Source organism: Hakea prostrata, chromosome 10, assembly GCF_041222555.1.
Source record: "Hakea prostrata isolate BN-2017 chromosome 10, UWA_Hpros_2, whole genome shotgun sequence".
Lineage (NCBI taxonomy): Eukaryota > Viridiplantae > Streptophyta > Magnoliopsida > Proteales > Proteaceae > Hakea > Hakea prostrata.
In genome coordinates, this window is record NC_142609.1 from 16,587,627 (window position 1) to 16,659,715 (window position 72,089).

General features: G+C 40.4%; 1 protein-coding gene across 3 annotated transcripts; it reads right to left on the bottom strand.

Moving 5' to 3' along the window:
* Window positions 1-33,471: 33,471 nt before the first annotated feature.
* LOC149002179 (plant-specific TFIIB-related protein PTF2-like) lies at window positions 33,472-50,700 on the bottom strand. Of its 3 annotated transcripts, XR_016170363.1 has the most exons (5): window positions 50,414-50,700; window positions 50,196-50,257; window positions 40,555-42,276; window positions 39,892-40,048; window positions 33,472-33,840 (listed from the first exon to the last, which is right to left on the bottom strand). XR_016170363.1 is itself a non-coding variant. In XM_089138231.1 (4 exons), exon 3 carries the CDS (start codon window positions 42,207-42,209, stop codon window positions 40,602-40,604), a length of 1,608 nt encoding a protein of 535 aa, XP_088994357.1. In that variant the 5' UTR covers window positions 42,210-42,276; window positions 50,196-50,257; window positions 50,414-50,700; the 3' UTR covers window positions 39,683-40,048; window positions 40,555-40,601. The 3 variants fall into 3 exon arrangements, 2 of the variants coding, with proteins under 2 accessions (XP_088994357.1, XP_088994356.1); XM_089138231.1 differs by lacking the exon at window positions 33,472-33,840 and having other exon boundaries at window positions 39,683-40,048; XM_089138230.1 differs by lacking the exons at window positions 33,472-33,840; window positions 39,892-40,048 and having other exon boundaries at window positions 40,058-42,276.
* Between the last annotated feature and the right edge of the window lie 21,389 nt (window positions 50,701-72,089).

Sequence of the window (72,089 nt, forward strand, 5' to 3'; positions counted from 1 at the left end):
AATTTCAAGCGGTTTGAGAGAAAACGAAATTTTTCTAAAGATATCGATTTCGATATAAAACTTTGCGAGATGAGCACCAAATGTGTTAAAACTTGTTGTCTATGCATGTCATTGTGTTTAAAACCTAGGGAATATGTTTCTAAGCATTCCTAAGCATGATTTCTAGCATTGGATACAAGTAAAGCATGGTTTTATTGAAATGCAAGCATGAGAAGATGAAAATGGAAGAAAGAATGAGAGATTTACCTTGTTTGTGAAGATGGTGTGTTGTGTTGTTGTTGTTGAAGCACTAAATCACCTCAAGAACACTTGTGGGAACTCTTGGATATTTTCCCTAGAGCTCTCTCACCTTTGGAAGAAGTTAGAATGAGGTTGGAATGTGGAAATGAGGCTTATAATGCGAATTTTCGATTCTGTTCTTCATTGGTCGACCGATTGGTCGACCGGGTCACTCGACCAACCACTCGACCAATGGTCACGTTGGACCTCATTTGCTGTTGAATTTTTGGAAAATGTGATTTTTGCCTTATGGAATATTGTTTGATGACTATATGGATATATTTGAGCATGATTTAAGTTTTCAAATCATTTGGACTTGTGGTTTATGTTGAATCTTCGAAATTCGGTATTTTGATGTTCTTGGATATCTTGCTTCTGATTTGGAAACCAAGGTGACACACTAGGTGGGAAAAGTTAAGGAAGAGAAGGGAGTTTCACCTTGGGGAGCTCCGGTCTTGTTCGTCAAGAAGAAAGACGGTAGTATGCGCTTGTGCATCGACTACCGTGAGTTGAATAAGTTGACTATCAAGAATAGATATCCACCGCCCGTAATCGATGATCTCTTCGATCGCTTGAAGGGTGCAGTTGTGTTCTCGAAGATTGACTTAAGGTCCGGATATCACCAATTGAAAGTGAAGTCTAGTGATATCTTCAAGACAGCTTTCCGAACGCGGTATGGTCACTACGAGTTTAGAGTCATGCCTTTCGGATTGACCAATGCTCCTGCGGTGTTCATGGACCTCATGAACCGAGTATTTCATGATGTGCTTGATAAGTTTGTGATTGTTTTCATTGATGACATCTTGATCTATTCGAAGAGCGAAGAAGAGCATGCGAGTCATCTAAGTTTCACTTTGCAAAGGTTGCGGGAAAAGAAGTTGTTTGCTAAGTTTAGCAAGTGTGATTTCTCGGCTTAAGAGAGTGGTTTTCCTTGGTCATGTAGTTTCAGCCGAAGGTATTCGTGTCGATCCCGAAAAGGTCCAAGCTGTGGCTGATTGGGAGAGACCGAAGTCAAGCAACGGAAATAAGAAGTTTTCTTGGATTGGCGGGTTACTACCGAAGGTTTATTGAGAACTTTTCTCGGTTGGCTGCTCCTATGACTAAGTTGACCAGGAAAGAAGAGAAGTTTGTTTGGTCCGACGCCCGTGAGAAGAATTTCCAAGAGTTGAAGGATAGATTGACAAGTGCCCCGGTTTTGACTATACCCGATAGTTCCGGTGGTATGACAGTTTATACCGATGCGCCAAAGATTGGTTTGGGTTGTGTACTGATGCAACATGGCAAGGTCGTAGCCTATGCTTCTCGGCAATTGAAGGATTATGAGCGGAATTACCCCACTCACGATCTAGAACTTGCCGCCGTTGTCTTTGCTTTGAAGATTTGGAGACATTATCTTTACGGTGAGAAGATTGCCATTTTCACGGATCATAAGAGTTTGAAATACTTCTTTACCCAAAAGGAGTTGAACATGAGACAAAGGAGATGGTTGGAACTCGTCTCCGATTATGATTGTGATATTCAAGATCATCCTGGGAAAGCAAATGTTGTTGCCGATGCTCTTAGTAGGAAGAACCGAAGAAGACTTTGGATTTAAATGCTTTGAGTTTACCATTGTGGTCTTCTATTGAGAGTTTTGGTTTGGAAATCGTCCCCGAGAATTCTGATTTTATTCTTTTCGCCATGACGGCAAGATCCCGGTCTTAGAGATAAGATTGTTGCTCACAGAGTTCTCGATCAAGAGTTTTTGACCAAAGTTGAGAAGATTTCTTCGAATCCCGAGTCGGACCCCGACTTTGGTATATCCATGGATGGTGCTTTGTTGTTTAGAGGAAGACCGTGTGTGCCTCGCAAACGATGAAGTTAAGAATGAAATATTGAAGGAAGCACACCAGTCGGTCTTATCAGACACCCGGGAAGCACCAAGATGTACAAGGACTTGAAGGAACATTTTTGGTGGATTGGTCTAAAGGCGGATGTTGACGATTTTGTTGCCAAGTGTGAGACTTGCCAACGTGTGAAAGCCGTCCGACAACCTCCATCTGGATTACTTCAACCCCTTCCTATTCCTAGTTGGAAGTGGGAAGATATCTCCATGGACTTTGTGACTAGCTTGCCTCGGACAAGTAAAGGCAATGACACCGTGTGGGTGATTGTTGATAGGTTGACCAAATCAGCCCATTTCATTCCTATGAAGATCACTCATACTCTGGATAAGCTAGCCAGGCTTTATGTGGATAATGTGGTTCGTCCGCATGGTGTGCCTTTGAGTATTGTTTCGGATCGTGATCCTAGGTTCACCTCAAGGTTTTGGAACAGTTTGCGTAAGGCCTTGGGAACCCAATTGAACTTGAGTACAGCTCATCATCCACAAGCCCGATGGACAATCCGAGCGGACAATTCAGACATTGGAAGACATGCTCAGATCTTGTGTGGTGGATATGGGTGGAAATTGGGATGAACACCTAGCTTTGGTTGAGTTTGCCTATAACAACAGCTTATCAAGCAACAATAGGCATGGCTCCATTCAAGGTTTTGTATGGTAGTACTTGTAGGACACCTTTGTACCGGATCGAGACAGGTGAAAGAAAAGTCTTAGGTCCCGAGATGATTGAAGCTACAAGTGCTATGGTAGATATGATAAGAGAAAGGATTAAGTCCGCCCAGCCGAGACAGTAAATCTTATGCCGATAAGAGAAGGACCGATTTGGAATTTCAAGTTGGAGAGAAAGTCTTTCTCAAGGTCTCACCAATGAAGGGTGTGATGAGATTCAATGTTAAGGGAAAGCTTAGCCCTCGTTACATTGGACCTTTCGAGATTTTGGAAAAGGTTGGACCTGTTGCGTATCGATTAGCATTACCTCCGTCTCTTGCTGGTGTGCACAATGTGTTCCATATTTCGATGCTCCGAAAATACATAGAGAATCCGGAACACATTTTGCAGCAAGCACCCGAAGGACTTAGTGCTGATTTGACCTATGATGAAGAACCGGCCGAAATCCCGGATAGGAAGGACAAGCAGCTGCGGAATCGCGCCATTCCTTTGGTGAAGATTCGGTGGAAGAACCATACCCCGAAGAAGCTTCTTGGGAGAAGGAAGAAGACATGAAGGAGAAGTTTCCTTACCTCTTTGGAAGCACAGTACGCTTTCAATTTCGGGGACGAAATTTCTTTAAGGGGGGGAGAATGTGAAACCCAGCCCTAACCTTGACCCGGAAACCTTGTTATTTGTAGGTCCGATGACCCGAAGTAAAGTAAGAAGTCAGCTTTGGGCCATCCCAAGAGAGGACTTGGTGTCCGGCTTTGAATCCATGAAGGTTGATGATGAGGTTCTATTTATGGAAACAGAATCCCGATGAAGATCTAATTAGTTGATGGACTTGGAGTGATCTCTATCTTGGTTTGAAGGCATTTCTACCTACTAGGTAAGTCACTTGACTTGTGTGCAAAACCCCTTTAGGATTGGATTTGATCCGGGACCTTCAATTCCCTCGTTTTGGCCTTGTTGTTCGCATTGGTCGACCGATTGGTCGACCGGGCCGACGACCAATCCACTCGACCAATGGGTGCTCGTCTTTGGCAATTAGGTTGATTCTTGCTCTATTTAAGTCTAACCTCGAGTCCACTTCGTATTTGCTGCCTCCAAACCCTCCGGAACGAACCAAAGACCTCTCGCAAGTCATCTCTCTTGCATCCTTGGAGTTTTCTTGGCGGATCTTCGTCGGAACTCTTCTTTTTGCATCAAAAGGTATGTCTACTCTCTCTTCTTCTCCTACATCTTTGTTTTTCTTTCCTTTTTGAGTTGAGACAGAGAAGAGATGCTGCATCCTCTGTTGCAAACATCTCTCGAACATGTTCTCATGATCATCCTAAGGATTTAAGGCTAGAACAATGATCTTAACCATGATCATTGCAAGCTTTTGAAGGATTCATGATCAAACCATGATTTAATCTCTCGTTAATTTCCTAATCTGAATTCTCGATCTCTTTGGATCTTCTTTCATTGATCATGTTAGTGGTTAATGGTTGTGTTTTCTTTCTATGATCCATAATCTATACAATTCTAGTTGTTCTCTTCTACCTTACTATGTGTTCTTCATGATGCATGATAGTACATATATGGTAGGTTTTATTTCCTTATTTAGATTTATGCTTCTAAGCCTTATTCTATGAAGACTTATGCATGTTTTCATGTTTTCATTACCAAAAGCAATGATCCATCCTCCTATTGTTCTTGTCCTTGTTTTCTATTTCAAAATTCATCAAGATCCATGTTTGATTTATTTATGGTAACTTTTTGTTTCCTAATTTGGATCTTGATACCTTGATTTGATTAGTGTTTTGAGGTCCCCTATATGCTAGAATACTACCGATGTAGTCTACCCCTTGATTAGTACCCTTTTGAACCACCAAATTCGGATTTCATATCTCAAAACTCTGATTTTCTAAGTTATCGTCTCGCATTGGTCGACCGATTGGTCGATCGGACCACTCGACCAATCCACTCGACCAATGAGTACAAAGCAACTCTGAATTGGTCTGTTTCGGATGCTTTGCTATATTTTCTGTTAGGGATCTTTCCTAATATGTTGTATATACTTGTTTAGGACCTTCTTCTCAAGTTTGCCAAGATCTTACTTGATTTCTTAGGATTCTTTGCGAGTTATAAAAGGTAAGGATGGTTATTTCCTTAATTACATAGATAGCATGAATCTAGTTTCTATATTTGAATATCATTAATATGTTTCCTAAATTAGATTCTTACAATGATATTCTACTGTTGCATAACTTTGATTACAGTAGCATTACTTATTCATATTGAATTGATTCATGTATGATTTACTTACCAATGTTATACAAATGATTGTAAATATTGATTTCTTTCCATATATGGAGTTACCATATATGTGATGATATGAATTGATGCATGTGTATGCTTACGTATGGTTTGGAAAGGAGAGGTGTCCTTTTGACATTTCTGTCCTTGGACTACTACGGGAATATTATGGGATGTTTCCGGAGATGCCCTCTGGACACCTTCCTAAACTGTTGGATGACATATATAGGATTGTCTAGTAGTGTTTGGCTAGGATGTCCCTGTTATGTCGACCCTAATCGGAGGGGTATTGAGACCGAACGACCCGTGGTAGCAATGGGGATTCATGGGCGCTCAAGACCGGTAACCAACCCGTGAGAGGACAGGAATCACATTGTGGGGGCCATTTATTGGTAGGGTTGCATATGGTTAGACTTGGGCTCACGGGCGCTTAAGACCGGTAATCAACCCGTGAGAGGACGTGAGAGCTTCCCGTTTACCATATGTGGATGATCAATAGGGTTGGTGAGTCCGTAGTCGAGTGGACTATGAGGACTCTAGTGTGAAGGATACGGAAAGGATCGTCGGGGACGAGGAATGGAAGTATCTGGATCTCGACTTGATGTAACCAAGTAGAAGACTTGCATTTGGCTAGGTATTACCCCCGACATGCGCCAAGACTTATACCAAATGGTTGTGAGAGAGTGTGTTGACTTAACCCCCGCCATGGTTTGTCCCGAGGGATGAAGGACCCATTACCAAACGGCTGCTCAAGACCGGTGAAATGATCCGTGAGAGAATCCAAGATATCTTAAATGGTTGAGGATGTGAGTGGACTTTCCTAAAGAAGTACGGTGCTATGACTTAAAGCATGTCTCGCCAATAGAGACCAAAGCATACATAGAGTTAGAATCATTCATTCATTGTTTGTCTCATATCATATTGCATTTATGTTTGTTCCGGAATTCTCGCCATTTATGTGATTATGGATTTTAATCGCTTTACCGAGTTTCTTTGAAACTCATTCCTTTATTGTACAATGTTGTTAGACTATCCCTGCAGTACGGAATACTATGACGGTCCCTATGAGGAAGCGCAAGGCGAAGAGACATATCTCCAGGAAGGTGATTGCGGTTACCACAATTACTCTGAAGATTCCACGAGTGGTTATGCTCCGTACGATGCTTAGTCCGACCATTGAGTGGAAGCGTCCTTGTGCTATTTATGAGATCTACACCTACAAGGATGTCGTCTACAAAGTGGAGAATAATTTAGTTACCCAATGTACTTGCTACTGGGATTAGCTTTTATCTAGTTTATTCTTTCGAGCTACTTTTCCGCTGGATGTAAAGTGGGATTTTTGCTTCACTTTACTTATCTGTTTGACACTCTGATTATATCTATTATTCCGTTTCGTTTATGATTCATTCTTTCATTATTGGATCTATGATTTATCTTCCGCACTCTTGTTATGGTTGTTCATGATTATGTTATTGTTTATGTGGGAGGTTGATCACTCGATACCTGATCTTCGGGCTGTGGATCACACTCTCGGGTATGCCAGATAGGGTACCGGCTGGGAGGGCGTGACAGTGTGTGCAAAAGCCCTTGAGGTTTAGTGTCCATTTGATCCTTTAATTCCCTATTTGAACCTTGCTGACCTGATTGGTTGACTGGTTGGTCGACTGGGTCAGTAGACCAATCAATCGACCAATGGTGTGTTAAATCTGAGAAACTCCACTTTTAGGGTTTTTCACTCTCTATTTAAACCTACTTTGTGTTTCTTAGTGTCCTCTGCTTCCTAAACACTTTGAGAACGTGGGAAGACTCATTTGAAACTCTTTTCGGTGATTTTGAAGATTCCTCTGCAGATCTCAAGTCTCTCATCTCTGATTTGTTAGTCTAAGGTTAGTATCTTTTCTGAATTGTAAAGTTTTCTTTCTTCGGTCTTATTCTTAATCAAGATTGGGAAGAAGATGCTACATTTTTGCAACCATCTCTTTCATAATCTTATTCTTTTCTTTAGGGTTTTGTGATCAGCATAGAGATCTCAACCCTAATTCTTGTTAGATCCGTTTGAAACCCTAGTTCTTCTTATGGATTTGATTTAGTAACCATTTAGATCTAATTTTCATGACATACTTGTGATTAATTCTGATTACCTTTTCTTGGATGAGATCTTAATCATCCCTTGCCTTTGCTGTGATTTCCATAGTGTATTTTATCGAATTCTGGGGTTTTTCTCCCAATTTGGTGAAAACCATGATTTTAATTGAAGGTAATGTTTTTTATCGTTATTAGTGCCCGATTTTTACTCCCTTAGTGTTAGAATACTATCCTATAGTTTCCCTCCAAGTTTCGTGAAGTTCCGAACCATGTAGATTGAGTTTCGGATCAGATTTCCCGTACTTGCTTCGTACCGACTCTGTTGGTCGACTGATTGGTCGACTAGGTCAGTAGACCAACCAATTGACCAATGAAGGCAGTAGCTTCATTTTTTTCTCTGTTTGACTCGTTTGCTCTCTGATCTTTTAGGCATCTTTCCTAATGTTGTATCTATGATTGTTAGGGGTTTATATGCTAAGTTTGGAGTCTCTCTCTTTGATCTTTAGATTATCTTCGGCGATAATCAAGGTAAGGATAGTTATTTCATAATAACATAGATTGCGTACTCTTTGGTTTCTACTTTAAGAAACTCTGAGTTTACTTACTATTCTTATATTTTATACTTCTGATGTACTACTGTAAGTACAGTAGCATTTCACTTATGTCTTCTTTTTCATTATTCAAGATTATATGAAATGCTTATTACCTCATATGGTCTAATGATTTGATTATGCTTTTACATTCTCTTTGTATGATAAGTTGTTGATTATGTATGTCATGACTGATCTGAGAATGTGCTTGATTAAGTATGGTTTGGGATTGAGAGGTGTCCTTTTGACACTTCTGTCCTTGGACATTATCGAAAATAGTATGGGATGTTTCCGGGGTTGCCCATTGACGCTTTCCCAAATCATTGGTTGTCATACCTAGGGCTGTCTAGCAGTGTTTGGCTAGGATGTCCCCATTATATCAGACCCGAATCGGAAGGGTATTGAGACCGAATGACCCATGGCAGCAATGGGGATTCACGAGCGCTCAAGATCGGTAACCAACCCGTGAGAGGACGGGAATCACATTGTGGGGGCCATTTATTGGAGGGTTGCATATGATTAGACTTGGGCTCATGGGCGCTCAAGACCAGTAACCAACCCGTGAGGGGACATGAGAGCTTCCCATTTACCATATGTGGATAACCAATAGGGTTGATGAGTTCGTAGTCCGAGAGGGAATATGCTGACTCTAGTGTGAAGGATACCGAAAAGGATCCCGAGAGGGGAGGAATGGACGTATCTGGAGCTGAGTTGATGTAATTGAGTAGATGACTTGCATTGGGCTAGGCTTAACCCTGACATGCGCCAGTACTTAGACCAATGGTGTTGTGAGAGAGCGGTGACTTAACCCCCAACCATGGATTGTCCGAGAGGGATGACGAACCCACTACCAACCGGATCCGAGTGACTAAGACCTTCCCAAAGAAGTATGGTGCTATGACTTAAAGCATGTCTGCCAATAGAGTTTAGATGCATACATACATAATCTGTTTCATATTTCATTGCATCTTGTTATGATCTGTTGTATATTATTTATGTTGTTATGAGTTAACTTGCCTTGCTGAGTTCGTTCGAACTCACTCCTTTTTGTACAATCTTTTGTTAGATTATTCTACAGGTACTGGCTACTATGATAAGGACAGTACGATGAAGTGCAAACCAAAGAAGCGTAATACACGCAAGGTACTGGCGACTACAAAGATAACCCTAATGATCCCTCTAGCGATCAAGTTGCGTACTACGATTAGACGTAACGTAGAGGTGGAACATCTCTGTTGGATTGATGAAGTCCATTACTTTGAAGATGTTATTTATAGGACAGAAAACTCGTTGTTATGTTTGATTTTCTTTCCTTACTTTTCTTTAGAATTGGTGTAATTCCTTTTTAGATTTACGTGCTACATTCCGCTGTAACTGTAGAGTGAGTTTCCGCCTCACTCTACTTCTTTTGAGGTGCTTACCTCTGGTATCATTTTCGCACTCTGATTTTACTGTTATTTATTTCCTGATTTGATCTTCTATTTATAATATTATACTTGATTTTATCTATTCATAATTATGTTATTGCATATGTGGGAGGATGATTTTCTCGATACTTGATCTTCGGGGCTGCGGATCACACACCCGGGTATGCCAGTTAGAGTACCGGCTGGGGGGATGTGACAGGCCGAGGGTGCTGCTTCTAACAGAAAGCGTCCTCAGTCAGATGATGATGTGTACAGGCCTTCTCGGTCGCTGAAGAGGTTTGACTTGGTGACAAGCAACTTTGAGAAGGCACTAGAATGGTGTGCTTCTGCTCAAATGCCCGCCGAGAGCAGAGTCTTCACTGTGGTCTTGGACAGGGATTTTGTAAAGTCTCTCGTGCTGTAAGTATCTCTTCCCTGCTTTTCTTTCCAAAAATTTTGTGCTCTTGACTAACTCTTGAAGTATTGCAGGAGCCTTGCTGACAACTTCCACAAGCAGGTGGAATCAGCTTTTAGGCTCAGTAGCCTAAGTAATAGTCTCTCCTAGCTTCGGGAGGAATCCAAAGCCAAAGACATCGAGATTGCTCATCTTAAGGATAGGCTTTGGGAAGTTGCCCGAGTGAAGAATTCTGAAATCGTACAACTTCATTCAGATTTGGATGATGCTAAGGAGAAAATCTGAAGGCTGGAGCGGGAAGTAGAGAAGCTTTCGGGAGAGCCAAAAGGGTCTGGAGCTAAGGCTCCTACGCCTCCAAGGCAAGTTGTTACCCTTCTGCCCGAATCTCTTCCGACTGATGTTCATAGGGCTTGCATCTTCAAATATTTGCAGAGTAAACCATTTGTTAACATGTTGAACGCTTATAATTTGCAAGCATATCGAGACGGCGAGAACGGGGTATGGGAGTCGATCTTAAGGAGAAATCCTTATTTCAACACAGCTCCCCACCGAGCGAATCGTCATCTTGAAGTGTTTGAAAAGCTGCGACTTCCTCTTCCTGCTTGGGCCAAGGACATGGGGGATCTGCCCATTCCAGATCCGGATATAATGCACTATCTTGATGACTCTCCTCCTTTGTCCCCTCTCAGAGGATTCAGCTATGAAGAGCTTGCCTTGAAAGCAAGGATGACCAAACGTCAGGCCTGTTTAGAAAAAGCTGGATAAAGAGTATGGAATTGCAGAGGATTTTGTAGGTGGGAGTTTACGGAATTCTTTGCAATCGCCGAGGAGGAGAATCAAATGATGAGAGGACCTATGCCTCCACGGCCAACAGTCGTCATACGTTTTCTCGACTCTCTTTCAACGTTCTAGACTCATTTTTCTTGACTCTGTGTTGCTTCTGGAAAAGCTGCTTCGATCTTTCTTTTTTTGTTGGAGTTCTTCGCAATCGCCGATGATGATGTTTCTTCCCGACCGAGAGAAGATTGTACCTCAACACTTGTTATCTCATATGTATTTTTTCTGAGATTTTTGTTGTAAAGGTTGGCCCCTTCTGGTCGTTTAAAGAAATAAAGAATTAACTTTATCCTTTGAGATTTGTCCTTCAATGAAGTCTTCGCTTGAATAGGTCTTAGTCGTTTTAAACCGATGCCTTTACTTAAGGATTTTTGTAGAAATTCATTAAGCCTGAGAAGGTCCCACACGGGTTTTAAACTAATGCCTTTACTTAAGGATTTCCGTAGAAATTCATTAAGCCTGAGAAGGTCCCACACGGGTTTTAAACCGATGCCTTTACTTAAGGATTTCTGTAGAAATTCATTAAGCCTGAGAAGGTCCCACACGGGTTTTAAACCAATGCCTTTACTTAAGGATTTTTGTAGAAATTCATTAAGCCTGAGAAGGTCCCACACGGGTTTTAAACCGATGCCTTTTGATTTTGATCCGTTTGTCGCTGAATATTGTACATTGCCCCCAATCAAAAGATATTGTGTTGAAACTGGGAATTGCATTGATTGAGTCGAATGCTGTTACATCAAAAATGAAAACGATGATCTTCTTAGGGATAGTATTTCTTCAGATGTCTAGCATTCCACGAATGATCCAGCTCTTTATCGGTTGCCATGTTCTTCAGCTTATATGCCCCCGAACCTATTGGTTTGATTACCATATATGGTCCTTCCTATGAGGGATCTAGTGTCCTCTGGTGGCGTGGATTTGAAGCTAAAGTATTCCTTAGGACTAGATCTCCCGCTCAGAATTGACGGCGCTTTACTCGAGTATTGTAGTGTGACGCTATCCTTCGCTGATAATATTGGGTTTGAACAATCGCTTTTGCCTGAACTTCATCTAGTAGTTCAAGGCTATCTAGCAATCCTTGTTCATTGGCTTTTTCCTCAAATTCTCTTTCTCGAAGTGTTCCCGCCATTACTTTGACTAGTGCTAATGCTTCTGATCCATAAGCCAATTTAAATGGTGTTTCTCCTGTGGGAGTCCGAACTGTAGTTCGATAGGCCCACAGGACATTGTGCAATTCTTCAACCCATAAGGCTTTGTCAGCTTCTAGTCTCTTTTTTATCCCATCAAGTAGTGTTTGGTTCGTAACCTCTACTTGACCGTTGCTTTGGGGATATGCTACTGATGACATACGATGCTCGATTAGGTAGGTGCTGCAAAATTGCTCGAATTGTGGGTTGTCAAATTGTGTGCCATGATCGGTCACGAGGATTTTTGGCATCCCGTACCGATAAATGATTGATTCTAATACGAACTTGTCCACTCTCCTTTCAATGATGGTCGACAGAGCACAAGCTTCTACCCATTTGGTGAAGTAATCGATTGCTACGATGAGATATTCTCTTCCGCCAACAGCCTTAGTGAATTTTCCCATGATGTCAATTCCCCACATCGCAAAAGGGATGGGATCTAGAATTCATGTCAGGGTTTCAGCTGGCCTTTTCGACACCGTGGAATGGATCTGGCAATTACTACAGCGACGAACGTATTCCATTGCAGCCTATTGGAGCTTCAGCCAATATAAATCGAGTCTTAAAATTTTGTGGGCCAAAGCTCGACCGCCCATATGCGCCCCACAAATTCCTTCATGCACTTTTGCCAAAGCTATTTCAAATCCTTCGGGCCCTAAACATCTTAAGAGGGGTCCAGCATAGGACCTTCGATATAACCTTCCATTTTGCATTATAAATCGTGATGCCCGTACCTCAATTAACCTTGCTTCTTTTGAATCTTCTGGTAGCTTATCATCTATGAGATATTCCACGATCGGGTCCATCTAGCATCATTCCGCTTCTATATAGGATATCTCCTTCTCCCGACTGCTTGGGAATGCTAGTTCTTCAATGTATACTGAAGGGTCTAGAGTCTTTTCTTTGGCATTAGCTAGTCTCAAAAGTTCATTTGTCATTGCATTTTCTTTTCTCGGAATCTGACATACTCTCAGATTTTTAAATTCCTTCTGCAATGCTTGTACGATTTCTTGATATTTTTGTAATCGAGGCTCCTTGACTCCGTACTCCCCTTGCACTTGATTGACTATAAGTTGTGAGTCACTAAAGATAGTTACCTCTCCTATTGCAAGAGCTTTTGACAATCGAAGTCCAGCTATCAAGGCCTCATACTCTGCCTCGTTGTTACTTGGTTCGAATGTGAACCTCAAAGCGTATGAATAATGAAACTTGCCGAGCTTTTCAAAAGAATCCCAGCCCCCGCTCCTTGTTTGTTGCTCAAGCCGTCCACATATACCTCCCACATGGTCGGAATACTAGGTCCGGCTATCTCCTCGGTTGGTGCAGTGGTTTCTACCACAAAATCGGCCAATGGTTGGGCCTTTATTGTCGTCCAAGGCTTAAAAATTACTTGAAATTCACCAAGCTCACCCGACCATGCTACCATTCTTCCAGATAAATCAGGTTTACAAAGACCTTTACTAAGGGGGAAAGTAGTCAATACCTCTATCGGATGTGCTTGAAAGTATGGCCTCGGTTTCCTTGCCACTATCATAAGAGCCAAAGCCTGCTTCTCGATCTGGGAATATCGCGTTTCTGCGTCGAGGAGCACGTGGCTGACATAATAAATTAGCCACTGTTTTTTGTCTTTCTCACGGACAAGTACCGCACTTACTTGTGTGATGTTGCCAAGTAAACTTGTAAAATTTCTCCTTTCTCCGGTCGAGACAAAAGCGATGGTTTTCCCAGTGTTTTCTTCAGATCTTCGAATGCCTTTTAACATTCTTCTGACCACTTCGCCTCCTTGCTGCCCCTCAAGTCCTTGAGCGCTTTGAAAAAGGGAAGGCATTTTTCTCCTGATTGTGAAATGAACCGGTTCAACGCAACTACTCGTCCTGTTAAGCATTGCACATCCCGAACGGTTTTGGGAGATTCCATGTTAATCAAAGCATGTATTTTGGCCGGATTGGCCTCGATACCTCTTTGAGACTCCATGTGTCACGTCCTCCCAGCCGGTACCCTATCTGGTATACCCGAGAGTGTGATCCACAGCCCGAAGATCAGGTATCGAGTGATCAACCTCCCACATAAACAATAACATAATCATGAACAATCATAATAAAAGTGCGGAAGATAAACCATAGATCCAATAAAGAAAGAATGAATCATAAATGAATCAGAATAATAGATATAATCAGAGTGTCAAACAGATAAGTAAAGTGAGGCAAATATCCCACTCTACAACCAGCGGAAAAGTAGCTCTAAAAGAATAAACTAGACACAATCTAATCCCAGTAGCAAGTACATTGGGTAACTAAATTGTTCTCCACTTTATAGACAACATCCTTATAAGTGTAAATCTCATAAATGGCACAAGGACGCTTCCACTCAATGGTCGGACTAAGCATCGAACGGAGCATAACCACTCGCGGGACCTTCAGTGTAATTGTGGTAACCGCAATCACCTTCCTGGAGATATGCCTCTTCGCCTTGCGCTTCTTCATAGGGACCGTCATAGTACTCGATACTGCAGGATAGTCTAACAAACATTGTACAATAAAGGAATGAGTTTCAAAGAAACTCGATAAGGCGATTAAAATCCATAATAACATAAATGGCGGGATTCCGAACAACATAAATGCAATATGATATGAGACAAGCAATGAATGAATGAATCTAACTCTATGTATGCTGGTCTCTATTGCGAGACATGCTTTAAGTCATAGCACCGTACTTCTTTAGGAAGGTCCGCTCACATCCTCAACCATTTAAGATATCTTGGATTCTCTCACGGATCATTTCACCGGTCTTGAGCAGCCGATTGGTAATGGGTCCTTCATCCCTCGGGACAAACCATGGCGGGGGTTAAGTCAACACACTCTCTCACAACCATTTGGTATAAGTACTGGCGCATGTCGGGTAAAACCTAGCCAAATGCAAGTCTTCTACTTAGTTACATCAAGTCGGATCCAGATACGTCCATTCCTCGTCCCCGACGATCCTTTCCGGTATCCTTCACACTAGAGTCCTCATAGTCCCCGACTACGGACTCATCAACCCTATTGGTTATCCACATATGGTAAACGGGAAGCTCTCACGTCCTCTCACGGGTTGGTTACCGGTCTTAAGCGCCCGTGAGCCCAAGTCTAACCATATGCAACCCTACCAATAAATGGCCCCCACAATGTGATTCCTGTCCTCTCACGGGTTGGTTACCGGTCTTGAGCGCCCATGAATCCCCATTGCTACCACGGGTCGTTCGGTCTCAATACCCCTCCGATTAGGGTCTGACATAACAGGACATCCTAGCCAAACACTACTAGACAATCCTAGATATGTCATCCAACAGTTTAGGAAGGTGTCCAAAGGGCATCTCCGGAAACATTCCATAATATTCCCGTAGTAGTCCAAGGACAGAAGTGTCAAAAGGACACCTCTCCTTTCCAAACCATACTTAAGCATACACATGCATCAATTCATATCATCACATATATGGTAACTTCATATATGGAAAGAAATCAATAAGTACAATCAACTTGTATATAATTGATAAGTAAATCATACATGAATCAATTCAATATGAATAAGCAAAGCTACTGTAATCAAAGTTATACAACAGTAGTATATCATTGTAAGAATCTAATTTAGGAAACATATCAATGATATTCAAATATAGAAACTAGATTCATGCTATCTATGTAATTAAGGAAATAACCATCCTTACCTCTTATAACTCGCAAAGGAATCCTAAGAAATCAAGTAAGATCTTGGAAAACTTGAGAAGAAGGTCCTAAACAAGTATATACAACATATTAGGAAAGATCCCTAACAGAAAAGATACCAAAACATCCAACACAGACCAATTCTGGAGTTGTTGTACTCATTGGTCGAGTGGATTGGTCGACTGGTCCAGTCGACCAATCAGTCGACCAATGCGATAACGATAGCCTAAAAAAAACAGAGTTTTAAGATATGAAATCCGAATTTGGTGGTTCAAAAGGGTACTAATCAAGGGGTAAACTACATCAGTAGTATTCTAACATATAGGGGACCTCAAAACACCAATCAAATCAAGACATCAAGATCCCAATTAGGAAACAAAAAGTTACCATAATTAGATCAAACATGGATCTTGAAGAATTCGAAATAGAAATCAAAGACAAGAACAATAGGAGAATGGATCATTGCTTCAGGTAAAGGTATCATGAAAACATACTTAGATCTTCAAGGAAATAGGCTTAGAAGCATAAATCTAAATAAGGAAATAAAACCTACCATATATGTAACTACCATGATTCATGAAGAACACATAGTATGGTAGAAGAGAACAACTAGAGATTGATAGATCATGGATCATGAAAAGAAAACACAGTAATTAACTACTAACATGATCAATAATGAAGATCCAAAAAACCAAAAAACAAAAAAAAAAAAAAAAAAAAGAAAATGGGGGGGTTACCAAAAATCCCCTAAAAAACCCTGAAAAAAGAGGGAAAAACAGTAGGTTCCCCCCCAAAACCCTTGGGAGAACATGAGAAGATGTGGGGGGGTGGTTGGCAACAGAGAATGCAGCATCTCTTCTACTATCTCAACTCAAAAAGGAAAGAAAACAAAGATGGAGGAGAAGAAGAGAGAGTAGACATACCTTTTGATGCAAAAGGAAGAGTTTCGACGAAGATCCGTCAAGAAAAACACCAAGGATGCAAGGGAGATGACTTGCAGAGGTCTTTGGTTCGTTCCAGAGAGTTTGGAGGCAGCAAATACGAAGTGGACTCGAGATTGGACTTAAATAGAGCAAGAAAAACCTAATTGCCAAAGACAAGACTCATTGGTCGAGTGGATTGGTCGATCGGCCCCAGCCGACCAATCAGTCGACCAATGTCGACAAAGACCAAAACGAGGGAATTGAAGGCCCAGATCAAATCCAATCCTAAAGGGGTTTTGCACACAAGTCAAGTGACTTACCTAATAGGTAGAAATGCCTTCAAACCAAGATAGAGAGCACTCCAAGTCCATCAACTAATCCGATCTTCATCAAGATTCAGTTTCCATAAATAGAACTTCATCATCAACTTTCATGGATTCAAAGCCAAACACCAAGTCCTCCACTGGGATGGCCCAAAGCTGACTTCTTACTTTACTTCGGGTCACTGGACCTACAAATAACAAGGTTTCCGGGTCAAGGTTAGGGCTGGGTTTTACACCATGAAACCTAAGAATTTCCATGATGATACCCCGAAGGCACATTTTTCCGGGTTCAGCTTCATTTGGTATTTCCGGAGTACTGAAAATACCTCTGTCAAATCTTCAATATGCCTTGATCTGGCTGTGCTTTTTACTAGCATATCGTCAACGTATGCTTCCATATTTCTCCCGATCAGATCTTTGAATATTTTGTTTACTGCCCTCTGATAAGTAGCTCCTGCATTCTTAAGAACAAAGGGCATGGCTTTGTAATAGAAACTTTCACGATTAGTCATGAAAGTAGTAAACTTTTCAACTCTAGATTCATGAGGATCTGGTTGTACCCTGAATATGCTTCCATGAAACTTAACGTTTCATATCTGGCAGTAGCATCTATTAAAAGATCTATCTAGGGCAACGGGTAACAGTCTTTCGGGCAGGCCTTGTTGAGATCTGTGTAGTCTGTACACATTCTCCATTTCCCGTTCGCCTTTTTGACCATTACCACGTTGGCCAACCAGACTAGGCATTCGATGGGTTCGATGAACCCAGAGTTCTTCAACTTTTCAACTTCGCCCCTGATGGCCTCGTGCTTTTCTATAGAGAAGTTTCTACTCCTCTGAATAACTGGTTTTACCTTTGGATCTATCCAAGATTTGTGCTCTGCTACTTGCCGATCTATTCCCGGCATATCCTCCGCAGACCACGCGAACACATCACTGTTTTCCTGAAGAAAAAACTTCAGTTCTGTCTTGAATTCCTCCAGCTGCTCAAATCCGATATGAGTAGTCCTTTTTTCATTATTAGGATACAGCTGGATTCACTCCAATTTCTCTACTGGCTCGGGTCATTGCATTTCTGCTTTGTCCTGATCGTCCCGTATCTCTATTGGTAATGTTGTGGCCTTCCTTGGGCCCTCCTTATCCTTCAGATATGCTACATAGCACTGTCAGGAGACTCTTTGGTCAGAGGAAACCTAACCAATTCCCATATTAGTTGGGAACTTTATCTTCAGGTGCTTTGTCGAAACTACAGCACCTAGCTTTGAAAGGGATGGTCTGCCGAGGATGACATTGTAGGCTAGAAGTTCTCGAACCACCAAGAAGTTCATTCGAATAGTTGCTTCTTTAGGGAAACTTCCAACTGATAAATTCAGTTGTACCGGTCCTTCGGCTATAGCTGAGAATCCCGCAAAGCCATAAAGATGCATAGATGATGGTTCCATTAGATCCTCTTCGACTTTTAGCTTTCTATAAGCCTCATAAGATAAAAGGTCTACAGCAGACCCTGTGTCAATCAACACCCTGTGCACCTCCCGGCGTGCAATTTCTACTTTGATGACTATGGCGTCATCGTGAGGTATACATACGTCTCGTTCATCTTCCTCACCGAAGGTGATCGAACCCTCACCATTCGATCTCTTCCTCTTCTGGGGATTCTCCGGTTCAATGAACTTGGATTTGGCTTTCAGTTTTCGAAGCGACTTCGGCTTGGGTCCTCCAAATATTGTCAGTATGGGTGATCTAGTGGCATTGATCACCTCTTTGCCCTTCTTAGATTGAGGAGCCTCGGTCGGCCGTTCCCGACTTACCGTGTCACACCCCACCCGCCGGTCTCGGTTATCCGCCCGACAACCCGTGGGAGTGAACCGTCACAGGATCCACGGTCTTACCCATCAATAATAATAAACACAAGTACAGACAATCAAGAGCGAGAATAAGTGCAATAATAAATAAAAAGGTTACAGGAGTTCAAATACTCCAATAAATATCCAAGAAAGAATCAAACGAGAGAATCAAGAATCAAATGTAATATCGAGTTCAGCGGAAGCAAAATAAATAATCCTCTTTCCGGTTTTCTTTTCTAAATCTAAAAATTAGTTTTCTAAATTAGCAAGTAAAGGGGTCCTCCAATCTTTCTCCATATGAAGGGCAAACTGCCTGGCAACCTGTCTCCTCCGCCCATCAATGGGTGCTAAAAGCGCACACCAAGCATCTTCAGGAGACTTCATGCTCTGCAAGTTCATGTACCACTATCTGTGCCACATCAGCTTCATACGAGAAGGTTCTTTCATACGAATCATCTCCAACTTCCGACGTTGTGCCATCATCTGTACAACTCATATAATATATACAATGAAAGGAATGAGTTCTGACGAACTCAGTAAGGAATAGACAATTCTCATATATATGTCAATACAATCCACGAATGCATACATGAAATGATATGGATGATATGCAGAAATATGAATGCTACTAAGATCTAACTATGCAAATCTCTAACAGCTGACATGCTTTAAGATATACACCAACCCTCCTCTGGGTAGGTCTAGTCACTCTGATCCGGCAAGGACTGGTTACCTTTGTAGGGATCCTGGGGAAAGGGGTAAGTCCACACCTGGCTTTCAAACCATGGCTGGGGATAACTCAACACTCTCTCACCAAGACCATTGGCAATGAGTACTGGCGCATGTCGAGTTTCTAATCCAATGCAAGTCATAATGGTAACATACTATATGAAGTCCAGATACTTCCCCTATGGCACCAACCAACTCGGTTCAGTATCCTTCGCAACCTAGGAATGAGAACCCTCACGGACTGGCTACCTCTGTTGGACTCCACTCCTTAACCCTATGGTCATCCACATATTATTGGGGCGGATGCTCTCATGACTCCTCACAACACCCAGTCCGCTTCTTGGACGTCCATGAGCCCAACCATAACATATGCAACCCTACCATTGCATGACCAACATGGACCATTGAGTCTCCGCACGAGACTAGTTACCGCTGTAGGATGAAACAGAGTCACGTCACCATTGTCACGGGTCACCCGGCTTCAATTCCCCTGCTGAAAGGGTAATAGCATGTGGGGTACCTAGCCATGCAATTCTAGACTCTCCTAGGCTTGTCATCCAGTAATCATGATAGTGCTAGAGGCATCAGTGAGCATGTATCCAATACCACAACCCTTTAATACTCCAGCCAAGATATCCCAATGGAATACCCTTTCCATCACAACTACACTACATCACTCTTTATCATACCATGAACAATTGTGCAATATCATAAAAGATGAAGTACATCAAGGAACGCCACAAATAGCAAGTATACAATAAGATTCACATGCTTTATACAATTACAACAAGTTACATGATCAAAGAATAGTAAATAGAACAACTGAATCATCATGTATATGTAATTGCATATAAATAAGAATGCATGTCCTTATTTGTAATTTAAAAGGAGTCCTTTAAATTGCAATCTAAACACAAGTATAAAACTTTAAGTAGAAACATAGGACACCTATATGCAAGGTTACAAGAATGTGTAAGAGTCAAAACAAATCCAAAATCAAACCTACACAGTCATTGGAAACCAGTCGGTTGCTTGTGCCGGTCGCTTAGGTTAAGCGACCTCCACAAGCGACCGCCTGTTTCAGACAGTTTCCAACTCTGAAAATTAGACTTTTGATCATCCGATTCAATCCATTTTGGGATGATCTTAGTCCTAATTTCAATCTTAATGGGTCTATAATAAAGGGGTAACAAGAAACCCTAAAATTAACACAGATTTAATACTCAAATCATTCCCCTTGATTAGATCCATCCATTAACAAATGCAGGGATTCGTTTCTGGACAGGATCTCATCAAGAACATTGGAAAGAGAGCTACAACTAATCAATTGGGTAACCACTAACAAAATGGGGATGGGTTCATATCAATTAGAGGTTAAAAAGAAGAGAATTGCAGATGGATATTCATTACCTTAATCAGAATCACCAAGAATAGAAGGAAAGAGGTTCTAGATCATTAACAGCACTTCGCCCACCTTCCAGCACGATTCCACTGCCTCCTAATCACCCAAAATAGCAATCCCGAACATAAAAATGCGTTAATAGGGCGAGGGTTGCTATTTATAACAAATAGGAGGCAAAATAGGGCATTTTCCCGCAAGCAGAACCTGGCGGTCGCTTGGTTTAATCAACCACCACTAGCAACCGCCCCCAAGTATATTGCTATACAAGGGTGCTTTGCTCAGGGGGTTGAAACCCAAACACAACCTAACCCTAATCAACACATGGGGGAGGTCTTACCTTCATTACGGACATCTCCAAACACCACTTGCCTTTTACCAGAGATCCAACTTCCTAGTAAGGCAGATTCTTCAACAAGAGAATCCAGATCCATGGGTTCTGGATATGGATCATGGACTTCTATCTGGACACTCCACAAATTAATCCGACTAGACCTTTGGGTTCTCGAACTTGCAATATGGATTCCGGGTTAGAAATACGGGGTTGTTACATTCCGAATGCTCCCTTTTGTCACCGGTTCCTCGTGGTTTTGTCTGTTTCCCTTTAACGAAGCTGGACATGTGACCCTGCGATATTAATCTCTCGATATCAGCCTTCAAATGCCTGCAATCATTAGTATAGTGACCGTAATCCTTATGGAAACGGCAATATTTCTCCCTGTTTTGCTCCCCAGGCTTTGTTGGAAGCTTTGGTGGCCATTTCAGGATATCTTGCTTTTTTATAATATTCAAGATGTCTGCCCGAGGAGTATTCAATGGCATATACTCGCTTTGATCGGGGAGACTTCTGTCGCCTCACCAAGCGAGGCCTTCCAACTTGATCCCAAACATTTTGCTTCGGCTTCTGCTTTTTCTCGGGAGCTTTCTATTCTTTTGCAGGGGCCTTAGTGTCTCCCTGACGTGCATCCAGGATCTCCGTTACCTCCGCCTGCTTCTGACACCTTTGCACCAATTCAGCATAGGTGGTAGGCATGTCCTGAAGTATAGCTCCAAGAGTCTTCGATTGGTGAGTCCAGTGAACAAACCAGTTTTAGCAACCTGTTCATCTAGATTCTCAATCTCCATTGTGACCCTGTTGAATCTTTTCAGGTATTTCCGAATCGATTCATTTTTCCCTTGTCTGATGGTGAACAAGGTCTCCTCGATCTTCTTAATCTATATTCCACTTTGGAATCGACCGATGAATTTCCTTGCCAGCTCCTCAAAGTCCACAATCCTTCCCGATGGAAGATTCGAGAACCACTTCTGTGCTGCTTCGATCAAAGTTGAACCGAATACCCTGCAAAGGATTTCATCTGAATTACCAGCTACAGCCATAGTTTGCTGATAATAGCTAATGTGAGCGATAGGATCTCCCGAACAATCGAACGAAGAAAAGGTTGGTAACCGGAAATTATGAGGAAATTGATATCTGGCTATTGCCTCAGCGAACGGGGTCTTCCTGATGACCGAATAAATGTCATCGGTTATTCTCCCTTTGGACAGTTGTCCGAGTATCTGATTAATATTGGCTAGCTCTTGGCCAATATGCATCAAACGGTCAACAATGATACAAGCATTGTCCCAAACCGCATGCCTAGGAGTTGGTGAATGAGTTCGCACTCCTTCACCCAACCTTGTCTGTGAAACCCAGCCCTAACCTTGACCCGGAAACCCTGTTGTTTGTAGGTCCGACAACCTAAAGTAAAGCAAGAAGTCAGCTATGGGCCATCCCAGTGGAAGACTTGGTGTTTGGTTTAGAATCCATGAGTGTTGATGACAGTGTTCCATTTATGGAAACTGCACCCTGATGAAGATGGAATTAGTTGATGGACTTGGAGTACTCTCTGACTTGGTTCGAAGGCCTTTCTACCTACTTGGTAAGTCACATGGTGTATGTGCAAAACCCCTTTATGTTTGGATTTGATCTGAGCCTTCAATTCCCTACTTTGGACTTGCTGTCCTGATTGGTCGACTCATTGGTCGACTCATTGGTCGACCAATCAATCGACCAATGAGATTTGATTTTGCTAATTAGCTCTTTGCTTGCTCTATTTAAGTCCAATCTCGAGTCTACTTCGTATTTTCTGCCTCCAAACTCTTTGGAACGAACCAAAGCCCTCTGCAAGTCATCTCCTTTGCATCCTTGGTGATTCTCTTGACAGATCTTCGTCAAATCTCTTGCATTTTCACAATAAGGTATGTGATCATCCTCTTCTGTGCTTCGTCTTTGATTCTTCATTACTTCTCTTTCCTTTTCTGGTTGAGGACAGTAGAGATGATGTTGTATCTCTGTTGCAACTATCTCTTTACTCATTCCCTCTCTTTTCCTAAGGATCTAAAGTTTGATGGATGATCTTCATCAAGATCATCACTCGCTTTTGAAGGAAAACATGCATCTATTCTCTTTCCTTATTTAGATTGATGTTCTTCAGCCTTAGCTCTATTTCTCTAGAGAATCTATGCATGATGTTCATGAATCCTTTGTCATATTAGTAATCCATCATCCTATTGTTCTTGTCCATGATTTTTACTAAGAATTCTTCAAGAACCATGATTGATCTAATTATGGTAACTTTTTGTTTCCTAATTTGTAACTTGAAGACTTAATATGATTAGTGTTTTGAAGTCCTCTATATACTAGCATACTACCCTTGTAATTTCCCCCTTGTTTGGTACCCTTTTGAACCACCAAATTCGGTTTTATATTCTAAGATCTCTGATTTTGAAGGCCACTGTCTCTATTGGTCGACTCATTGGTCGACTGAGGCAGTAGACCAATCAATCGACCAATGAGGACAGCAACCTCATATTTGGTTTGTTTTGGATGATTTGAATTCTTTCCTGTTAGATATCTTTCCTAATATGTTATATATAGTTATTTAGGACTTTCTTTCCAAGTTTAGACAAGGTCTTACTTGATTCCCCAAGATCCTTTGCGAGTTATATAAGGTAAGGATGGTTATTTCCTTAATTACATAGATTGCATGTTCTGGTTTCTATATTTAAATCTTTAGTTTATTTCCTTAATTAGATTCTTACAATGATATACTACTGATGCAACTACCTTGATTACAGTAGCATTACTTGTTTATGCTAAATTGATTCATGTATGATTTACTTACCAAATATATGCAAGTTGCATGTTATTATTGATTTCTTTCCATATAAGAAGTTACCATATATGTGATGTTATGAATTTATGTTTGTGAATGATTAAGTATGGTTTGGAAAGGAGAGGTGTCCTTTTGACACTTCTATCCTTGGACAACTACGGGAATATTATGGGATGTTTCCGGAGATGCCCTTTGGATACCTTCCTAAACTGTTAGATGACATATTTAAGGCTGTCTAGTAGTGTTTGGCTAGGATGTCCCGTTATGTCATACCCTAATTGGAGGGATATTGAGACCGAACGACCCGTGGTAGCAATGGGGATTCATGGGCGCTCAAGACCGGTAACCAACCCCTGAGGGGACAGGAATCACATTGTGGGGGCCATTTATCGGTAGGGTTGCATATGGATAGACTTGGGCTCACGGGCGCTCAAGACCAGTAACCAACCCGTGAGGGGACGTGAGAGCTTCCCGTTTACCATATGTGGATGACCTATAGGGTTGATGAGTCTGTAGTCAGGGACTATGAGGACTCTAGTGTGAAGGATGCCGGAAAGGATCGCCAAGGGCGAGGAATGGACGCATCTGGATCTAACTTGGTGTAACTAAGTAGGAGACTTGCATTTGGCTAGGCTTTGACCCTGACATGTGCCAGTACTTAGACCAATGGTGATGTGAGAGAGCAGTGACTTAACCCCCAGCCATGGAATGTCCCGAGGGATGCCGGACCCACTACCAAAAGGCGTTGTGTAATGAGACCTTCCTAAAGAAGTACGGTGCTATGACTTAAAGCATATCATCCAATAGAGACCAGCATTCATAGAGTTAGAATCATATTGCATCATGTGTTTCATATCATATAGCATTTTACTCTGCTTTGAAGTCCTATTATTTATGTTATTATGGATTAACTGCCTTACTGGATTTCTTTGAAACTCATTCCTTTTGTGCAATGTATTGTTTGATTTCTCTACAGGTTCTGAGTATCATGACTGCTCATATGAAGAAGCGCAAGGAGAAGAGGCATATCTCCAGGAAGGTGATTGCGGTTACGACAATTACACTGAAGATTCCGCGGGTGGTTATGTTGCGTACGATGCTTAGTCCGACCATAGAGTGGAAGCGCCCTTGCACCATTTTTGAGATCTATACTTATAGAGATGTTGTCTATAAGATTGAGAACAATTTAGTTACTTATTGTGCCTGCTACTGGGATTAGTTTTCATCCCTTTTCCTTTTCTTTTTAGAACTACTTTTCCGCTGTTTGTGGACTGAGATTCCGCCTTACTTTACTTATTGACTTAGACATTTTGATTGTCTTTCGTACTTTGATGATATGTGATTTATTCTTTCCTTATTTGGATATTTTGGATTATACTTTGTACATTGATTATTTATGTTCATGATTATGTTATTGTCTATGTGGGAGGTTGATTACCTCGATACTTGACCTTCGGGGCTGTGGATCACACACTCGGGTATGCCAGGTAGGGTACCGGCTGCGTGGATGTGACATTGTCGTTGAATGAGTTGTGCTTCCTTGCGGTCTTTCAAATCGCTCGTCTCTTCTAAGGAGTTCTCCCGTTCTTCTTGGTTCTCTGTCTTGTCTCCGGGCATCTTCCCGAAAATTCTAACCAACATTTTGGTCCTCTTGAAGCCTTCCTTCCCTTTGTGGGGAACGTCTTGGTGGAAGAGAGGTAATTATTTCCTCCCTTTCTCTCATACACCTTGCCGCTTTGCGTTTATCAAGAGCCTGCGGTGTAAAACTCAGCCCTAACCTTGACCCGGAAACCTTGTTATTTGTAGGTCCAGTGACCCGAAGTAAAGTAAGAAGTCAGCTTTGGGCCATCCCAGTGGAGGACTTGGTGTCTGGCTTTGAATCCATGAGAGTGGATGATGAAGTTCTATTTATGGAAACTGAATCTTGATGAAGATCGGATTAGTTGATGGACTTGGAGTGCTCTCTATCTTGGTTTGAAGGCATTTCTACCTATTAGGTAAGTCACTTGATATGTGTGCAAAACCCCTTTAGGATTGGATTTGATCTGGGCCTTCAATTCCCTGTTTTGGAATTGTTGTCTGCATTGGTCGACTGATTGGTCGATGGACCCGATCGACCAATCCACTCGACCAATGGGTCTTGTCTTTGGCAATTAGGTCTTGCTTGCTCTATTTAAGTCCAATCTCGAGTCTACTTCGTATTTTCTGCCTCCAAACTCTTTGGAATGAACCAAAGACCTCTGCAAGTCATCTCCCTTGCATCCTTGGTGATTTTCTTGACGGATCTTCGTCAAAACTCTTTCTTTTGCATCAAAGGTATGTCTACACTCTCTTCTTCTCCTCCATCTCTGTTTTTCTTTCCTTTTTGAGTTGAGACAGTAGAGGAGATGCTGCATTCTCTGTTGCAAACATCTCTGGACTTGTCTCTCATGATCATCCTAAGGATTAATGGCTAAAACAATGATCTTAACCATGATCATTGCAAGCTTTTGAAGGAATCATGATCAAACCATGATCTAGTCTTTGTTTAACTTCTGATTTGAATTCTGATCTCCTTGGATCTTCTATATTGATCATGTTAGTAGTCAATTGCTGTGTTTTCTTTTCATGATCCATGATCTATCAATCTCTAGTTGTTTCTCTTCTACCATACCATGTTTTCTTCATGAATCATGATAGTTACATATATGATAGGTTTTGTTTCCTTATTTAGATTTATGCTTTTAAGCCTATTTCCTTGAAGATCTAAGTATGCTTTTCATGATACCTTTACCTGAAGCAATGATCCATTCTCCTATTGTTCTTGTCTTTGATTTCTATCTTGAATTCTTCAAGATCCATGGTTGATCTAATTATGGTAACTTTTTGTTTCCTAATTTGGATCTTGATGGCTTGATTCGATTAGTGTTTTGAGGTCCCCTATATGTTAGGATACTACTGATGTAGTTTACCCCTTGATTAGTACCCTTTTGAACCACCAAATTCGGATTTTATATCTTAAAACTCTGTTTTTTTTAGGCTATGTATCGCATTGGTCGATTTGGACCAGTCGACCAATCCACTCGACCAATGAGTTCAGCAACTCCAGAATTGGTCTGTGTTGGATGTTTTGGTATCTTTTTTGTTAGGGATCTTTCCTAATATGTTGTATACAGTTGTTTAGGACCTTCTTCTCAAGTTTGCCAAGATCTTACTTGATTTCTTAGGATTCCTTTGCGAGTTATAAAAGGTAAGGATGGTTACTTCTTTAACAACATAAATTGCATATCTTAGTTTCTATATTTGAATCTTGTTAATTTATTTCTTTAATTAGATTCTTATAATGTTATACTACTGTGGTACTATCTTGATATCAATAGCATTACTTATTCATATTGAATTGACTCATGTATGATTTACTTATCAATTATATACAAAGTGATTGTAATTATTGATTTCTCTCCATATATGAAGTTACCATATATGTGATGATATGAATTGATGCATGTGTATGCTTAAGTATGGTTTGGAAAGGAGAGGTGTCCTTTTGACACTTCTGTCCTTGGACTACTACGGGAATATTATGGGATGTTTCCGAAGATGCCCTCTGGACACCTTCCTAAACTGTTGGATGACATATCTAGGATTGTCTAGTAGTGTTTGGCTAGGATGTCCTGTTATGTCAGACCCTAATCGGAGGGGTATTGAGACCGAACGACCCGTGGTAGCAATGGGGATTCATGGGCGCTCAAGACCGGTAACCAACCCGTGAGAGGACAGGGAATCACATTGTGGGGGCCATTTATTGGTAGGGTTGCATATGGTTAGACTTGGGCTCACGGGCGCTCAAGACCGGTAACCAACCCGTGAGAGGACGTGAGAGCTTCCCGTTTACCATATGTGGATGATCAATAGGGTTGATGAGTCCGTAGTCAGGGACTATGAGGACTCTAGTGTGAAGGATACCGGAAAGGATCGTCAGGGACGAGGAATGGACGTATCTGGATCTGACTTGATGTAACTAAGTAGAAGACTTGCATTTGGCTAGGCTTTACCCTGACATGCGCCGGTACTTAGACCAATGGTGATGTGAGAGAATGGTGACCTATACCCCCAGCCATGGAATGTCCCGAGGGATGCCGGACCCATTACCAACTGATGATGAGTGATTGAGACCTTCCTAAAGAAGTACGGTGCTATGACTTAAAGCATGTCTGCCAATAGAGACCAGCATATATAGAGTTAGATTCATTCATTCATTGCTTGTCTCATACCATATTGCATTTATGTTTGTTCTGAAATCCTGCCATTTATGTTATTATGGATTTAACTGCCTTACTGAGTTTCTTTGAAACTCATTCCTTTATTGTACAATGTTTGTTAGACTATTCTGCAGTCTTGAATATTATGACGGCCCCTATGAAGAAGCGCAAGGAGAAGAGGCATATCTCCGGGAAGGTGATTGCGGTTACAACAATTACACTTGAAGATCCCGCGAGTGGTTATGCTCCGTACGATGCTTAGTCCGACCATTGAGTGGAAGCGCCCTTGTCTTGTTTATGAGATTTATACTTATAGGGATGTTGTCTATAAAGTGGAGAACAATTTAGTTACCCATTGTACTTGCTACTGGGATTAGATTTTGTCTTGCTTATTCTCTTTTAGAACTACTTTTCCGCTGGTTGTAGAATGGGATTTTGCCTCACTTTACTTATCTGTTTTAGACATTCTGATTATATCTAGTACTCTGATTTATATATGATTCATTCTTTCCTTATTTGAATCTATGGTTTATCTTCCGCACTTTTATTATTATTGTTCATGATTATGTTATTATTTATGTGGGAGGTTGATTACTCGATACCTGATCTTCGGGCTGTGGATCACACTCTCGGGTATGCCAGATAGGGTACCGGCTGGGAGGATGTGACATGCGGTGCCACCACCTGCCTGGCCAACGTACGAAGCGTTTGTTCATCTCTAGAAGTTGGAGCTTTAGTTGATCCAACTGCTGCTAGAGTGGATTAGGAGGATGCAATTGATCATTACCCCCATGGCCACCATCTTCTTGCACTTCATGGGGTCGACTTCCTTCAGGGATATCCTCTGGATTGTTCCCTCTAGGAAGTTGTGCGTCAGCTTCTCGCTGAGCCGCTACAGCCGCTGCCGCTTCCACCGATGATCTGGTAACCATGGCTTTCTGAAGCATTTCCCACAAACTCATTTGTCCAAAATCTGCTCAGCCCTTAGATCTCCGATGGATGACCCGCAAAAACAATCGTCAGATGTGGCCCGACCGCTGGTGAAAAATCCAGCCCTATCCTAACCCTAACCCTGACCCTAACCCGGATCCAATGTTGTTTATAGGTCCGAAAAACCCGAAGCAGTGGTAGAAGAGACTTGTGGACCCTTTTAATTGATAATTATGAGTCGGAGTCTGAGCCCATGGACATTGACGATGATAACCCTTACTTGAGTACATTGTAGGTGTTTAGTGAGAATTTGCGCATCGAAGAAGAGTGAATTAGTTGAAGTACCTAATGGACTCCCATGCACAATCCGAAGCTATTTCCCGAAACTAGACTTCTTGATTGAATTGTAGAAGAAAACCCCATTCAATTTGACCCTGTATAGCCCTCCAAATTCCTTCCCAAAGTTCCTGAACTAATTCTAATTTTCTGTTGAATTCTGTTTCGGTCGATCCTCTTTGGTCGATGCCATCGACCAAAGTTCCCAGGACTCGAAGTTAATGATTCTTTGGAATATTCCCTATTCTACTTATACTAGCCTCGTGTTTTGAACCCTATTCCAATCATTGTCACTCCTGAGAACGTGGGGAGAGCTTCCTAAAGCACCTCCTTGGCATTTGTGAAGAAGATTCCACCCAAATCATTGCTAATCATTGTTCCTTGTCTCCATCAACAACTAGAAGGTATGATTCATCACTCTCACTCTCTATTCTATTCTTTTCTACTCCTTCTATTGCTGTTGAGACCTTGGAGATGGCGCTGCAACCTTGCAACCATCACTCCAAGTGTCCACTCTTGCTTAACCTATGATTCTCTCCCTTGTCCATTGATGCTATGCTCTCATTTCAAGCCTTGCATATGCATTCCTTGATTTTCTCTTAACTTCATGCCTTCTTGTCTAAAACTGAGATATGTAGTGTGCTACGTATATGTTTATCACTAGCATATGATCCTAATTCAATTCCTATAAGTTCCCTTAGCTAATGCATGCCTTTCCAATGCAAATGCAATTGATTTCAATCCATGCTATGATTCTTGTCCATTGAACTTAGTAGCTCAATTTGGGGCTTTCTATTTAGACCATTAGATTATGTTAATTCCTTGATTTGTAGTGTCCTCATACTATTCTTAAGCATCCCTCCAAGTTCCGGATCGATCCGAACCCCGGAAGACCAATTTCGGACCAAAATCCCCAAAACCCATTATGCAGCCCTGAAGACAATTTTGGTCGATCCTCTTTAGTCGATGCCATCGACCAAAGACCATCGACCAAACTTGTTGCTGACAGCAACTTCAACCATTTTTGACCCGTTCGACATCCGATCTTCCCAATTTCTTCTCTAACCTCTTATTTATGTTTGTTTAGGGTCTTAACACTACTTTTGGATCATTCATTGGTAACTCTTGATTCGTCATAAACTCAACCTAAGGTAAGGATGGTTATCTCCATAAACACATAGGCTATGAACTTATGTTTTGGTGCTTATACTTAATGAACATAGTCTCTTAATTGCTCTTGAATATTATAGGACTACTATACATGTTTTAGAACTGCAGTAATGTGATTTAATACTCTCTTAGTATAATGATTTATTATTCTTGTACTTGTACATATGATGGATTACTTCGATGTTATGATTTAACTTTTATCATGATGATGTATCAAATGTATGATAAATGATGGACTTGAGTATGTGATTGCCTAGGTATAACTTGGGATTTGGGGAGTGTCCTATTGACGCTTCTGTCCTTGGGCATCGGAGGGAATAGTATGAGATGTTCTCCAAAGGTGCCTGTCGACACTTTCTCGGGTTATTGGATGACATACATAGAATTGTCTAGTTGTGTGGCTAGGATTGTCCTTGTCGTGTCAGACCCGAATCGGAAGGGCATTGAGACCGAACGACCCGTGGTAGTGTATGGTTTGATGGGCACTCAAGACCGATAACCAACCCGGGGGAGGACATAAACCATGTTACAAATACCCGAAAGGGGACATTTTTTTGGTAGGGTTGCAAATAGCTAGACTTGGGCTCACAGGCGCTCGAAGATCGGTGGATCATATCCGTGAGAGGATGTGAGAGCTTCCCGTCTACTATTTGTGGATGACCAATAGGGTTGATGAGTCCGGTGGGTAATATTCGTGACTCTAGTGTGGAGAATACCGGAAAGGATCCCGGGATGGGAGGAATGGACGTATCCGGATCTGACTTGATACGACTGAGTAGATGACTTGTATTGGGCTAGGTTTTACCTTGACATGCGCCAATACTTAGACCAAATGGTGATGTGAGAGAGCGGTGACCGAAACCCCAACCATGGATTTGTCCGAGAGGGATGCAGGACCCAATTCCTCCCGGTATTGAGTGATTGAGACTTACATAAAGAACTATGGTGCTATGGCTTAAAGCATGTCTACCATAGAGACTAACATTCATAGAGTTAAAATCATACTCGCATCATATGTTTCATATCACATTGCATTATACTATGATTTGTATTTACATGATTATGAATTATGGAATAACTGCCTTGCTGAGTTCTTTTGAACTCATTCCTTTTGTGCAAATGTTCTTAGATTTTCCCACAGGTATTGAAGACTCTGATGGCACATTCTACGAGACAGACCTTGATCCCTCATACTACCCTCCGGGTGGTAGCTATGGTGAAGATCAAAATTACGGTGCCGAAGAGGATTACTCTACGTACCAGGATTAGCCCTACTGTAGTGAGGGAGCGGCCGTGCTGGGCTTTCTTCGTCCACACTTATGAGGTGACAATTATTATGATAGAAGAAACCCTTACTTAGTGCCCCATTTCCCTAGATTTTTGTTAAACATTTGGGATATGTAATTAACTTTCTTGAGTTACTCTTTAAACATGGGATTGTAACTTAACTTGATTTTACTACTTTCCACTGCCTTTGAGAGAGTGACTTTCACTCATTTTCTCACTCTTATGATTACACTTATACACTTGGTATCATTTATTTCCGCACTTTGATTATTTGATCTTATCTTATTCATGATATCTATTATTTATTGCTTTTACCTTGATTATTATTGTTCATGATTGTGTTATCGCGTATGTGGGAGGCATGGTCCCTCAATGCTTGATCCTTGGACTGTGGATCACATTCCCGGGTATGCCAGATAGGGTACCGGCTGGGTGGATGTGACTGATTGGTATCAGAGCCCAAGATCAAGTGGAACCTCAACCACATAAATGATAACGGGACATTCCGAGTCACAGATCCAAAAGTGACACAAGTGCTCTTGGAGGTGAATAATAAATAACCTGGACTAGCAACCAAATTAATGAAGCACAAATTCAATTTTTGAATAAGACACAATAATATAAACAAAATAACTGAACTTCATTAATCACATAAGAAATTTTTACAAGTCTGAAAAGAAATACATCTTGGAAAGCATAAAAGGAAACTCCTAGTACTATCTATCTAGGTGATCGACTCCGACGATCTGTCTGATCCCTCCTAGATCTGAACTCCTCCATTCGTGCAAACCTCTCACCTAAGGTGCACATGTATGACTCCATCCTCCTCCGTCCAGCCTCTATAGCCTCCTGACAAGCCTCGATCCTCTCAAGTATGGAATGAATAGATCTTTCTACCCAATGTGATTGTGAGGAAGGATTTGTGTTGCTATAATGACCTAATCTTAGATCCTCATAGTCTTAAAATGAATTCTCATTCACTCTATTTCTCTCCGTAGACAATACAGTGTGATTTCGGTGTTTAACCTAGATGATGACCATGATCTTATTCTAAACTGAGCTTTTTTATTTCTAATCTCGTTTAGATATATTCCTAGGTTGTTTTCTAAGCATGATCTATTGTTCACTCTTTCCTAGAATGAATTTCCATTCACTCTAGTCTCTCCATGAAATCAACGAACTGATCGATTTCGGTTTAAGCCTATTTTATGATCTGATTAGATTTCTATTCCATTGACCATGTTTGATGCTTCGATCATCATAGATAGTCTTAGTATGTTATTTTTGAACTCCCCTTCGAATTTCGGAGTAATCGAACTTCAAAAGAAGAGTTTCCAACCAATTTAGGGTTTTATGTCCGTACAACAGCACGTTGGTCGCTCCAAGAGACCAAGCCTGAGCGACCAACATAGTCAATGACAGCAAATTTTCTCTGTTTTGCTTCCGTTTTGTCTCCGATCATTAGGATTTGTTCATTGTGTTCCATACATGTTTGTTTAGGGTTATTTTGGTGATTTTGGACTTGCCATTTGACCTCTTTTACAAAGTTTATGAAGTCAAATTCAAGGTGAGTACGTTAACTCACAATTGACATACTGCATTCTATATGCCACATCCACCCAGCCACTACCCTACTTGGCATACCCGGGTATGTGATCCACAGTCCCGAAGATCAAGTATCGAGCAACCATGCCTCCCACATACGCGATAACACAATCATGAACAATAATATAATCAAGGTCATAGCATATAAACAATGAAATCACGATAAGAATAAGAAAAAATATAATCGAGGCGCGAAAATAAAAGATACCATTGTATGTAATTCAAAAGAAGAGAGTGAGCGGAAATCACTTCCTCAGTAGCAGCGGAAAGTAGATCAAATCATAGTTAAGTGTTACAGATCCAAGTCTCAAAGGAGAAATAACAAGATAAAAATCTAAACAATTGTTTCCTCGGTCTTATACAAAATATCTTCGTAAGTATAAACATAAGAGAACAAGCACAGCCGCTCCCACACCAAAGTCGAACTAATCCTGGTACGAAGCGTAATCACCCTCGGGATCTTCACAGTGATCTTCATGGTAGCCAATACCCTAAGGGTAGTATGCCTCATCAGGGTTCGTCTCGGTGTAGGTGCCATCAAATCCTTCTGTACTTGTAGAATAATCTAACAAAACATTTGCACAGAAAGGAATGAGTTCGAAATAACTCAACAAGGCAGTTATTCCATAATACATAAGTCACATGATCCAAAGCATAACATGATGCAAGATGGTATGAAATAGATGATGCAAATATGATTCTAACTCTATATATGCTAGTCTCTATGGTAGACATTCTTTAAGTCATAGCACCATACTTCTTTGGGTAGGTCTCAAATCGCTCTTCCCTCAACCATTTAAGATATCTTGGGTTCACCGATGGTAATTGGGTCCTGCATCTCTCAGGACAATCCATGGCTGGGGTTTAAGTCACCGCTCTCTTACATCACCGTTGGTATAAGTATTGACGCATGTCATGGTAAAACCTAGCCCAATGCAAGTCATCTACTCAATCATATCATGTCAGATCCGGATACTTCCCCTATGGCTACAACCAACTCGGTTCGGTATCCTTCACACTAGAGTCACGTATCCTATGCCTACAACCAACTCGGACTACGAACTCATCAACCCTATTGGTCATCCACAAATAGTAGACAGGAAGCTCTCACGTCCTCTCACGGGTTGGTTACCGGTCTTGAGCGCCCATGAGCCCAAGTTTAACTATTTGCAACCCTACCAATAAATGGGCTCTAACGAATATCCACAATGTGATTTCTATCCTCTCACGGATTGGTTACCGGTCTAAAGCGCCCACCAAACCACATTACTATCACGGGTCGTTCAGTCTCAATGCCCTTCCGATTCGGGTATGATACAATAGGGACATCCTAGCTAACGTTGCTGACAAGTCCTATATATGTCATCCAATAATCCAGGAAAGCGTTGATGGGCATCTTCGGAGAACATCCCATACTATTCTTTCCGATGTCCAAGGACAGAAATGTCAATAGGACATTCCCCAATCTCAAATCATACTTATCCAATCACATTCTCAATTTCACCATATCATACATAAAGAATACTTCATCATATTGAAAAGTAAATCATAACATCACATGATCAATCATATATGTAATTGACAAGAATGAATAGTCATGATAAGCAAGAGTATATAAACATGGTGCTACTGTCCTAAAGTATGTACAACAGTCATATGATGTTCAAATACAACAAAGAAGCTAAGCCTACTAAGTTGCCAACACTAATGTAAGATAATTGTCCTTACCTTGAGTCGAGATGAAGATAATCCAATAATCACAAGAGAATGATCCAAAGATAGTATATAGACCCTAGACAAACATAGATGAAAGATTAGAAAAGAAATCAGGAAAATCGAACGTTGAACAGGTCCGACAAAGTTCACAATGCAGCCATCAATTGGTTGAGTGACTGGTCGACTGGGTCAGTCGACCAAGTGAACAGTGCGGGGATGAATAGTGAATTTTGATCCGAAACCTAGCTTCCGGAGCTGGGCTCAATCCAAAATTTGGAGGGATTGATAAGAACAATATAAAAACACTATCTAGCAAGTAATTAGCTTAATCAAATGGTCTAAATAGGAATCCCCAAATTGAAACCCTAAGTTCTATATGCAAGAATCATAGTCTTCAAATGAAATCAAATGCAATTGCAAGGGAAATTAGGGAATTAGCTAGGGGAATTGATATGCAATAGTTTACAATCAAATGCTAGCCTAAAATCAGACCTAGCATACTTAACCAAATCAGTTTAGGACAAGATAACAAGTTGTTAAGAAGATAATCATAGAAATGCATAGCTAAGAGTCAAAATGAGAGCATAGCATAGGTAGAAATGGAAGGAACTTAAGCTTTAGCAAGGAATGAACACATGAAGTGGTGGTTGCTAGGATGCAGCACCAACTTCATGTTACAACAGCAAGTACGAGAAGGGATTAGAGTAGAATAGAGAGTAAGAGAGAGGAATCATACCTTAGAGATGATTTTGAGAATGAGAGGCAATGATTGGCAATGATGAATGCAATATTCCTTCACCACTACCAAGAGTGTCTTGGGAAGCTCTCCCCTTGTTCTCAGGAGTCCAAATGAGTAGAATAGAGTTCAAGTCACGAAGTTCACTTAAGTAGAGAAGAGAATATCCAAAAAGTATCAAATTCTCGGATTTGGGAATCCTTTGGTCAACTGGCTTGGTCGACTGGGCCAGTCGACCAATCAGTAGACCAAGCTAGTACAACAAGCTTGATCCAGGGAATTGAAAGGCTAGAACAACTCAAACTCAAGTGGGTTTTCTCCTACAAGTCAATCAATAAGTCTAGATTAGAGTATTACCTTCTAATCGAGTCTGGAAGCACATTAGGTACTTCAACCAGACTTCCCCTCTTCTAGGTGCAACTTCTCACCGAACACTAACAGTGCATCCAAGTAAGGGGCACCATCATCAATGTCCATGGGCTCGAAATCAAACACCAAGTCTTCAACTAAGAGGGCCCACAAATCTCTCTTTCCTCCACTTCGGCTCTTCAGACCTACAAACATCAAAGGTTCCAGGTCACGGTCAGGGTTAGGCTAGGGCTGGATTTCACACTATATGTTGTTTGATTTGGTTTGCATATGATAACTATTGTTTTAGATTCTTTCCTATATTGTTTTAATTCAATAATTACAGTATGCTATTCATGATGTGATTTACATATTTATTATAATGGGAATGATTGGATTATGAACAGACCTAGCTTTGATATATGTATGGAATCATAATGATTGCCTAAGTTGTGATTGAGAAATGGGGAAGCCCTTTTAGCGTTTCTGTCATTGGACACCAGTGGAGGTGGTATGGGACGCATTCCTATGGTGCCCCTTGGCGCTTTTCTTTATTACTAGTTGTCATACCTAGGGCATGTCTAGCAGTATTTGGTTAGGATCAGAAAACTGTGTTATATCAGACCTTATCAAAGGAAAATTAAAACCGACCCGTGGCAACAATGGGGATTTGTGGGCGCTTAAGACTGATAATCAACCCATGAGAGAACATGAGAGCTTCCCGTTTATTATTTATGAATGACCAATAGGATTAAGAGTCCGTAGTCCGAGTTGGTTGAAGCCATAAGATATGATGACTCTAGGGGGAAGGATACTGGAAAGGATCGCGAGAGGCAAGGAATGGAAGTATCCGACCCTAAGTTGATATAACTAAGTAGATGACTTTGTAGGGAATAGGTATCTTAGTTGATTTCCACATGATATCTTCCTTGTTAACAGTTGTTGGATGAATTAATGTTATTGTGGCTTTTTTCTTTTTGGATGAATTAATGATAATGTGGTTTTTTCTTCATTCTTTTTTTTTTTTTTAAATGAATTATTGTTCATGTGGTTGAATTTTTATTTATTTATTTGTTTTTTTAAATGACATGTTGAACAAATCTTTTGATCTAAAGGATTGTTATTATTGTCATTTCTTATCCTTATAATTATTTGAATAGCAATCATTTTGGTTCAAATGTAATTTAATCTTGAAATAGGGGGTAAAAAAAGCCAAGGTATGAAACTTGAGAAGTTGAGTGATGAAGCAATGGAGATACCATGGCATTGTTCATTGTTGGTACTTGGTACACCACCTTCTCATTTATTCTTTTGGAAGCTTTTTTGTATCTAATTCTATTGATTCTCTCTTGTTTATGATCCGGATTCTAGGTTTTGATTCTGAAAAAATTTAACAGTATCCTTCAGTTTTGGTGTTTGAACTTTAGTTCGGGCTAATGAATTTCATCAGCAGGTGCCAAGTGACCTAGTGCAGCGTAGGGTGTATGATGAAATTCATGTTTATGCATCGACTGCAATCAACCTTTCTTGGATGATGAAGCTCCAAAGGACATGCGGTTGTTGATGAGTCTAGTTGTAAAGGTATTATCTATTTTCACATCTCAGTTACTGCATGACATTTTCATGGGAGACGGAAATTTTTCATGGCTTATTGTTCCTAAACCATTCTGAGGCTCATTGTTCCTAAAGCCTCAAACTTTCCTTATAAGAAAGTATGCTTTCTACGGTTTAGATTAGTTTGGAGCAATTTTTGTAAGTTTCTTTTACTTCTAGACGGGAACCAAGTTAGGAATTTATAGTTTCGAAGTTTCTATTTTCTTGCACAAGTCTATGTAAAGGATGCAATCCCTTTTGCTTAGTGAAATGTGATGTGATAAGAATTGTATATGCATGTGTGATTTGTCTTATTTGGCTCTTATTTCTTTGTCTCTCTCGCAAGATTTTTGTTCGTACTCCCAGCACACTGTTTTATTCTTTTCCTATTCTTGAATTTCTGTCTCTTGCACATTATTTTGTTGTTTCCTACTTTTGAGTACTGGTAGTTGTAATTCTTTTCCTCTTCTGTCAGTAAAATTTAACTTGTTTGTGCATGTAGCTAAATAGTCTTAATGGTTTCATGATGATTTTCTTGACGTATACTTGTAGTAAGACCATGAAGAACAAGACACAAAAACCTTTGCCTCATGGGTTACTAGGGAAATTTATAGTTTCAAGAAATTTACAGAAATTTCTGTCAGTATTGATCAATTGCTTAGCTCAATTCAATCAAATGTTAGTTCACTAAATTATGTTCACGAGTTCAATTGATATGGTAAATTGAAACCTGTACAAAATAGTACATTGTCTACCTTCTTGATTCTTGATTTCATTGGTTTATCCTTAGTTTCTGAGATGTATAAAAATGGGCGGGGGGGGGGGGGGGGGGGGAGAGAGACAAAAGAAAGAAAGAAAAGATCATTGTACTATAGCCTGTAGACTATTCTTGATAGTTCTGATATGTAAATCTTGTTAGAGTTGGTCTTCATATGGACAAGCAGGCTCGAACAGACTATTTATATTAATTGGTTTTATTGTGTTGCAGATTAGGGAATGTGTAGCTGTATGGTGGAGGCCAAACTTTGAACCATAATGAACCTTTACTGCCCTCCCCATATCACTAAACCAAAGGTAAAGCAAAGTCGAAGCTTGAATAATTAATCAATGTTTCTCATATAGTGATATTCTGGAATTGTGCTGACTCTAGAAGGGATGCTACAGAAATGTAAGAAGCTTTTCCTTGTTCACTTGTTCAAGAAGAAATGCTTTGCAGCTCCAAAAAACTTGAACCTGCTAGTAGTCCCACTCTTTGAACCCTATGATGATGTTCAGGTATGGTATGATAATATAATCCTTGCCCATTCCCACTATAAGAAAACCAGTAGAATGATGCGATAATTTGCAATAAGAAAATGACAATGGGACTTTCTTTCAGTTATGCAAAAAGAACTCACAAACCTTTATCTGTGCCGCAGAGGAGAAGCAACAAAATTACTATTTAGATTCATTGTGAGCATATGGTTTCTGAATGATGCACATGTTGAGCCACTTGCAGCTAATGTAACAGCAAGTAGCCTACACTATCACAGGTTTTTTGGCATCCACACCACTGTAGGAGTAGCTTCAACCCAAAATATTCTGTATAAAAGGTTTCATTAATTTGTATTAATTTTTTTTTGGGTGACATTTTTTAGTATGACTTGATTAATATATTTTGTATTTATTTTTCCTCAATATTGTTTTCAGAATATTTTAACTTTTTTTGGATTTTTTGTGCCCATGTAACCGTATTCCAGGAATAAAAAGCCTAATTATTGGCGGTTTTTACCTTAGTGTCACGATATCTTTACCTAATTAGTGGCGGGCTTGAGCTATACAAATGCGATTAGTAGCGGTTTTTGAAATGTCACCATACATTCTTGTTATTAGCAGTGATTTTAACTAATTACATGTTAGATGTGTGGTGTTGAAAATCACCACCATTAAATGGCTTTGCCACATTTGGTGGTGATTTTGTGGCGATTTTTGGCACAATTAGTGGCAGAAAAAAATTGCCAATAATTGGGCTTTTTCTTCTAATAGATCTCTCTTTGAATATTATGTCGGCGATAGTTCCTATGTGTGGTTTTCTACGGATGAAGGTGATGATGATTGAAGATTTCAGATAGGCTTGTGTTTGACCTCAGATCGACAATTGACAACTGTTAAATCTTTATTGTTAGTGGCACACAATAAAAAGATGACCAACTATCATAGGCCGCTTAGTTCAGCATTCCATACCTTTTTAAGCTCAATCCTTTTTTGGTGCCTCCCTGAACCAAGCAAGGGTTCCCAGACTCAAATGACCAGGTTGTTAGCCAATCATACAGCAGCAGTGAAATAACATTCAAACTTCAAAGGCTAGTCCACCATGATCAGTTTTTGCAATAAAAAGGACCTACAGAATGCAGAATAAAGTGAGTACTTCTACTTAGAAACATGTATCAGAGTTACATCAGGTCAAAAATCAGAAGCCTGACTTTGGAATCCAACTAATTCAGTCAGCAAAATCTACTACTCTTCAAGCTGAGAAGAAACAACAAGACCAATCATTGAAGGCTTTCCCTAACCATACAATACATTACCATGCACCATTCTAAGGCTACTTAGCTAATCTATGACATCATGATTCATGACCATCATTCATTTTCCATAAATAGAGCTGAAAAAAGAGGAACACATTTGTTTTACTTTCCCCAGAAGAATATAATTCACATTTACATTGCAAATTATAGAGTTAAGAAAAATTCCAAACACCATACTATACACATCTTTACCCTTTTTTCTTTTTTTGGTGAAAATACCATACATCTATCCCAATACCAGAATGCCATATCAAGCACCCAGAAAAAAAAATAAGAACCATGAAACCCAAAAGGAAGCAGGGGTAAACATGATACAGACCTTGAAGAAAGATACAAAAGTTGAAGTATCACATCCATAACCAAAACCTAGCTGCTGCACCCTGAATTGAAAACGTGCAAATCCAATAAGGTGTTGTAGTGACCCTGTTCTATTTCCTCCTCATTCACCATATGAAGTAGGAGTAATTCAATGATGCAATCCTCCCAATCAGTGAGATCACTTGGCACTCCTTGCTGCTGTTGCTTCTCAGCTTGCAAGTGTTCTGGAAGGCAACAGTCTTTCATTCTTCCTGAAACAACATCACAAGGTTGCATAATTTTATTGATTCGTTGTTTAGCAGCAATAATCTTTTCTCGCCTCCTTTTACATGACAACCTACTTGCAATAAAAGACGGAGGCAAAGCATTAAACCCCACATTCTTCTCCAAAATTTGCTCAACTGAAAGCTTTTTGCACAAATCCGACTCTCCAGTCCACCAATCATCAAGCACAAAATCCTCATTTACCCTTCTCTTTTTTATTCTATGACGCTCTCCACTCTCATCTGTAGGCTTATGACCCTCATACTCATTCTTGAATTTCAAATAAATCTTAGCCAAACATTCTTGTGACAGTTTTAGCATCTCAATCTCATCAGAACACATATTTGGGATTCCATTCCTCTTCCCAACATCAAAATACTGTGAATCCTTTCCTGTATTGCAATCATAAGTAGAATATTCATCTTCACCCTGCAAGCACTGGTTGACAACATCTTTAACTTCAAACCCAGCAAGTCCTATATTCTCATGCCCAATGGCATACTTGGACTTTGATTTCAACTCTATGTATTGAATCACGAAAGGCACATTTTGGATAATGTTCTTAACTGTAATGTTCTTTCCCCAAGGCAAGGCTTGTGCCACTTTAACAAGTGTCTCTAAGAGCTCCTTATGTCGTCGTTTGCTCGTAGGCACCGCCGCATGTAATTCCTGTGCTATATCTTCAATCCTAGCTTGAACTTGATTTATTTCAGCCACAAAGGCCAAAATGGCTGCAATTACAGGATGTGGCCTCCGTCCTGTAGTCAGAAACCAATTTATCGCGCACTGCAATATAAACCTACCTTGCTTAATCATTTTATCCATCCTGTCATTGCATATCCCAGTGAAACTAGAGCAATTTTGAATCCCCTGTTCCAAATGGGCCACAATATCAAATTCAGGCAATTTCAAGTCAAGGAAATCAAGAACACGAGAAACCATGCAACCAAGCTCATAAATATCACATTCAATAACTGACGCGACTTTGGCAATTGAGAGGGACCGCTTGTTCTTTCTCAAGACAATATAAGAACAAGCACCAACCAGGATAGGGAACCAAGTACCACAACCAAATTCTCCTTCAGTGATTCTCTCTATCATTTGTTTCACCTCAGCAGAGGTGGCAGAATGGAGGCCTAGATTTAATGAAATTGCTTCGATCTCTTTCTGTGCTCCATAGAGTTTCCTCTCTTTATAACTCAAATCATAGCCAGAGGCAGAGGAACCAACGCGAACATAGGTGCCCTGGGGGCCACTAATGCCGCCAAAACTGTGTTGGAAGTTATCAAATTCTTGCTCGACGCCGCACGATGTACAGATACAGCAGCCTGTAATGTCATCACGGATGATGGTTCTCTTCTTACATCTCTTGCAGGAATGAGATGTCGACATCTCACAAAGAAAAAGCCCTACTAAGCTGGCATGGGGTTGCTTAAAGAGGCCTTGGCAGCACTGAGTCCTAAATAAATGAAGCAATGTAAGATATGGGATAAAGAGGCAATCAAGAAAGGAGGGTACAAATACCTATGGGCACTAAATGACCCAGGGCTTCAATAATACTTAAGAAAATTCAGCATAACAGGGACACAACAAAATACAATGAGCATTTAAAACATTGTTAATATTGTTCCTGTTTAAAAAATCCAGGAGCAAAAACACGGGCATTACATCAGTATGCAATACATTACCCAACAAATACAATATACAACATCTAAATAACAAATATATAAAAGGAAGCCACCATAATTCATTAGCATGTTTAATTTATTACAAGTTTAGCCTTTGAGGTAAGGCATCATATTAATAACAACTTACTAAATCTGATATTTCCTATTGGGAGAGTTTCCAAGAAAAACCCAAGAAACCTGTACATCAATTAGTTAAATAAGAAAGGGTCGAAATCCCAATTTCTTGATTTCTTTTATTTTTCTATGAGAGGGAAAAGTTTGTGAGTTCTAAAGCTTAAAACCCCAAAGCCCCACTTTTTCAGAAAACAGTCCTCGAGTTCATTTTTATCCGTGCTATAGCAAGGATAGGTAATTGTTGGTTACTGAAATAAAGAGAGGGATTAAAACAGAACCATGAACCTGTCATTGTCAAATAAAAAGAGTCCCCAGCTATGTAGGTTGAACCATTGAATTAGTTAAAATGGGAATAGAAAAAGATGGTATTTGGTGCAGCATTTTTAAGATGGCTTAAAACTTGAATATGATTGTAAAATTCTGGTTAAACATTTTTATAGAAGACAAAATATTTGGAACAAAAATAATCGTTTTAAACATTTACAGGACCAAAAATATGGCAATGTAAACAAATTAAGGGCTAATTATCTAAATGCCTGAATATCTAAAGCGCAAAGCTACTGTTATATAAAAGAAAAATGCATAATGAAAGCCACATCCCATTCCAAATTCCAAGACCCAAGTACCATACATCAATTATAGAACATTTCCAACAACTCTGTTTGAATTAAACATATCAAGCAATAATTGCCTTGCATCAAATCACTTTTCAAGCTAACAAACAACGACTTTGAATTGCTATCAAGTAACAACAAAGAAGGCCATGCAAATGAAAATCAAAGAATAAATTTTGTGCTGTGGCAGATGAATTGAAAATCTGCTGAGATTTTAGGACCATCTCTAAGGCAAAGAGCAGAATTACTCAAGGATCAGCCACTGTATTGATCATCAAAAGATCACAAAAGAGAGGAGCAGAAGAAAGTAGAAAGACTTGTTCAAGGCAGGTAGCTTAGATGAGAGTTAATACCGAAAGCCCTCACTCCCAGTTGTAGAGCACTTTCACAATAGGAGAAGCTACATAATGATTAAAAGAATGCAATATGAAAGATAAACACACTAAATTTTTGTTAAGGAATATTCAATAACTTAAGAATATGAGCCAGCTTTTACATATAGCATACTGAATCCCCAAAAAAAAATTAGGTACTTTGTTCCTCGGTTAGTTTTGCTTGCTTGGAGCCTATTAGGGAGGCTACAACAGCCTAAACATTATGCTACCATTGTAAGGTACCTTCATTTTGGAGACTACATATTCTAATTCAATTGCAGGCAGATCTTATCTCCTTAATGAGTAGTATCTCCGTGTAAGTAAAACATTAGTATGGACCAATACATACAGTACTCAATTACAAAATACAGGAAACTTTAAAAAATCCAAAACCGCCGCGGTGTTTTACAAAATTTATACAAACTAAGGCTGGAATCAACTTAAGTTGGTGATTTTGAAAATTCAAAATCTCCGCTGAGATCTTGACTCGACTGAGATCTCAAGTAGACCACAATCTTTGTTCAAGATCCTCTATAAATGCAAAAACTTAATGAGTAAAGGAAGAAAGTACTGACTTGACTCGACTCTTGTTGGCTCTCTTGATTCCAACTCTTCCTTACCTACCATGGGGAGTATCAGCATTGACACCGGTGATACTGGTAGTCACCATCAGCCTTGGTAGTCCTCCAAGGGTGCATACAATATCACAGCACTAGTTCTGATTATAATGGCTACTCTTCATATGGAGGACATCATATTCCTCAGGACTCTGTCTTGGAGAGTTTAATTATGGGAGTGAAGGTGGGTTGTTAACTGACTTCTTTAGGAACCCATATCCACCTGTCGGCAGCCACCAGACCTCGACATTCAGCCACGTAGCATTGAAGGTTACCCCCGGTTGTTGTTCCTTTAATTCTCAGATTATGTCATACATCTGAGGAATATAGACAAATACAAGAGGTTTTAAAGCAACCCATTGACTTCGGAAGCCTTCATGCACCACACTCCAAATAGAATTTGGGAGCAAGTTGAGTGATACCTTAGTGAAGCTAGTGGAGGTGGTGTTGGTGCTAGTAGAGCAAGAGGCAAACAAGGAGGAGCTGCTTAGTTAGTCATTTATTTCATTTCACTAGCACAGTCATGATGCTTGTACTCTCATAATGTTGTAATGTCCAAATGATTAATGTGGAATTGTGAACAATTGAATATGTTTGACGTATGTTATCAAGTTAAACCTTTATGTTTTCATTATGGATTAATGGTTGTGTATTTCATCTATAAATTTGCAAATTCATTATTTCAGCATTTCAGTTTCAAAGTCATGGTCAAATTGGAACTCATATATGCGCTTGTTTTGTCACAACTCTAAGGCCACCAGTGTGTTTAGAAGAAGGCCTAAAATGGGCTAAATACCAAGTTTCAGCCTAACATGCACCCTAAAACCGACCGAGATGGGCCCTCGAGTTGGCCAGGTTTTTATTAACTTGATCTCAGTTTTCTAGGTGGACGAGATTAGGCTTGAGACCGAGATTTTGAACCATGTTAAAGTGAGAGAAAAAAAGAAAACAAGTAAGATCCACGTTGAGAAGCTATAGGGAACTAACAAAAAGGTTTCTTTTTCTTCGTAGCACTAATCGCAGATTGTTTTCAATTAATGGATTTCAGATGCCGTCATCGGATCCATCCAACATCGATGACAATAATTGTAGAAAATAGGTGCCGGTCTTTGCAGGCCTACCCCCCTTCTCAAACCGACAAATTGGGCCCAAGAACCAAGCCCATTAGCTCACCAAGTGGACTGGCCAAACCCAACAAGGGGTACTTTGGTCTTCTTCCTACCCCTTTTGAACACCAAAAGGTTCCAGTAATTTTTCTAATATTTTATTGAGTCCATATCTGCTCTTGTTTTTTTAATTCGTTTAATATTGAGAGCCCTAGTTAGAGATGTAGACCCAATTGAAATCAATTTTAAAGTAAAATTCCTTTTGGATAATTAGTTATTAATTTTGCAAGTTGCTATTTTCCCAAAGATTCCTTTTTAATGGTTACTTGTTTATTAAGTTGTAAAAGGGATCCTAATCTAAAGAGGATTCCTTAGTTGAATCCATTTAGTTCCCTTAATTGAGTCCAAGTCTTTTCCTCCAAGCATAAGGCTATTTAAAGCCCCACCTCCTTGTAAACAATTCACGTAATGATTAATAAAATTTGAATGACTTGGAGTCACAGGAAGCTAGCCCACAACCTAGGTCGAGAGTTTCAGTCAGTTTTCTGCAACTTCCAGCATTGCCTTCAAGCCTGAGAAGCCTTCTTCAATCACTAGAGTGAACAAGGGTTCACCCCTGGCCAGAACCCTAGAGTGGGCCCAAGGCCACTCCAAAGTGTCGCACCTAGGCCTGGCTGAACCCTCCAAGAGGGGTACTTTGGTCAATTTCAGGAATTAAATTTCAGAATTTTATTTCTTAATTTTATTTCTTAATTTTCAAAGTCTACTAACAAGTCTTATTTGGATTTGTGAGTTGAGTTCTTGAGTCCTTTAAAGTAGGACTCTTATAAGTCTTCTATTTCAAGAAGAGATCCTTTCCTTTATGTTTAAGCTTAGTGTCTTAGGGAATATATTTTCAAGAAGATTCTATCCGTTGTTTAGTTTAAGCTAAAATCTTTTAATTGTGTGGCTGAGATTAAATGAGAGGGAGATCCTAAATTATAAAGGATTTCCAAGTAGATCAAAGTCTTTTAGTTTAGGCTATAAGTAGCCTACTCTTTCCATTGTAATATGAAATCTGGATTAATAAAATTAATGAAGAATTGCAGCCAAGAAGTAGTGGCAGGGTCCTTAACTCCTTTCAAGGGAGACCCTTGCAATTATCAAGAGTTCTCTTATCTTCAATTCAGTCCTGCAATTCCACCAAATTCCAGCAGTCTTACTCCTAATTCTGCTCACAAGTCACAAGTAATAGCACCTTCCCAACCCTTCCCATTCAATAACAGCAACCCCAGCCCCCTCCCTAACCTCCAAAACCTATTGCATAACCCTCCCTCCCTCTCCCCTTGTCTGTGCAACCCAGACAACCCCTCCCCCTTGCTGTCACACCCTTCACAGCCTCCGAAAGCCCCTAAAACCCCTCCCCTACCCCCTCCAACACTTCCCATCCCCTCCCCCACCTCTCCCCTACCCTGCAGCTCCCCCATTCCCTCCCTTCTCTCTATCACACCCCTCCCACCCCCTTTCTGACTTGCGGGCTTGCGGCAGATCTGAAACAAGACAGAAATAAGAAAGGAAAGAAAAAAGAGAAAGATTCAAAATATTGCCCAAGATCCATCCAAGAACCCACCAATTTTAATCCAAACCTTTTCTTCTCAGCTCTATGGTAATTTTGGGAATCTCAAACCAGCAAATAGAGACTTTGTTAAAACCCTAACATTTCCCTATCAACCCATAGGATCCCAAATTTATCTCCTTGTCCTTTCCTACAACTCCAATCTAGATCAGAACAACCCATATCAATCCTAAGAGGTCCCACAACTTTCTTAGAAACCCATAAACATCCCATAATATTTTTGACTTATTTGCAGGAAGAATCCGGACAAATCCATAATTTTAGGGATAACATCTTTGGAACCCTAACCCTAAAATGGGGTTTCCATCACTCACTCTTAAGCCAACAGCTCTCCTAAACCAGTAAGTACAACCCCAACCCCTTCCCTACCCCATTGCAAACCCTACTCCTTTTTTCCCTTGCAGCAGCAAGCCCTCACCCGTCCCTCTCGTTCTTCCCCACTTGCAGCCCTCCCCCACCCTCCTCCCGATATTCCAGCAACCCCACCCCCTTTCTTGATCTTGTGGCAGCCAAGGAAGAAGAAAGAAAGAAAAGAAAGAGACAAGAAAGAAGGAAGATAAAGAAATCCCAAAAAGATTCACCAAGATTGAGTCAGGAAAGCTCCAACCCCTACCAAGACCCTGCCGCAAGCTCCAAGAACCCTTCCCCCCTTGCCACAAGATCCTACAACCCTCCCACCCCCTCTTGGGTTTATTTTGTTGAACCCTTATCCATCCACATCTTTGTTAAGCTAAATTTCTTGAAATTTGTACACCAAAACCATCCCACTTTAGGTTTGTTAAAACCTTAATCTTTTCCTAATTTTCCCATACTCAATCCCTCCCAAACCTATCCCATCTTAGTTGATTAGAAAACCTAATCTCCCCAATTGTTCCATTCCTAATTGGTTATGACCAAAGTTTCTCAAAACAACCCCATTTGATTAAAACCCTAGGATTTCCAATCAACCCACATAATCCTCAACTAGAATTGTTGGTCACTAATTGCTAGTTTACAAGAAAGGATCTTGGAGTGACCCAAATTTAGGGATTTATCTCATGTCTCAGAATCCTAGAATTTAGGTTACATGTCTTCTCCACAAGATCTGAATGTTCCCTGTACAATGTCAACATCAGTCTTTCTCTTCAAGATTATCCAACTTGAAGTTTGAAGGTTGACAAGTACCTAATTATGTAGACAACAGAAATGAAGAAGGCATCTGAGGACATTCTACATTGTCAGAGAAGTATTGGTTTTGGCAGCTTCAACTAAAACCAATAAGGGGTGGGTTAAGGATCATTAGCATATGAGGAAAACCTTGCACTGGCCAATGTTTGATGTAAACTATTTCCAGGGATTCCCCAGGGCCTAGGGTTGATTCCCTAAATCCTAGGACCCCTAATTCGAACCAAGGGCATTTTGGCATTTGGGTGTCTTAGGTCTAGGTCTCATTGAGTCTAGTACGATGTCTATACCCTAGATCTATTTTTGTTTTATTATTTAGTTTAGTATTTTGAAAATTATTGCAGAGTACTAGTCTAGGTAAAATTCCTAGTTATGTCGGGATCCTAACTTGAGTCCACTATGATTCTCCTTTTTATTAGGACTCCATATCTAATCTTAGAATTTGGATTGGAGTGCTCTAAAGTTAGTTATGAATGTCTCTTGAGCAAGTTAAAAGTCTTAGTCAGTTAGTAGTTAAGAGTTAGAATTGGTCACCCAATTAGAGGTCAAATTGGTTTTCCAACTTTGCGTCCTTATGTTTTCTTATCTAAGGCTATAAATAAAGCCTCCTTGCTCTAATCATCAAGTTGAATTGAACAACAAATAAAGAGTTTGCAGACAGTAAGGTTATGGTATGAAAACAGTATTATTTTAAAACGGTATTATTTTAAAACGGTATGGTATGAAAACGGTAATAAATCGTTATGAAAAAACAGCCCGGTTCGGTATACGGTTCGGTTTTGTTACGGTATGAAAATCAGTGTGAGTTTGGCATAAGACTAGGAGTCATCTATTAATTTTCTGTTGATTAACTTTAGTATTTTCTATTTGAAAATGTGAATCAGCGAATGTAGCCTACATAGTTGGGAAGAAAAATTCAACGACAAGCCTTCCAATGAATGATTTGACAAGAGAAATGTTACTGGCGTTGGAGGCAAATAAGAAATCAATGGCAAACTATGGCCTTCAAATAAGAAAAATTCAACGACAACCTTTAGCTTTTGTTGGACTGAATATTTGGTTTCAAGGATTTCAGATTGCAGTTATCTGGACAAGGATCAGTCTTGAATCTCATAACAAATGCAAAATCCCACAAAGGTGAGTTTGAGGTGATTTATTTTTCTGTGTGGTGGAATATCAAAATGATGAAGGAGTGCTTAGTTATTCTGTTTTGAACTTCCTCTTGGTGTTTGCATTGTGAAAAAACCATCTACCCTTTCCATCTTCTTGAAAACAAATGAACAAATGAGTCTTTCTCTGTATCTCTATAAAAATTTAAAACATTCAAGTTCCCCCACTGGAATACACAGTGAACAAAATTAAATAATCAAACAAATCAGGGTCTTATAGTAAGATAAACTGACTAATTTTTCTTTTTTCACCCCTCTCAGCATTGCATTGACTCAAGAAGCATCTCATCTCTGGGTTCTTCTTTGGCCCTAGGAAATACAGGTTGTGTGTGTTGTGGCTGGTTCATGTAAGAGAACATAGAGTTCCCAAAACCTGAGAATACAAAGCTACCAGGGTTCTGTAGCATATTCAATGACTAGTTTAGCAGGAACCAATTATCTGAACGAGAAAAACTTATTATGAATCTGGTAATCAGCTCCAGCATTAAAATAAATCATATATATATATATATATGAAAACCAAACTAGTTTTGACGTCAAGAATAAATCTATTCAATTGCAGCTAGTCCCCTCTTTTTAGTGATGATCTCATAGGTCTCTTAGAGGGCGTTTAACCTTGTCGAAAATATCGCTGTCTGATAAGTTAACAGTGGAGCTCTAACTCTATGTCAAACCAAACTGAAAGAGAGAGAATTTTAGGCAGGAATTTATAAATAGAACTGGGTTCACTACCTTCTCCGTAATCCCATGTGAAAGCACCTTTTTTATTCACTTTTGTCCTTAATCAAATAATTTAGCAGACAAGAATGTCAATTGCAATGATAAATCCAAATTATGCAGAGAATCAGACAACTAATGGTTCTAATTAGTGAACTCAAATTCCTAATTTAGAAGAGGGAGCAATTTACAAATCTTACCTAGGTAAAGATTGGGAGAAATGCTTTGAAGGATTCACAGGTTCTTTGCTTCAGCTCAAAACCTAAAACAATTCAAAGAAAATCAAAATAAGTCCATCTAAAATCAAAGTTCCACACACCTCTTCCAACATTTGCTACCAAATAGAATGATTTGTATATCTCAATTTGTATATTTCAGGAATCCATATCGAATATGAAGTTGTGGTGTTAGAAAGTACCTTGTGAGTTGAACCGATTAATCGAAGAAGAAAAGTTAACCGGGAGTTGAACACCTGACACCTGACGGGCCTTCCACCGGCGATCGACGAACAGAGCAGTTGCAGACTTGCTCAGACGGAAGAACGAAGAATGAGAGCCTCAAGAGGCGATGCAGTTGCAGGCTTGCTTGCAGCTTACCTTACCTGCCTTCCCCAGCCAGATGGAACTTGGAAGAAGGAAGAACGAGAGGCATCACTGCATCAGGATTCATGCGAGACTCGCTGTTCTCTGTTTAGGTTTAAAGTTTAAGTTTTTTTTTTTTTTTTTTTTTTTTAGAGTTACCCAGTTTAGCTGTTTAGGGTTTAAAGTTATTTGAACATTAAGTTATAGTTAATCGGTATACGGTACAAAATGCCGTAAAAGGGAAAAAAAATTAAAAAAAGGGTATACGGTATACTGTATATACCGGCAGTATGATACCGTATACTGAAACTGTATCATAGCGAATTACCAAATTCGGTTTCGGTACAAACCGTACCGAATTTGGAAACGGTACAGTACGATGCGGTTTAAACGGTTCAGTACGGTGCGGTTTATACGGTTTCGATACCAAATCGACACCCTTACTCATAGGGAACTTTGTCGTACGTAAGGGTCGAATCCATCTCCACTAAAAAGTATGGGTCACTCTACCAACCCTGCATTGACAAATTATAAACAACATATTGTTTTTCGGAAAGATATTATTGTATAGTCTTAGTCCCACATCTAGTAGAAGTGGGAGTTGTTATCCCACATCAAAAAGAAGTGAGAGTTCGTTAAGAGTTTTAGTCCCAGTTTGAGTAGATGTGGGAGAAAGTAAGATGGGGAGATGTATAAAAGATGCCTCCCCTCCACATGTAATTCATCCTAAAATCTTCCTTCTTGTATATGTCTTTATCTATAGTAGAGTTTTCTCTCTTGCGTGTGGTTTTTTCCCTTTAAGAGTTTTTCACGTAAATTCTTGTGTTCTTCTTTTCTCTTATTTACTGATTGTTCTATATAACCCAACAGTGGTATGATCAAGGTTCGATATGTCGACCCATGTCGCAGTGTCGGACCTTGGCAACACAGCGACAAGGGCGACATATCGCCGAAAGTCGACCGACTTTTGGTTGGGGTTCGATGAAAATCGAACCCCTGTTTCGATGGGTATTTTAGGTCATTTTGACCTGAAATTTGATGTGTAGCATAATTTGAGGCCAATACACACATTGGGAGTGTTATTTTGACCTAAAACATTACCTAAACTAAAGTTCTTAATCGACCCATGTCCTACTGTATTCGGACGAAAGCCCCGAAACTAAAAACCTAAAAACTCATAAAAACCAAATCATATAAAGTCTACAATTCATTGTACAAATACTGAAATACATAGAGTCATCCAACCATATAAAATCTGGAACTCTCAGTACCAAGTACTATGCCTAGGTGGATCGAACTCCTGTGACTCAGACTGTCTCCAATGATGCCCCCCCCAACAAATTCACATACTCATCTCATCTCATACGATATTGAAAATTGTCTAAGTAATCATTAACTGCAGTTCTATAGCGGTCATCTTCTGCCGCCATGAGAACTCCAATTTGAGGGAAGTGAGAATAGGGCCAAGGAACGTTCCGCATGCCATCAGATGCCCTTGTTGGTACGAATGACTCTGATTGTGAAGGAGGGAGAGGGACACCATAGCTCCCATGATACGAAGAACTAGAGGGGTTACTAATTCCCATATCATACTATCCATGTGAAGGAGGGAGAGGGACACCATAATTACCCGTAGGCCAATAACCTGCTGTGGAGCCTATGGACTCATCCAAGCTCATGGACCCCATTGACGCAATCGCCACATCCCAAGGATTACCATAATCATAACCACCTCCGTGCTGTTGCTAGCCCTCATGGCCAGCCCCCCTCTGATGGTGGCTCGGCCTCGTATCAGGATATTGACGACCACGCTAATAATCACCACCATGATCATAATCATGGGTGGCATGATCGAAATGACTCTCCCCAGTGTATCTGGGCGGGGGCTGTTGTGTCTCTGGTAATGGAACATGTAAACGCTCTCCAATGCCTCCACCACCACCACCACTACCACTACCACCACCATCATCATCATCATCATCATCTCGACCAGTCTGACTAGGCGGGAGTGTGTCATTGGGATCGTCATCCTGCCACTCCTCCATGCCTGATGCCATCATCCAATCCTCATCAGCAGTTGTAGCTGCCTCTGCATGTGCCTGACCCTCTTGAGTGGCCATATATTCATCCACATTAACCCCTGCAGCTTGAGCTAGTTCTGGGTCAGGCCTCCCTCCAGGTTGGTCCAATACCGGCTCACCCCTGTCCAACATCCACTGAGTGAGGGGATCTTGCTCATCTTCGGCCACATCAAATATATCATTGAGATTGATGTATTGCCTATCATTCAGAGTCTGCTCCCTGGCATATTGCAGCTTCAACCTCATATTATAGTGAATAAGTACGAGGTCATTTAGACGTTGGCTTCCCAACCGGTTCCTCCTCTTGGAGTGGATCATGCTGAATGTACTCCAATTCCTCTCACATCCAGAGGCAGAGCAAGTCTGAGACAAGATCCTGATTGCCAACCTTCGCAAGTTTGATGCACTGTTGCCATAGAGATACCACCATTCAGTTGCATTATCACAAAAACATTAAGTTAGAAACTCAAAAGTCAAAAGACTCAAAACATTTATGCATCTAAGGATCTAACTATATAAGTATCTAACCTGGATCACTGGTTTCTCTGCCCCGTATAGCAGCAGCTCCACTAAAAGACCCAAATGCATCCCTAAACAATTTGATCTGCAATAATACAATCATTAGTATTGATTGGTTATCTAAACTATTTAAACAATAAATACAACTCACTAATCATTTGAAATTCCCAATTTCTCACCTCATTGGGGCAAAATGATTGGAGCATCTCATCTGGCTCCAACTTCGTTATCACCTGTAGCAGGGCATCCAATAGGTTTGTGTCCAACCCTAAATGTTGACTATATTGATACTTAGGGTTTAGAAAATATGCTGCATAATTAAAAAGCTTAAAATTAGTACCAACTACCAATACCTACAATGCTATAAGCCCACAAGTCTACAACTACAAATCAACAACCCAGAATATTTACTTACCGGCCCTATGCAAAGGATGCATCAGATGAGTTGTCCATCGTGCATCGACAATATCTAAGAAAGCCCGATGTCCTCTAGGGTTTGCTGCCTTTATAGCATCCTTCATACGCTCAAGGGATGCATACAAGTGGGGCATAGTGGGTCCCCTCAAGGAAGAGTCCACCATACGCAAGACCTTTACTATAGGATCTATGGTCTGCAACACCACAGTAACACATCTCCAGAAATCATCAGATGATATTGTGTACTGTGCGGCGCGCCCATTGGTCGTGCTGAATTATCACAAACTCATTAAGTCAATAGACAATAGATATCATACAAGATAATCATAAACTTATAATATAAATATAATAATTATAAGATGAAATAGTAGATAGTTATCTTACTTGGATCCAGCCCAATCAAGCCATTCCTGCGATGCAAACATGGATCTGAGGCTCGACTTCTTATCTTGCATGCGTTGCTTAAGGCGACGAAATTGCCGCGCAAATCGTGTCGGACCAGGTCGCACCAACTCACCTCCACATGATCTCCTCATCATTACCAAAGCAACGTTATGATTGTAGATGAAGTTGGTTACCTGTCTTGCACTCTCAACGGTGTTGTGGACAATGCTGATTTTTCCAATGTCCTTCAGCATTAGGTCAATTGAATGTGCAGCACAAGGTGTCCACAAAAGGTTATAATCAGGTGAAGCCATCAACACTTCACCAGCCTTCTTATAGTTGGAGCCATTGTCAGTGACAATCTGCACCACATTTTTCCTACCAACCTCCTCGATCACATCCTGCAGGAGACCCATGATATATCTGTGGTCTTTCATATGACCAGTAGCATCCACTGATTTCAAGAAGACAGTTCTCCAATCACAGTATACCATGAAGTTGATGATGGACTTTCTTGTCGGGCCGGTCCATCCATCAGACATGATGGTGCATCCATAAGTATCCCAAAAGGGTTTTATACTATCAATATACTCCTGCAGCTCATGCTTCTCCTTTTGAAGGAGGGTGGTCATCAACTCTGTAGGGTTGGGACCATCATATCCAGGGCTTGCCGCTGCAATAGTATCAATCATATTCATATAGTATGGACCCTGTGCTGTGTTTGCTGGGATGTGATTGTAATAAATCCACTTTGACATTGCTTTCTTTACCTTCTTTGCCATACCTTTCCATGCACCAGATATCTTGGGCTGCTTGGCCCCTTTTCTCCTGAATGTATCAGGATCCTGCTCCATGATCGGGTCTTGACGGCGTGGATAATCAGATGGTTGCCGTGGCAGTGGCACTGAAAGGTCTGAACCTAATGTATGAGGGGCCCGCTGACTCTATGATCTGCCAAATATACCAAATACACCACCCCTCCCCCCAGAATCAGAAGGTCTAGCCCCTGTAGGCCTAGAGGGACCAGCTCCTATAGCTCTAGCTCTGGCCATATCCTGCTCCTGATGGTGCAATCGTCTGCTCTCTGCCATGGCCCGCCGCATATCCCTCTCCTCCTGATCTCTATCCACATCAACAGGATCAACATCCCTATCATCATCTGAATCATCCACATATGATGACGGACCCCGCACTACATCATCTAGTGCTCTGTTGACTTTCCTCCGATCATCTTTCTTCTTCCCCTTCTGTTTTTGTAAATCCCTGAGTAACTTGATTACATCTGGATGGGCCTCTGTGCATGTAGTCACATCCTTTGAACTCCCAGTGATGTGACCCTTGAACCTACTGATGCCACATGAGTATATTCTTTTGTGACAAAAATTACACTCTGTTTTATTTTTGTCTCCATCAATAGCCATACAATATTGCCATGCTGGGTCAGTCCTCCCTCCTACTGCTGATCTTTCAGGTTGTCCCTGTCCCTGTCCCCGTCCCTGTCCCCGTCCACCCTGGGAAGACCCAATTCCCCTCTGACTCCCACCAGCAGACATGATGACTGTTGCATTCAAATAACATTAACAATTAACAATTAACAACATCATTATAATTGTTTATACACTAATAAAATACTTACATAATTATTCCATAATTTTCAAAACATTTCCCCCCATTTTCCCCTAATTTTTCCATTTTTCATAATTATTGATATTTATATTAATATTTTAATATTTTTTGAAAAATAAAATAATTAATTTTTGGGTCAAAAAATATTTTGACTCTGTGAGTCCGTAGATCGGCTCACGGAGTTCCACATATGTTTTTTCTATCATCATACAACCACTGTATCACTTAAAAAGTAATCATACAAGATAATCAAAATATCATTTTTTTACCCACAAAAATAAAAAAATAAAATACTTTTGCGGAAAAAAATTCTGACTCCGTGAAATCGTAGATCGGCACATGGTATTCAACATATATTAATTTCAAAATCATCCAACATCATATAGCATGTGTGAAACCCAGCCCTAACCTTGACCCGGAAACCTTGTTATTTGTAGGTCCGATGACCCGAAGTAAAGTAAGAAGTCAGCTTTGGGCCATCCCAGTAGAGGACTTGGTGTCTGGCTTTGAATCCATGAAGGTTGATGATGAGGTTCTATTTATGGAAACAGAATCCTGATGAAGATCTAATTAGTTGATGGACTTGGAGTGCTCTCTATCTTGGTTTGAAGGCATTTCTACCTACTAGGTAAGTCACTTGACTTGTGTGCAAAACCCCTTTAGGATTGGATTTGATCTGGACCATCAATTCCCTGTTTTGGCCTTGTTTGTCGCATTGGTCGACCGATTGGTCGATGGGCCAGTCGACCAATCCACTCGACCAATGGGTGCTGTCTTTGGCAATTAGGTTGATTCTTGCTCTATTTAGGTCTAACCTCGAGTCCACTTCGTATTTGCTGCCTCCAAACCCTCGGAACGAACCAAAGACCTCTCGCAAGTCATCTCTCTTGCATCCTTGGAGTTTTCTTGGCGGATCTTCGTCGGAACTCTTCTTTTTGCATCAAAAGGTATGTCTACTCTCTCTTCTTCTCCTCCATCTTTGTTTTTCTTTCCTTTTTGAGTTGAGACAGTAGAAGAGATGCTGCATTCTCTGTTGCAAACATCTCTCGAACATGTTCTCATGATCATCCTAAGGATTTAAGGCTAGAACAATGATCTTAACCATGATCATTGCAAGCTTTTGAAGGATTCATGATCAAACCATGATTTAATCTCTCGTTAATCTTCTAATCTGAATTCGATCTCTTTGGATCTTCTTTCATTGAGCATGTTAGTGGTTAATGGTTGTGTTTTCTTTCCATGATCCATAATCCATAGAATTCTAGTTGTTCTCTTCTACCTTACTATGTGTTCTTCATGATGCATGATAGTTACATATATGGTAGGTTTTATTTCCTTATTTAGATTTATGCTTCTAAGCCTTATTCCATGAAGACCTATGTATGTTTTCATGTTTTCATTACCGAAAGCAATGATCCATCCTCCTATAGTTCTTGTCTTGTTTTCTATTTCAAAATTCATCAAGATCCATATTTGAGTTAATTATGGTAACTTTTTGTTTCCTAATTTGGATCTTGATACCTTGATTTGATTAGTGTTTTGAGGTCCCCTATATGCTAGAATACTACCGATGTAGTCTACCCCTTGATTAGTACCCTTTTGAACCACCAAATTCGGATTTCATATCTTAAAACTCTGATTTTATAAGCTATCGTTCGCATTGGTCGACCGATTGGTCGACTGGACCACTCGACCAATCCACTCGACCAATGAGTACAAAGCAACTCCAGCAATTGGTCCGATTCGGATATTTTGATATATATTCTGCTAGGGATCTTTCCTAATATGTTGTATATACTTGTTTAGGACCTTCTTCTCAAGTTTGCCAAGATCTTACTTGATTTCTTAGGATTCTTTGCGAGTTATAAAAGGTAAGGATGGTTATTTCCTTAATTACATAGATAGCATGAATCTAGTTTCTATATTTGAATATCATTAATATGTTTCCTAAATTAGATTCTTACAATGATATACTACTGTTGCATAACTTTGATTACAGTAGCATTACTTATTCATATTGAATTGATTCATGTATGATTTACTTACCAATGTTATACAAGTGATTGTAATTATCGATTTCTTTCCATATATGGAGTTACCATATATGTGATGATATGAATTGATGCATGTGTATGCTTACGTATGGTTTGGAAAGGAGAGGTGTCCTTTTGACACTTCCTGTCCTTGGACTACTACGGGAATATTATGGGATATTTCCGGAGATGCCCTCCGGACACCTTCCTAAACTCGTTGGATGACATATATAGGATTGTCTAGTAGTGTTTGGCTAGGATGTCCTGTTATGTCGACCCTAATCGGAGGGGTATTGAGACCGAACGACCCGTGGTAGCAATGGGGATTCATGGGCGCTCAAGACCGGTAACCAACCCGTGAGAGGACAGGAATCACATTGTGGGGGCCATTTATTGGTAGGGTTGCATATGGTTAGACTTGGGCTCACGGGCGCTTAAGACCGGTAACCAACCCGTGAGAGGACGTGAGAGCTTCCCGTTTACCATATGTGGATGATCAATAGGGTTGATGAGTCCGTAGTCCGAGTTGGTCGGTGCCATAGGATACGCCGACTCTAGTGTGAAGGATACCGGAAAGGATCGTCGGGGACGAGGAATGGAAGTATCTCGGAACTCGACTTGATGTAACTAAGTAGAAGACTTGCATTTGGCTAGGTTTTACCCCCGACATGCGCAGCACCTATACCAAATGGTTGTGAGAGAGTGTGTTGACTTAACCCCCGCCAAGGTTTGTCCCGAGGGATGAAGGACCCATTACCAATCGGCTGCTCAAGACCGGTGAAATGATCCGTGAGAGAATCCAAGATATCTTTAATGGTTGAGGATGTGAGTGGACCTTCCTAAAGAAGTACGGTGCTATGACTTAAAGCATGTCCGCCAATAGAGACCAAAGCATACATAGAGTTAGATTCATTCATTCATTGATTGTCTCATATCATATTGCATTTATGTTTGTTCTGGAATCCCGCCATTTATGTTATTATGGATTTTAATCGCTTTATCGAGTTTCTTTGAAACTCATTCCTTTATTGTACAATGTTGTTAGACTATCCCTGCAGTACCGAGTACTATGACGGTTCCTATGAGGAAGCGCAAGGCGAAGAGACATATCTCCAGGAAGGTGATTGCGGTTACCACAATTACTCTGAAGATCCCACGGGTGGTTATGCTCCGTACGATGCTTAGTCCGACCATTGAGTGGAAGCGTCCTTGTGCTATTTATGAGATCTATACATACAAGGATGTCGTCTACAAAGTGGAGAATAATTTAGTTACCCAATGTACTTGCTACTGGGATTAGCTTTTATCTAGTTTATTCTTTAGAGCTACTTTTCCGCTGGATGTAAAGTGGGATTTTTGCTTCACTTTACTTATCTGTTTGATACTCTGATTATGTCTATTATTCCGATTCATTTATGATTCATTCTTTCATTATTGGATCTATGATTTATCTTCCGCACTCATGTTATGATTGTTCATGATTATGTTATTGTTTATGTGGGAGGTTGATCACTCGATACCTGATCTTCGGGCTGTGGATCACACTCTCGGGTATGCCGGATAGGGTACCGGGCCGGGAGGGCGTGGACAAAGATGCATTTTGTGAAAAAATTACTTGGGGAAGAAGGGGACCGGGTTGGGGGAAAACCCCCCCGTGTGCGAAACGGCTACTGATCGACAGAAACAACGTGATATCCGGCAACAAGGAAGCAAGATGTACTCGTAGATGTTGAAGATCGGACAAAAATATGGTGAAAAGTGCGAAAAATGAGAGAGAGAAGCTCTGTAGAAGAGAGAGAAGAGAGAGAAAATGCAAAAAAAGCAAATGGAAATTCGCCCGATTATGCCGTCCCATCAGTCGGCGATATATCGCCTAGAAGTCGACAACATATCGTTGACTTCTGGCAATATCGGTGTCGCTGGGGGTGTCGTGTCGCCCCCCAGCGACATAGCGAAATTTCGCCGACACAAGGAACCATGGGTATAATCCAAATTCATATTATTAATCCTATGGTATATTTATCTAGGTAAGGGAATTTTATATAATTAAATGAATTTTACCGATGGGCTAAACATTTGAGTTGATAAATTCTAATAGCCTTCTCGGGTAACAAATCAACCCCATTATCAACTTGGTGGGCTAGTAATCGATTCTATTGGGCCAGACTTAGGATTGACGCCCCCACAACCAGTACTATTATACTACAGTGTATTTATTTATGTAATGCAACACTATTTTTCCTTTGTTTTTTTTTTTTTTTTAAGACATGGACTATATATTTAAGCATGACCCACACATGGCATCAACAATTCATAAGTCATGGGGGTGGTTCAGTTGGCAAAATACCAATGCTTCCATATAGGGGTGTAAACGGACCGGATTCGGATCGGATAGTGGTATATCCATAAGGAAAGATTGTAACACTGTTGTGAGACCTTTCCCACAATCACCAAGATCAGTAGAAAAATAATGACGGAGTGATCAAGATCTCAGGTTAGATCAATTCAAGAAACATCACCATATGGCTTCAAGAACTTCAAGAACATAGAGTGAATTGGGGGATTCACTCTAGGGTTAATAGAATTAGAGAAGAGGTCATTACAGTAGTGTAATACCTTTCTTATAATCAAGAGATCAGAAGAATAGAAGAGAGAATAGATAAAAAAAACAAATAATTTAGTTACTAACCTTTTTAGAAGATGAATCGATGAAGAAACTCAAACGGATGCTTGAGGACCTTCCTTGGCTTTGGAGAAGAGGTCCTAGGGTTCTTCCCACATTCTCTAGAGGTTTAGAACTGATTGTGAGTGAAAAACACAGAGTTCCCCCCTTTAAATAGCAAAAAAACTCCTAAAAATACCAGGTTTTCCAATTTTGACCTTACAGTCACTTTTGGTTGATTGGTTGGTCGACTAGCCAGTCAACCAATCAGTCGACCAACCATGTCAGCAACTCCAGAATAGGGAATTAATGGTCCTATCCTCAATATCTTTGGATGGGCTTCTCACAACTCATCAAACAACTTACCTAGCATGGGGGATGCCTTCAAATCATGTCCAAATAGGCTTTAGGTCCAACAACCAGGCTCTCCTTCATCAATGAGCAGTTCAACTCCAAATCAAGTAAGGTTTCCATAAGGGAACACCATAGTCTTCTTCTGAGATGGCCCACAAAGTCTTCTTCCTTCACTTTGAGTCTTCGGATCTACTCTAAGGGTGAGGTCTAACTTGAATTCCTAGGACCTTCCAAAGATAACAACATTGTACTTAAGGTCCAACTTCAAGGTCAAACATCAATCAAGTTCTTCTTTATCCAAAATAGATAGGGTGTCTAGGTTAGGGTTGGGCTGGATTTCACATTGTCACTATTGGGAAATTTGGTTTGAGAAGCCATATTTAATAAATTTTCGTTCTAAATCATGTCATTCTGTCATAAGGCTGTTAGAGAACGTCAGAGACGCTCTAGAGAACTCTCTCGAAGGTGAAGGAAGATTTCCAAGCATCCGTGAAGTTTTATGTCAGACAATTCTTCTTTTGCAAGGTTAGGATTCACACTCATCTCTCTAGTTATACTTTCTCTATTGTTTCTACCTATTGTAGAGACTTTGAAGAAGGTCTAAATATTCTGTAATGACCTATTCTTCCATTCACTTAGTTCTAGAGTGAATCTCCATTCACTCTAGCTCTTCCATGAACTTCACGGTGTGATTTCGGTAAAGACCTAGTATCTATGTGATTTCTATTCTCTTTGTTTTGTCTGATTTCCAATCCATGATAGATCATATTCTATGATGTTTTCAAACCTTATTCTATTGTTCTCTTTACCTTAGAGTGAATCTCCATTCACTCTAATCTATCCGTGAATCTCCATTCACTCTAATCTATCCGTGAATCTGCGATTTGATTTCGGATAAAACCTAATATAGGACTCGTTAGGGTTTCATCCCTTTGGCCATGATTGATGCCTAAATTATACTAGATAGCGTCCTACCATTATTTTTGAGTTTTCTGATTAATTTTGGAATGATTTGGAACCCAAACAATGAGTTTTCAATTGGTTTTAGGTTTTGTTGTCTGTATACAGCAGCCTTGGTCAATTGTGTGAAATCCAGCCCAAACCCTAGCCTGGACACCCTATCTGCTTTGGATGAAGAAGAGCTTGTTTGATGTTTGACCTTGAAGTTGGACCTTGAGTGTAGTGTTGATATCCTTGGAAGGTCCTAGGAAGCCAAGTCAGACCTCTCCCTTAGTGTAGATCCGAAGACTTGAAGTGAACGAAGAAGACTTGTTGTGCCATCTCAATTGAAGACATGGTGTTTGCAACATCCCCCCAGCCGGTACCCTAACTGGCATACCCGGGAGTGATCCACAGCCCCGAAGATCAAGTATCGAGGAAATCATCCTTCCACATATACAATAACATAATCATAAACAGGAAATAATCAAGGTTTTAATATTATAAACAAAAGGTTTAAAATCAAGAAATGAATAAAGAATATAATCAGGGTGCGGAAAATGATACCAGATATCCGAAGATATCAAAAGAAGTAGAGAGAGGCAGAAACTCACTCCACAGATACAGCGGAACGTAGTATGTAAGTCTAAAAGGAATAACAACTGAAACAAAAGAGAATAAGAAACACAAACTAAACTTAAGAGTTTTCTATCCTATAGATGACATCTTCAAAATAGTGGACTTCATCAATCCAACAGAGATGTTCCATTTCCACGTTGTCTCTAATCGTAGTACGAAATGTGATCGCTTGAGGGATCATCAGAGTAATCTTGATTGTCGCCAACACCTTGCCTGTAGTACGCTTCATCGGCTTGCACTTTATCGTACTGTCCGTCATAGTAGTCAGTACCTGTAGAATAGTCTAACAAAAGATTGTACAAAAAGGAATGAGTTTTCAAAGAAACTCAGTAAGGCAAGTTAACTCATAACAGCATAAATAACATATAGCAAATCATAACAAGATGCAATGCAGTATGAAACAGATAATGTATGTATGCATCTAAACTCTATGTATGCTGGTCTCTATTGGCAGACATGCTTTAAGTCATAACACCATACTTCTTTGGGTAGGTCAGTTCACTCGGCTCCGGTTGGTAGTGGGTCCTTCATCCCTCGGGACATTCCATGGCTGGGGTTAAGTCACCGCTCTCTCACATCACCATTGGTTTAAGTACTGTCGCATGTCAGGGTAAAGCCTAGCCCAATGCAAGTCATCTACTTAGTTACACCAACTCAGATCCAGATACTTCCATTCCTCCCCTCTCGAGATCCTTTCCGGTAGCCTTCAAACTAGAGTCAGCGTATTCGACTCTCTCAAATACAGACTCATTAACCCTATTGGTTATCCACATATGGTAAACGGGAAGCTCTCATGTCCTCTCAGGGGTTGGTTACCGGTCTTGAGCGCCCGTGAATCACATTGCTACCACGGGTCGTTCGGTCTCAATACCCTTTCGATTCGGGTCTGATATAACGGGGACATCCTAGCCAAACACTACTAGACAGCCCTATGTATGACAACCAATGATTCGAAAAAGCATCGATGGGCATCTTTGGAGAACATCCCATACTATTCCCTCCGATGTCCAAGGACAGAAGCGTCAAAAGGACACTTCCCAATCCCAAACCATACTTAATCAAACACATTCTTAGATCAGTCATGACATACACAACCAACAATTCATAAAAAAGCATAATCCGATCAAGCAGTAATATACATTTCATATAAGCTTGAATAATGAAAAAGAATACATAAACAAGTGCTACTGTACTTATAGTAGTACATTAGAAGTACAATGTACAAGAATAGTATACAAACTCAGAGTTTCAATAAGTAGAAACCAGAGAGTATGCGATCTATGTTATTATGAAATAATTGTCCTTAACTTGATTATCGCCAAAGATAATCCAAAGATCAAAGAGAGCAACTCCAAACTTAGAAAATAAACTCCTAACAATCATAGATACAACATTAGGAAAGATGCCTAAAAGATCAGAGAGCAAATGAATCAAATCGGGGGAAAAATGAAGCTACTGACATCATTGGTCGAGTGCTTGGTAGACTGGCCCAGTCGACCAAGCAGTCGACCAAGCGAGTCAGTACGGAATTGCTGAAACTGATCTGGTCACGACTTCTTCGTTTGAAGTCGGATTGATCCGAAATTCGAAGGGGAACTTCCTAGGATGTATTAGAATCATTTAGGAAGATAAAATCATCAAGTCATGGTCAAAATATGGGTTCTTGATTTGACCCAAGAAACTAGGGTTTCAACCTTTATGGTTCCCATAAAAAGGTTATGATCACAGAATGAGAGGGAATGATTGCTATCAAGAAAATAACAAGAAATCATAGAAAATCTAGTTTAGATTAATAGAAACATTGCCCATGAGGTTTCCCTCGCATGGGAGGTTACCAAAGGTTTCCAGAAATCAAACAAGGGTCAGGGTTTCAAGAAATGTATTCGGCTAGGGTTAAGATCATGATGATGATCATAGATCTCAAAGAATAGAATGAGATCATGGAATAGATGGTTGCAAGAATGCAGCATCTTCTTCCTGATCTCAATCAAGAACAAGATCGAAGAAAGAATAATTAAAAATTTAGAAGAGATACTAACCTTGAATTGGCAGATCAGAGATGAGAGGCTTCAGATCTGCAGAGGAATCTTCGAAATCACCAGAGAGAGTTTCGGAGAGGTATTCTCATGTTCAAAAAGTGTTTAGGAGGAAGCCGTAACAAAGAAACACGAAGTAGGGTTTAAATATAAGTGAAAAACCCTAAAATTGCATTTCCTCGGATTTAACAATCCTTTGGTCGAGTGCTTGGTCGACTGGCCCAGTCGACCAATCAGTCGACCAAGGCAGACAGTAAGGAATAATCTGGGAATTGAAGGATCAAATGGGCTCTAAACCTTATGGGCTTTTGCACACACATCAAGTGACATATCTAGTGTGTAGAAATACCTTCAAACCAAGTCAGATAATACTCAAAGTCCTTCAACTAATCTCATTTTCAGACAGGTGCAGCTTCCTTTCCAAATCTGCACAGACTTCCAAGTATGGAACTCCATCATCAACATCCATGGGTTCAGAGTCAAACACCATGTCTTCTACTGAGATGGCCCATAGTTGGCTTCTTCCTTTACTCCGGGTCTTCGGACCTAAAAACAACCGGGTTACCGAGTCAAGGTCAAGGTTAGGTTAGGGCTGGGTTTCACAGTGTTTGACCCAAAACCCATAGAAAGTGATGATGGAGTTCTTTTTGGAAACCTTGTCTAAATTGGAGATGAACTACACCTTGATGTTTAAGAGCTTGGTTGATGGACTTAAAGCCTAGTTGGACATGGTTTGAAGGCATTCCTCTACGCTAGGTGAGCCATATGTTGAGTTGGGAGAAGCCCAATTGAGTTGGAAGAAGGATGGGCCTTTAAGTCCCTAACTAAGGCTTGTTGTCAGCCTTGGTCGACTGGGCCAATCGACCAAGCAGTCGACCAACAGGGATAGCAGGATTTTGTAAGATCCTCTGATTAGGGTTTTGAAGCTCTATTTAATAGGACTTCGTGTTTCTTAGCCTCGTTTGTTTCTAAAACCCCTAGAGAATGTGGGAAGCCTCTCTCAAAGCCCCTCCTTGGTGTTGTTGAAGGACTATTGCAAATCTTCAAGTTCTTCATCTCTTGTTCATCATTAAGGTTTGTAATCTCTTAATCTTCTATTGAATTTACTCTTGCTATGATTTAATCTCCTTACTGTGATTATGAAGAAGGTATTGCATCCTTGCGAACACCTCTTCTACAATCTCCTCAGTTGAGAATGAATCTCCATTCATTCCAAAGAAGCTTTGATCTCCATATTTGATTTTCTAAAAGAGATCATTGATATCTTCATGAATGCATGTTTAATCTTAATTCTCTAGCATGTTAGATCCATTCTCATGATAGTTCTTATCTCTGATCTATTGCTAATGTTCCTTTAGAGTGAAACCTTGTTCACTCTAAATTCTCCTTTGAATCCATGGTTTGTTTTCATTGAAAACCATGTTTTGATCAAATTAGAAAGTCATGATTTTGATCATGGATGGTACCTAATCCATGCTAGATAGTCTTAATATGTTTTTGTGGAGTTCTCCATCGAATTTTGGAGTAATCTGACTTCAAAAGAAGAAGTTATAAGCGATTTAGTGTTTGCTGTAGCATATTGTTCACTTGGTCGACTAGGCCAAGCTGCCAACCAATCGACCAAATGAGTCAGCAACTCCATTTTTGCTCTATTTCGACCCCTATCTCTTGGATTACTTATTATGGTCTATACATGTTTTCTCAAGCTTGTTTAGGTGATTTTGGTCTTGATATTTGATCTCTCAATTGAAGGTTATATATTCGGATTGCAAGGTGAGTCTTCCAACTCACAATATGCCTATTCACATATTTTTTGTGATGACATGAATGCATGATCTAGCTACTGGTGTTTTGCTTTCTTTACATCATGATACTTCTGTAATTATAGTAGCATGTTTATAATGTGATTTATATATTGGAATTGACTATGGATTGATGTGAGTATGATTTGGAATATGATGTGATATGAATGGAATCATGCCATGTTGTGGATGCCTAGGTTGTAGTTGTGGAATTGGGAATGCCCTTTTGGCGTTTCTTTCTTTGGACACCAGTGGAAGTGGCATGGGACGCTTTCCTATGGTGCCCCTTGACTCTTTCCCTGATTACTGGTTGACATACCTAGGGCATGTCTAGAAGTGTTTGGCTAGGAAACCCTTGCCATATCTGACCCCATTGGAAGGGGAATTGAGACCGAGTGACCTGTGGCAGCAATGGGGCTCGTGGGTGCTCAAGACCCATAACAAACCTTTGAGAGGACATTGATCACATTGTGGGGGCCATTCATTGGTAGGGTTGCATGTAGTGGACTTGGGCTCGTGGGTGCTCGAGATTGCGAGATGCATGAGAGGACACGAGAGCTTCCCATTTACTATGTGTGGATGACCAATAGGGTTAAGAGTCTACGTAGCCGGGAAGGAGACGGTGACTCTAGTGGGAAAGGTACCGGAAAGGATCGCGAGAGGTGAGGAATGGACGTATCTAACCCTAAGTAGATGTGACTCAATAGATGACTTGCATTGGGATAAGATTATCCCTGTACATGTGCCACTACTCAGACCAAACGGTGATGTGAGAGAGTGTTGACCTAAACCCCAGCCAAGGTTGTCCAAGAAGGTTTCAGGATCCATTGCCAACCAGAGAACCCAAGATACCGAGATGGTTGAGGGAGAGTGATTTGAGACCCTACCCAAAGGAGTATGGTGCTATGACTTAAAGCGTGTCTGACAATAGAGACTAGCATACTTATATAGAGTTAGAAGCGTACTTGCATATATTGTTTAATATCATTGCATACTTGTTTGCCTTGATTGTGTGTGAAGATGCTTATTGTGATTGGATATACTTGCTAAGTTCTTTTGAGCTTACCCTTTGGGGGACTTGCTTTTAGATGACTTACAGGTCCGGAAGAGAACCCGTGCCATGGTACGGAAAACCCTTCCCTATATGATGCAGCTCCGGAAGTCTTTGGAGAAGGTTATGACCAATGGGCCAGCCATCACACAGATTTGGACTGCTCTGACGGCTCTTATTGATGCCAGCAGACATCATTTTGTTCACCGATGGGATCGTGAGCTAGATGCTGACCTGAAGCTACAAGAGCTCAACCCAAAGGTGAAGAAGATGAAGATGGAAGAACAAGAAGAGCCGATGGAAGATGTTGATTGGATTTCTCTTGTTTTTTCTAGACTTTTCCTTTTATTTGTATTAGCTTAGCTTTGCTTTAGTTTTTAATCTACCTTCCGCGTATGTTGTGGGGTATATCTCCGCTATTACTCTACAATTGTCTTTTGATCTGGTATCATGTTATCTGGCACTCGATATTCTTTTGGGATCCTTTTGAGATCCTTTCTTGACTTTTATTAGTAAATTACTTGAATACAATGATTTGTTCTTGCTTTTGATTATATTATCATGCTAAGTGGATATGATTGTTCCTAAACATGATCTTCGGCTGGGCTATGGATCACACCTCCAGGTATTCTAGATAGGGCACTGGCTGAAGGGATGTGACAGATTGGCTTGGCAGCCTCAGGTGACCAAAGGTACTGCTCACAGCAGGATGCCTTGATTTGCTCTCGTTTCATCTTCGAACCTTTAGGGTTTGTTCCTAACATTGAATCACCATTTTATTGGACTTTTTGGGCAAGTTTGAATCCATCTTTTGGTCTACTCTTCAGCGGTTTCAGGTTGACAACAAGGTGAGGACGTTCACTTACATATAACCTACATTACATTTTATTTGTAATAAAACTTGAATGCATTGTCTATATTACTGTTTTAGGACTTAATCATAATTGATATGCTTCTGTAATTTCAGAATGTTATTAGTAATTGTGCTATGCATATTTGTTAAGAATTTGAATTTTTGGAATGTGAGTGGATTATGATATGATGATGTGACTGGAATCATATTGTAATATAACTGCTTAGGTTGTGATTGTGGATTGGGGAATGCCAATTGGATGTTTCTGTCATGGGATATTAGTGGAGGTGGTATGGGACACATTCCTATGATGCCCCCTTGGCGCATTTTATGATTACTGGATGTCATACCTAGGATATTTGAAAGTGTTTGATTAGAAACCCCGTCATATCACACCTTATCGATGTGGGTATTGAGGCCGAGTGACCTGTGGCAACAATGGGGATCGTGGGCGCTCAAGATCGATAGCCAACCTATGAGAGGACACAATCATATTGTGGGGGCCTTTCGTTAATAGGGTCGCATCATAATAAGCCTAGGCTTATGGGCTCTCAAGACCAATAGACAACCCGTGAGAGGACATGAGAGCTTCCCGTTTATTATATGTGGAATGTAGTCCGAGTTGGTTGGAGCCATAGTATACGATGACTTAAGGGGGAAGGATACTGGAACAGATTGCGAGGGGAAAGGAAGGGAAGTATTCGACCTTAAGTTGATGTGACTCAGTAGATGACTTGCATTGGTCTGGGTATAACCATGACTAATGCCAATACTCATACCAATGGTGGAGTGAGAGAGTGCTGACCTAAACCCCAACCATGGTGATAGTCCGAGAAGGATGCTTTGACTCACCAGCCACGAAGAACCCAATAGACATCTCTTGAGAGAGAATGACTGAGACCTCCCAGAGGTGTATGGTGTTCTATCTTAATGTGTGTCCACCATTAGACACTAGCATCTATTAGAGTTAGTTGCATACTTGCATATTGTCTCATATCATATGCATCATGTTTTGTTCTTGAATTGGATTGTAATTGTTATTGTATTTGAATTACTCGTTGAGTTCTTTTGAGCTCACCCTTCAGGGACAATGTCTGTTTAGATGACTTTGTAGGTGAAGTAGAGGTCCCAGTGTGAAATCCAACCCAAAACCTAAATTAGACACCCTATTTGTTTGGATGAAGAAGAACTTGTTTGATGTTTGACCTTGAAGTTGGACCTTGAGTATGGTGTTGATATGTTTAGAAGGTCCTAGGAAGTCAAGTCAGACCTCTCCCTTAGTGTAGATTCGAAAACGCATAGAAAATTGATGATGGAATTCCCTACTTGAAGAGCTTGGTTGATTTAGAAAAGAGAATGCACCTTGATGAAGAGAAGATTGGTTGATGACCTTAGAGCATGGTTAGATATGATATAAAGCCATTTTCCTATGCTAGGTAAGTTATAGTTGTTGTGTAGAAAATTTCGTTTGATTCCGATAAGAGAAAGGCCCTCAAATCCCTGTTTTAGGCTATGCTGTCAGCCTGGGTCGACTGGGCCAATCAACCCAACCCACTCGACCCAAGTAAACAGAATTCGAGCAGAATCTTCTATTTAGGTCATTATTGCTATATATACCTCATAACTTCGTGTTTTTAGTATCCCTAGCCTCCAAAACACCTAGAGAATGAAGGGAACTCATCTCCAAGCCTCCTTTGGTGTGGAAGAAGATCTACATTCAACTCTCAAGCTTTCTCTCTCTTGTTCTTCAATCAAAGGTTAGTACTCAATCTATTATGCTATTGATTCATTCTCTGATCTGATCTGAGATTACGAGAAAGATATTGCATCTCTGCAATCATATCTTCTACAATCACTTCTCATTCTATATGCTATGATTTCATATTCATTCTCTACATGATTTCTTCTTAAACTATGATCATGTTCTTATTTTGATTTCTTCTAGCATATTAGATGCATCTCTATGATCATTCTTACTCTTGATTTACTGTGTTCATATACTAGAATGAGGTCTCATCATCTCTAGTTCATCTCTTTCATTCATAACTTGATTTCAATGAAAACCATGTTGTTTTCCAAATTAGAAAGTCTTGTTTTTCAAAATAGAAACTATGATTCTAAATTAGTAAGTAATGGTTTTAATGGTGGTTTGATGTCTAAATTATGCTTTTTAGTCTTAGACTACTGTGTTAGACAATCTCTACAAGTTTCGTTGCATTCTGGTTGGTGTAGCATAGGTTTCGGATCAAGATTCTCTTTTTATTTTCGAATTTGCTCATGGGCAGATTGCCTAGGTCGACTGGAGCACTCAACCTAGCCAATCAACCCGCAGTGACAGCAACTATGTTTTTGTCCGTTTTGACTCCAATAGTTTGGAATCACTTCTTATGACCTATACATGTTTTGTCAAGCTTGTTTAGGTGATTTTGGATCTGTTCTCTGATCTCTTATTTGAAGACTATAAGTTCGGATTACGAGGTGAGTATTCCAACTCACAATATGCCTATTTACATGTTTTTATGTATTATGATATGAATGCCTGATTTAACTACTGTTGTTTGGTTTTCTTTACATCATGATACTTCTGCAACTACAGTAGCTTGCCCACATTATTAAATTCATATTAGAATTGATTATTGATTATGATAATGTGATATAGACTATGATGTGGATATGAGTGTGATTATGATATGTTTGGAATCATGATGTGATGTGGATGCTTAGGTCGTAGTTGTGGAATGGGGAATGCCCTATTGGCGTTTCTGTCTTTGGACATCAGTGAAAGTGGTATGGGACGCTTTCCTATGGTGCCCCTTGACTCTTTCCTTAACTATTGGTTGTCATACCTAGGACTTGTCTAGCAGTGTTTGGCTAGGTTATACCCCTGTTATATCAGACCCGATACGGAAGGGTATTGAGACCGAACGACCCATGGTAGTAATGGGGATTCATGGGTGCTCAAGACCGGTGAGTTATATCCGTGAGGGGACATGAATCACATTGTCGGGGCCATTTATGGGTAGAGTTGCATATGGATAGACTTGGGCTCATGGGCGTTCAAGACCGGTAACCAACCCGTGAGAAGACATGAGAGCTTCCCGTTTACTATATGTGGATGACCTATAGGGTTGATGAGTCCGTAGTCCGAGTTGGTTGTAGCCATAGGATATGCTGACTCTAGTGTGAAGGATACCGGAAAGGATCGCCAGGGGCGAGGAATGGACGTATCTGGATTTGAGTTGATATGACTAAGTAGAAGACTTGCATTATACTAGGCTTTACCCTGACATGCGCCAATACTTAGACCAAACGGTTATGTGAGAGAGCGGTGACTTAAACCCTAGCCAAGGTTGTCTGCAAGGTGTACCGACCCATTACCAACCGATGATGTGTGATTGAGACCTTCCCAAAGAAGTATTGTGCTATGACTTAAAGCATGTCTGCCAATAGAGACCAGCATACATACATAGAGTTAGAAGCATATTTGCATATATTGTTCATATCATTGCATATATGTTTGCTTGTGAATACATGTGAAGATGCTTATTGTGTTTGGTTTACTTGCTAAGTTCTTTTGAGCTTACCCTTTGGGGGACTTGTTTTTAGATGACATTGCAGGTACGAAAGAGAACCCGTACACCAGCACGAAGAACCTTTCCGTACATGGTATAGCTCCGGACGTCCTTGGACAAGGTAATGAACAGCGAGGCAGCGAACACTCGGATTTGGGCTGCACTGACGACTCCCATTGACGGCAACCGGTATCGTTTTATTCGCCGATGGGATCGTGCGCTAGATGCTGATCTGAAGCTTCAAGAGCATGACCCTAAAGTGAAGAGGATGAAGACTGAAGAAGAAGAAGAGCCGACTGAAGATGTGGATTAGATTCTCTTGTTTCTTCTAGACTTTTATTTTACTTATATTAGCTTAGAGCTTGTTTTAGATTTCGATCTACCTTCCGCATATGTGTGGGGTATATTTCCGCTATACTCTACAGTTGTCTTTTGATTTGGTATCTTGTTATTCCGCACTCTGATATTCTTTAGTGATCCTTCTGTGATCCTTTCTTGACTTTTATTGTTAACTTATTAGAATACAATGATTTGTTCTTGCTTTT

Excerpts from the sequence above, each read along its gene's own strand:
- LOC149002179 (XM_089138231.1), bottom strand. The coding sequence starts at position 42,209 with ATGTCGACATCTCATTCCTGCAAGAGATGTAAGAAGAGAACCATCATC.